The sequence below is a fragment of the Musca autumnalis genome, unplaced genomic scaffold, assembly GCF_047663935.1.
Source record: "Musca autumnalis isolate F117 unplaced genomic scaffold, ASM4766393v1 scaffold_3, whole genome shotgun sequence".
NCBI lineage: Eukaryota > Metazoa > Arthropoda > Insecta > Diptera > Muscidae > Musca > Musca autumnalis.
In genome coordinates, this window is record NW_027411866.1 from 36,408,585 (window position 1) to 36,479,746 (window position 71,162).

Sequence of the window (71,162 nt, forward strand, 5' to 3'; positions counted from 1 at the left end):
GATAGAGAACTAATGCTAAGCAATAGTGAGTCTATCCATCATGAAATTCTAGCGGGTATCTAAATGAAAAATTCTGTCGCCCAATTGTGCATCTGTCAATAGACTAATTTTGGCATCCAATCGTCGAACTTCACTTATAGAAATTCGCAACCAGTCTTGAATTCGTTTAAAATGAAATTCTGGCGTCCAATCCAAGGTATTCATAGGCATACATTATTTTAGCAAAAATCCATAAACACAATTTTTCCCAATCTACATTTTTTATACTCTCAGCCTTTACTAGGCGTTTACACCAGACAGTTTGTCTTCAAATACAACTCTGAATTACTAACACATACATACATTTGTCGGCTGTATCCCAGCTGTCTATCAGTTTTTCACAGACAGCAGGGTTAACAAATTTTTGACATTTTTTTGAAAAAGAAGTGAGATTATAATTTAAATGTGTTGAAAACAAAAGAATGTGTAAAAAAACAAAATATGTGAACGGAAAACAAAAAGAAATCTGTGGTTTTCATTCATAGTTTTACAACTGTTTTTGCAGTTGTCTGGACGCCTACGTCACAGAGGCAAGTTTTGGGTTTTTGACAATCAATACATGTAGTGCGATTCTCTAACTCGTTTTTTGAGTTACCGACAAAAATCGGTAAAATTAAAATGCTTACAAATTCGGTAATTAACGACATTTTTCGGAAAGTTAGCGACCAAGAGAATGTAGTCGTAAAGTTCTACCGATAGCAACAGTGTTGTCAACTTTTATTTGAACTTTTCATTCATAATTTTGCGTTTTACTTTTACCGACATTTGTCGGTAACTCAAAAAACGAGTTAGAGAATCGCACTAATGAAGTCTACTGTTCTGTCTTTTGTAAATGCAGGGTTAGTCAAAATGTGGCTCATCGAAATACTTATTTTAGGACCAAAGTGTGTTTGGAAGAAATCTGTTTCAGAAAACTTGGAGTCGACTTAGCTATCTTCGATTCGGTCTAAAATTTGGCCTTCGTAACATTTTGTCCAAATGTTGATTAACTTCGAAGATTGACCACTCTTTCGGTAATCTTCCACAGAGTATTTCAAAAAATTTCAGAGAAGTGTAATTTAAGGCCTTTCTGGATAATTTGTAAATATACCTGTGTAAGCTTAAGACCTTAGTAGTGATGGCTTCATTTCCATTATTCTAATAATTTAGTTATAAGTAAAAATATGAAATAAATAAAAGACCTCTCTGGAAACACTTTGCTTTTTTGCAACAAGTGTTCTCGGGGTCCCTATTACTACAGTACCAGTTTTTTTTTTTTCAGGGACAAGTCCATACTTCAAGAGAAAATGGCCCGAAAGCTGTAAAGAACACCTATGGCTACCATGCGTAGTGGCTGCTGCGCACGACAACTTTCGAATCGGATACAGCGTTGGTCCAAACTTTGTTTATCACAATATTTCTGCGAGCGTTTTATAAAGTTCGAAGATTGTGCTTTTCGGTCTACTCCTTCTGGTATTTTCCCCAAGACTTCAAGAATTTAAGCTAAAGTTGTATGCGCTATTTTCTTGAACAGAGCATCAGATTTGGTCCAAACTTTGGATTTAGTAATATTTTGTCCAAACTTAGTTTTAGCTCAAAAATGGACCATACTGGGGTAGCTCCCTCCATCCTTAGAAATCTTTTACTAAAGGTATTCCTTGTGTTTAGAGCGGTATTGTGTTTTTCGTGGGCAAGTCCATATTTCCTGAAAAAAGCTGAAAATTATACTGCGACGAACTGAAATGACAGGTGGGCGCAATAACTTTTAAAAGGAATAACTCCCAAAGTAAGATCAACTTCCAAAATGAACTATGTAGGTCCGGCAAATTTCTTCAGGTACCTCCTCCGCAACAATTCTGATCAATGATAAAATCCATATTTTGTATACGTCCGAAAATTACTACAAAATTCTGAAAAGCTCACAATACATAGATTTGTGTTAAAGTATTTTGGTTGTATAGCCGCTATTCGATCTGTCCATAGATGAAAGTTTCAGTTCCTGTCCGCAAAGCCGACTGATACTTGTTGAGATCATGACGAAGAAGAATCTGTTTCCGATCAGTTTTTGATTTCGTTTGTCGTCACAAAGTCCTTTGCCGATGAAGCAAAGAGGATCATTTTAGAAATGTGCATCCATTGAAAGTACTTCCTAAAATAAAATTCAAAAAGTAATCGACAGAAAAATCCGTGAAGATGAAATTCAATGTAATTTCGAAACATTGGAAATAATACGCAATAAATAAAATATAAACATTGATCTCAAGCTCAATAATCTTGATTTTATCAACATTCGAAAAGGTAGAAAAAAAAACATAAAAATACGACAGAAAATCCTTTTTTGTCCAATAGACATTTACTAATTTGTAGCAAGAAACCAGTTTCAAATAACCTCAACGACGACGGTGGAACAGAAATTATATCATAAAAATGGTTGATATAGTTTTTTTTTGCGTCAATTTGCAACGATTTTATATTTTATTGCTGTATTCATCTTATCAACATTTTTAAAAGCAAAAGATCGCAAGAATGTTTTTTCTAGATGTAGTTTATGAGCCAAAGTATTGGACGTAATATGCTACAAAGTTCAATAAATACAAATGAATTATTGTTCTGAACTCAGTAACACTTAAGAGCAGTACACATTGTCAGTTTTGAATGTCGATATTTCGCAGTTATCGATAACTGTCCAACCGTCCAGCAACCACAAAACATTTTGTGGTTGCATGATGAATGACAAAAATGAACGGCCACACTAGCAAGCACCAACAAAGCTGTCATTCAAAACTGGCAATGTGTACTCAGCTTTACAGTCAGCCTAAAACTACGATTAAACGCTTAAACAACGCCTTAAAACTTAACAACAATTATGCAGAAAATTGCTCAAAAAGCCTAACTTTTTAATTTTTTTAATATATTTTCAAATATGTTAAACAATACGTATATCAACGTAGTTAAATAATTCTCTGTAATACGTCCTCCAAATACTTTACATATTTCTTGAAAAATTTAAAACAGTTTAAAATTTTACTCAAAAATTAAAAAATGTGTAACATAAGCTAATATCCTATAGGAACAAAAATCATTTCGGGGGGCCCGGGCCCCCCCCCCCTGGCTACGTCGGTGATGGTAATGTGCAACATTTTAGAGAGTTTTATTGCAAAGTGCTTGCTGAACGACGAACTGAACTACTGAACTAAAAGAACGAACTAGTTCAATCAAAAGACCTGAACTAAAAAGATCGATCAGGTAAACGAACTAGAAAGCACAACTCTAGACCAGAGTGTTTCTTTGCGCACTTATCTATTTGAGCGAGCAATTGACACTTGGGTATAAAAAGTTTCTTGTTGAAAAACAAGAAACAAGGGAACTGATGAAGATCTGTGGCGAGATCTGAAACTATAGTCTTCCCTGCCTTACCCCTTGGTAAACATCGCCAATTTTTCCCACTAATAAATTAAAGTTGTTTTATTAAATATTGAAACAACGACTATGGGATTAAGACTGACTATTTTGAAAAACAAAATAAACGAATTTTTTATCGTTTACACATCGTAAATATTAGTCTTGGTTGATTAAAACCAACTTTGTGCATCTAAACAAATTTAATTTTCCGCCTTGTTTACAAATTTTTACATTTTAAATTATTTTTAATGTAGCAATTCACCGATGCATCTACCTTGTTTCTTGTGCCAGCTTGAAACTTTTGTATTTTCTAGGTCTGTGTTTACACACAAATTTCTCGGGAAAGTAAATTGATTTTTTTGGGAGAGAGCGGAGAGAAAAGAGATCCTCAATACTCTTTCCTACCCCCTATTGCCAGGGATGCCAGATAAGTTTGGTCGAAAATCGGCACTTTTCGGGTGCCAAAATCGGCAAAATCGGCAAAAATTTTTCAAAATCGGCAAAAAATCGGCAAATTAAAAAACATTTATTTCAGTTCAAATTATTGCTTTATTTAATAAGCATAAGTTTAAAAAATAACATTTTAAGTACAACAAAACAATTAACAATTCATAAACCAAGGCAATAATTCAAAATATGTATGAAAATAAATGGTTTTACCATATGCATATGTTGTATATATTTATAAGTACGTGTGTATATGAAATCAATATATTTTCAATTCAGTCAAGCTAAACAAAACGTATACAAATATTGTCTTAATAGGATAATTAATAAGGTGATTGTTTTTATACCCTCAGCATTTATGCTAACGAGGGTATATAACTTTCATACGTGCAAAATGTGATTCATCGAAATAATGGTTTTAGACCCCAAGTATGTTTGAACGAAATGTGTTTCAGACAATTTGGAGTCGCCCGTCTGTCTGGCTGACTGGTGCGCACGATAACTCTCGAACGGATGAACCGATTTTTTCCAAAGTTTGGCTTTCGTAATATTTTGTCCAAACTTAGTTTAAGTTCGAAGATGGGCATTATCGGTCAACTCCTTCAGGAACCTCTTCCACAAAAGTTCAAAAATGTTCGGAAAATTTGTGCGTACGATAACCCTTAAAGAGGGTAACCTATTTGGTCCATACTTTGCACATCTTGAAATGTCTACCAGACATAGATGAGGTTCCAATACGCACTCAATCGGTCCACTCCTTCGGGAACCTTCCACACAAAATTTCGGATAAGTTCAGTTTAGGGCCTGCTCTCGAATCGCTTCGGTTTTTGTTGCAACAATTTGTATACGCTGCCTCCATTATGACGGTAAAAGCTTTTTCAGGGGCATGTCCATACTTCATGAGAATATAGCCCGAGAGGTGTAAAAACCCCTATGGCACCAAATGTAGTAGCTGTAGAGCACGATAATTCTCGAACTGATCAACCGATTCCAAAAGTTATACGATGACCCACTGAAATGACTAGTGGACGCGATATCTATCGAAAAGATATAACTATCATATCGGTCCATTCCTTTAAGTACCACCTCCACAACACTTCGTCGGTGTCATGCTTAAGTGTTCCATACGCCATTTTTGACTTTTTGAGATACGGGTGGTTTCTAGGGTTTTCCGGTATGCTCTTTCTGAATTTCTAGTCGGCTTTCTCCTATCTGCTCTAGTTTCCGAGATATCCACGCCTCGAGGGGAAAACATACGCTTTTTGCACTTATGAAATTAATATTTTAAAAACATACAAATTTAAAAACACATTTCAAAAATCAGAATTTCAATTTTCGATTTAGAAGTATTTAATTTATTGAGGCCAATACGGAAAATTTTTTTTCACTTTGTTCCATGTGATTAACAATATTTCACATTTGTGTCATAAGTGCGGATATGGAACAAATCGACAAAAATTCCTTTTTTAAAAAAATCTCCATAACTTTTATATTCCAATACATATTTCTCTAAATTTTTGGAAATATGTTCTATATACTATTATTAATATTTCAAGTCGAAAATATAAATATTTGCTTTAGTCAGCTCCACACAGTTGTGACGCAAAACTTTAAAATGCGATTATCTCAAAACGGGCAAATGGCGTATGGAACACTTAAGCATGACACCGACGACTTTTGAATTTAAATTTTAATCCACATTTTTCGGCAAGTTCAAATGTCTAAAAATGGTCACAAAATTCTGAAAAGACTTTAAAAACATTCGATCTGTCCGTAGAAGAAAGTTTCAATTCACATAGTCTGAGGGTATAAATCTGTCAGCAAAGCCGACTGACACTTTCTTATTATTTGTACTGGAATTTTGAAAGTTTGGTTTACAATTAAATTCAATTTTTGTAATAAATATTTTGTAATAAATATTTGTAACAAATCATTTTTAATGACAACATTATAACAGTTAGACTTATTTAATTTTAAGTAGTCTTTAGTAAAGAGAATTCCTTCCATCGAGTCCCTAACTAATCGATTTCGGCACTTGTTTTTTTTTTTAAATTTACTTGGCTAGAAACTCTTTCCACATTTACTGAAGAATGTGGCAAGACTAAAATATGTTTAATAAATTTGGACAAAATAGGAAACAATGGTTCAGAATTTGCACATATTAATTCACACACTGTCATAATATGTTAAAAAATTTTATTATTATTAATCAAACTACTCTTGACGATATAGTTGTCTTTGTTATTGTACCAAATTAGTTCTAGCAACCACAATTTTCATACAAAACGGAAATTTTATGTGAACAAGTTGCCTTAACTAAAAATCGGCATTTTAGGGGTAAAAATCGGCAAATCGGCATTTCTATTTTTTTGGACTAAAAATCGGCAAAATGCCGATAAATCGGCAAATATGGCATCACTGCCTATTGCCTACCCCCAGTTTTTGTAAAAATGTTTATTCTTCTCACACGAATTGTCAAATTTTGTAGATCGATTTACTCGCCTTAGCGCAAATGTGAAACGCTGATTTTTGATTGAGGAATTCTTAACTTTATATAGAACGTGTCTACGAAGAATTAGGTCTGTATGTCATCTAGGGGCTGAGCTATGGATGACCAAATTATTACGAATATAGACGAACGAACAAAAAATAGTTGCAAAAACGGGGGGGGGGGGGGGGGGGTAAGCCTGACTATTTTGAAAAACAAAATAGAAGTCGTCATCCCAAATAAAAAATGCCAACCCTCCTAGTTTTAAAAAATCTCAACTTTCGGGTGTTGCAACCCTCAGAAGAAAGTGGGCATGTCTATAATCCAGACAGATTGTAAGAAACTATCGAACGAGTACTGACATTGACCCATCCTTCGTGCATCATAATGGCTGACTTCCGTATCGTCAGATGTTTGGCAAATGACTGCAAAGTCTGAATATATTGTGTTTCATAAAAAATGCAATTTTTAACGCAGATAAAAAGCAAACTTGTATCATTTTTATTTCTGATGCATTTAGTTGCATTTTCGAGGAACAATGCATGAGTGTGCAACTGAAGTATTTTGACGAAGTTTAAAAACTACAAAGAATCTGACGATACGGAAGTCAGCCAATATGTTTTTCAAACTTGAATCAAGTTCCAAGAGGGACTTCTTCCTGCACCTACTAGCGAAATTTGTACGTCTTTTGACTCTGATTACAATGATATATCGTCACCTGAAATGCCCAAAGAGGTAACCCTCAAAGGGTTATGTTGAGGGTTACGTCTTTGGGCATTTCAAGTGACGATATGTACATACATATTTTTCATGTGTAAATCCATACTTCTTGACATAGGGGTCTGAAAATTCTAAGAAATCCTACAACGACCAACTGAAATGGACGCTTGGCACGATAACAATCGACAGGAATGGCTCCTAATCCAGATTGATATAATTTTTTGGATCGCGTTAAAATTAGAAATATAGGAATAGATAATAATAATTGTAATATTTATTCTTTCTTAGAGCTAAACTTAAGTTTAAGATTCCTTATACTAATTTCGCGTTCTTCTAGATTTCGTTTGCGTGTTTCTTCATCATCGTTCTATAAAGAAAAAAAAAGGAAAAAAATTACATTTTATATATCATATTCAAATGACAAAAAATTCTTCTCACCTTATGAGTTGCATAATGGACACGCAAATCTCTGGCCATAGGAAACTGCAATGGACACAAATCACATTGATAGATATTATCTCCAACATGTTGCCTCATGTGCTTATTACAATCGTAGTTTTGGGCAAATGCACGATCACAATAACGGCAGGCATAGGGTTTCTCACCCGTATGCGTACGCATGTGACAACGTTGTCCATCGGCTGTAACAAAACTAAATATCATAAATTGAGATAGTGCTCTAAAATACCTAGTGCTCCAAATGTACCTACCTTAAATCACAATATTCACATCGATATTTTTTGATTCCCTGATGATATAAATTATGTTTCCTTAACATATAGGCAAAGTGAAAGGCAGCTCCACATGTTTCGCACACAAATGGTTTTTCTTTTTTATGTACATACATATGGACTGAAAGATCACTTGTACAGACAAAGGTTTTCGGACAATGCGGACATTGTCGGGTTTTGTCTCCCTTGTGACGCAACGTGTGGTTATACAAACAACTTGGACTTTTAAAACTTTTGCCACATTCACCACAAAGATAGGGCTCCTCGCCTGTTACAATAAAATCAAGGGGGGGTTATTATCGAAATATCGAACCAAACTAAAATTGAAACTGAAAGTACAATTACCTGTATGTGTGCGTACATGATTATTATATGCCGCTAAATGGGTATATACTATGGGAAAATTAAAAACTCCAAATTATTATACATTTGTAAAACTATAATATTCGAATTGTCCATACCCTTCTTACAAAATTTACATTCATGCCATTTTTTGGGTTGTCCGGTTACCTTCGATATATGTAGTGCTTTAAAGTGTTGCCTCCACATATCCAATGTATCTAGATCCTTATTGCATATCCAACAAGTAAATTTTCCATTATCATTCATTTCAGGTAACTTTTCAACGACATCATCCACATTCAGTTTTTCAATATCCTTGATAATCTTGCTAACTTTTCTCTTTTTCTTTCTTCGTGGAGGTTCTGCCTCCATTGACTGTTCATTGCTGGAAGAACAATTAGAATTGATTTTTTCATCCTCATTCATTTGAATTTCACTTTCAGCGGCATTGACCATATTCAATTCCTTTGAATCGTCAGCGGTTTTAGGCTCAATAGTTCTTCTAGTTTGTCTCTTTAGTTTACTTGGTAATGGTTCTGCTTCCCTTGACTGTTCATTGCTGGAAGAACAATTCGCATTGACTTTTTGATCCTCATTCATTTGACTTTCACTTTCAGCGGCATTGACCACATTCAGTTCTTTTGGATCCTCAGCAGTTTTAGGCTCCAAAGCATTACTAGTTCGTTTATTTCGTCTTCGTTTTCTTGGTTGCAGAAACGAATCCGAGTTATGTTTTTCATCCTCAACGACATTGTTCTCATTCAATTCCTCTGAATTCATAGGTTCCTTAGTTATTCTACAACGTTTCTTTCGTTGTCCTTCACTTTGTAATGGATCTTCTACTAACAGGTTATTCCTAACAAAACAATTAGAATCAATCAAAAGGTTTTATTACAAACACTCACCCTTCATCTGAGCTATTTCCATCTTGTTCATCATGATCATTCGTCCACCCAATATCAACCACTTCCTCAGATATTTGATATTCACGCTTTTCGATAATTGTAGTTGTATCCATATCATCATGATCTGATTCATGAATAACTGGTAATGAAATTTCAGTCTCATCATTTATAACATTTTCTTTTGGTCCTTGTTCATTGTTTTCCAGAGAATTACCAATACCATTTAACAATTTCTGTAACCTCTTATTTGCTTGTCTATACGATTCCATAAACTTGTTTATGGCTTGTAGTTCTTCAATACACTCCATACAAACTATTTTTGGTAATTTATCAAGGAAAGCAATTTTAATTTGAGGTTCTAATGCTGCTAACAGCTCCATTATTGTTGGGTTTGAGCTCCCAGAGCCGACATTATCAAGTAGAGGTTCATAAATGCATTTTACGGACACTTCAAATGCTCCTTCGCCATCGGCGCCAGCGGTAGTATTTTTGGTACATGTTCTACACAAGCTTAATATTGAAGAGCTACTGTTTTCACTTTTTTCATTCATTTCGAAAATAAACCTTTTTTTCTTATTAACTGAAAATAAATCTTCTGAAATAAACAATTTTATTTTGTAAACAAATTTCAGCTGTTTTATGCATACATACATACATATCATGGTACATATGTATGTATTTGCATTAGACAATAATTCAGGTAGATCGCTAAACAAAAATCCTATTTTAAAATAAAAGCTGTGTTCCTTTACTTACCTGAGGATACCATTTTTAACCTGCAAAGCGTTCCTTAACCCCGAAAAGTGGCAAAACTGGAAGCAATTTTTAAGAGAGTCAGAGGAGAGATAGCGGAAATGGCTTTCTCTTCTACCACAGGCTGCCAGCAAAATTTCTGCAGGTAAAAAAATGGCAGAACTGATTTTTCGACATTTGTTTGACGATTATTTCACAATGAAGAAGAAAATGGACGAAAAACAGAAGAAAAAACTGTAAAATAAAAGACGAAAATTGATTATTTATGTTTCTTTTTGACATTGCTACCAGATCCACCATTTTTCGTTCCTTTACTTTTCTGGTAAAACTCGTAATGAGAAAGAAATTTTGACACTTTTCTCTTTTACCACTTACCATTAAAAAAGTAAGTCCCAATTTACATTGGGCGAGTTTACTTGCGGCAATTGTCATTTTGTTGGAGAGAGAGGTGAGGCATATGGTAACCCTTTGCCTCTCAGCACCCTCTCTCACCTACAAACTGACAATTGCCGCAAGTAAACTCGCCTAATGTAAATTGGGACTAAAGGAACAAATCTTAAATTTTTGTAAAGCTTTTTTTCATCTAACAGGTTTTATAAAACATGTACCATTTAATAGTGCGGTTACACTAGAGTTTTTTGCCGGGTTAACCCACTTCGAGAGGATTTATTTGACGTTTGCGCTGTGGAATTGACATTTTAAACCGAAACCCACTTGGTAATCCGGTTAAGTGTAACCGGGATATTACTTCTGAATAGAGGGGATCACATTAGAAGTATCAAAGCAATAAACAATATAAACATTAATTATTTCTATTTTCATAATTTATTCTTTCTTAAAACCAAACTTAATTTTAAGATTATTAACTTCTATTGTACGGGCTTCCAGATTTCTCTTCCGTGTCTCTTCATTGTCGTTCTGTAAATTATATTATTATACATAAATCTTTTCTTTCAAATCAACTGCAAATGTCACCCACCTTATGAGTTGCAAAATGGACACGCAAATCTCTGGCCAAAGGGAAACGCAATGGACACAAATCACATTGATAGATATTTTCTCCAACATGCTGCCTCATGTGCTTATTACAATCGTTACTTTGGGCAAAGGCACGATCGCAGTAATGACAGACATAGGGTTTCTCACCCGTATGTGTACGCATATGACGACGTTGTTTTTCGGCAGTTACAAAACTAAACACAAGGAAAAGAATGTTACGTTTTGATTCGCAATTTTCAAAATACATTTTATTTCAACATACCGTAAATCACAATATTCACATGGATAATTTTTGATTCCCTTGTGATATAAATTATGTTTCCTTAGCATATAGGGCATGTGAAAGGCAGCTCCACAAGTGTCGCACACAAAGGGTTTGTCCTTTTTATGTACATACATATGACCGTAAAGACCACTGGCACAGACAAACTTTTTCGGACAATGTGGACATCGTACATTTTTCTCACCTTTATGACGTAACATGTGGGTATGCAAACTGCTTGCAACTTTGAAACTTTTACCACATTCAACACAGAGGAAGGGCTCCTCACCTGTAAAATAATATAAATGAAAATGAACTGTGTTTTCCTTGAAAAAAGTTAGTAAAAAGATGAAAATCACACTTCTATTGTGTACATGAATCTAATTTAAAATATCCGATGGCACCCTCAAAATTTAGATCATACAATTGAGCAACGTAACTGCACTTATTTTCTAAAAAAAATTATTAACGATAAAATTTAATATCAAGAGGACATTACCTGTGTGTGTGCGTACATGATTTCTATATTCTGTTATTTTCTTAACTACTGTAAGTAAAAAATTAAAATAATTATTAGAAAATAAAAAAACAAAGAGCTTTAAAGCATTTTTGAATTTACCTTTCCCACAAAATTCACATTCATAACTTTTCTTGCCTCTTTCAGCAGTAGTCTTTGATTTATGCTGCGTGCGAATGTGATGCCTCCATTTATCCATACTATCTAGAACCACATTACATTCTCGGCATGTAAATGTTTCATCCTCATTCATTTGGGGTTCAGGCTCTTCAGCAACATTAAATTCATTGTCATCTTCAAAATTCTTAGTCTCAATAACTCGACTACATCGTTTGTTTCGTCTTGGTTTTCTTGGCAGTTGGACTGTTTCCAGTAAGTCGTCATTACTTAAATAACAGTTTCAAGAATTTATTAAAATTCGAAGTATTTCGTAAGACATATTTACCTTTCCTCTATACCGCTCGCGCTATCATCACCACAATCCGTCCACTCTATATCAACCATTTCCTCTGTTGTTGTTTCATTGATATTTATAGTTGTTTCCTCCTTATGAATATCCAAATCATAGTTTACTGGCAACGAAGCATCAGCCTCTTCATTTAGAAATTCCTCAACATGTGTGTGTTCATCCTTCTCCGTTGTAGATTCAAATTCCAATGAGTTACTAATACCCTTTAGTAATTTCTGTAACCTCTCATTGGCTTGTCTATATGATTCCATAAACTTGTATATGTTTTGTAATTGTTCCATACACTCCATACAAACTATTTTTGGTAATTTATCAAGGAAACCAATTTTAATTTGTGGTTCTAATGTTGTTAACAGTTCCATTATAGTTGGGATTGAGTTCCCACAGCCGCCATTATTATCATTCAGAGGTTCATAAATGCATTTTACGGATGTTTTGAATGTGCCTTCTCCATCTGTGCCAGCAGTGTTTGTGGTACATGTTCTACACAATTCTTTTAAGCTTAATATGGAAGATATGCTGTTTTCGCAATTTTCATTCATTTCGAATATAAAACACTTTCTGAAATAAACAATATCAGCCAGCGTTGTTAGTATTGGGGATTTTTCCCCAAATTGGGGAATTTTTATTTGAAATGGGGAAAAAAATTTCGACTTGGGGAATTGGGAAAATGTTGAGGAAATCTGAAAAATATTTGGGGATTTTTGGGGAATTTCTTTTTTGACTTCAGATTATCTGATATTTTTAATTTCAGTACGTGAATAGTGGTAGCGCACGCGTGACGCACAAATAACATGCATCATATACTAACTGGTCACAGCTGTAATAATTTATGACAGATTTGAAGTGTTATTATGCGGTTCGACGACTGACAGCGTACTAGAACAGTGGGTTGAATTGAAATAACATTTTCCATCATTTCTACTTCTAAAAGGGACTTAACTGCAGAAATGATTTCTGGATTGATGGGCAATGATGAAATTTATTTAACATTCATGGCTCCAATTATAAAATAAATTTTGTAGTTAAATGTTGGGCGATATCGGACAGATAACCCGTTTTTTATTCCTACAAATTTGCTTTAATAATAAATGTCAGATAAATTAAAATGAACTTTGTGTTCCTTTTAAAATTTAAAGTGCGCCCAAAGACAAGAAAAAATTGAGAGCAAATTCAAATCAACCAATCCGATTTGAGTAAATTTGATGTATACAGACTGTTTTGCTTGAAATGGAATGGAAGATGTAGTAACAAATCCCTGGTAATGCGAACTTTATTCCTTATGTTTCTTAAAGTAAGGTATAACAAAAAGGGATTTTAAAGAAAAGGTGTAAGAACGGGCCTTAATCTATGTTTTCAAACCGATGCACACTGCTAATATGAATTTTTCCCTGTGCACTCGAATATTGAAACCATTTATAAAAATTAAGAAGATATAGTGGAATCGATTGAAAACGTCTCGGCATATTTACCATGAGGAGCCATGGACCTGGGATTTAATTTTGACTTGTAATTTTTTTTAGTAAACAATTATTAAAGTTGAAAAGACCTGTGCCGAATATCTTAAACGCTGTTAATACAATTGCTGAAACCGATGCCTACAAATATGTGTATTTTAAACTTACAAGCAATTTCACCCCAATATTTGCAGCAACTCACTGGGTCAACACAATTTTAGCTATATAAGAACCTTTTAAGAACCAGTTGTCAACACAAAAATATCCACGGATGTTTACGAATCGCAATGGAGAAAGTTATCATTCGTAAATTTGAGATGGTTTTAAATATGCTTCCCGTTCCAACAAGTAATTTTTAAGTAGAGTCTTCTATTTTGAACCATATTCAGAAATAAATTGCAATACTAGTTACCAGAATAAAAAATCAATTTTCTAACAACTCTATTTGTTGTAGAAATTTTGACCCACATTAAGAAATTTTACAACTCTGTCATTATAAAATTTATATAAATCCAATGAGACTAATGATTCTGAATCACTTGATAGTGAAGTTTTCAATATTGTAATTAAACTCATATATAAGCGTATAAAATACTATACAAGTTTAATGTTATGAATTTCAATAGTAAAATAAAACTACTTTCGATTTTTTGTAATTATTTGTTAAAAAAATTTTGGGGATTTTTTTGAGGAAATTCAATAAAATCTGGGGAATTTTGGGGAAAAGTTTTGGACAAGTTGGGGAAAAGAGGCTAAAAAATACTGGCAACGCTGATATCAGCTGTTTTATATGTATATGAATTAAACAATAATCAAGGTAGGTGAATATTTTTAGTTTTGAGCATGGCAGAACTACCAGGTAGTGGTATCACACCAGCTGATCGAATATGAAAAGTCAAATCCCTTTATAAAAAAATTATTTTTGTTGTAATTTCCCCAACAACATAAAGAAAGTTTTGACATAACATATTCAAAATTTTACGATGCCACTACCTGGGTAATTGTGCCATGGTTTTGAGTCATTTCAAAACTGAGTCCCGGGCCACACTAGAGTAATTTCAATGAAATGTTTACATGAAACTTTGCATTTTTGGGAAAAATGCATAATTTCAAGAATCTAGTTACACGGTTTCATGTGTTCTGCAATTTTGCTTTGTTACAATATTCTTATGAAACAAACAGACCGTTTTATTTTACATTTTCTTTTACTTCCATGTCAAAATTTCAGTGAAATTACTCTTAAGCTGAAAACACATCCAGCGTTTGAGTAAAGTTTTTTGTCATTTCTAGTAGAAGAATAAAGAAAAATTTAAACTTGACAGCACTTTGTCATTTATTCATTTACCAGAAATGACACAAAATTTTACTCCAACGTTGGATGTGTTTAGGGCATCAGTGTATCAGTGTGGCCCGGGATAAACAAAGGAGAAGTGCAGCCAAGTTCGAATTTGTCTTTATTTTAGATCTGTCTGTGGCTCAATTTTGTTTCTTTGAAAATGTGAAATGAAACAATGTATAAAGGAAATAAATGCCAATGAAAAAAACTATAAAGGAAATATTTTTAATTTCAAATGTTCATAGAACAAGAATCCAGCCACTGGCTACCCTAAAATTTGCAACAATAGGTCTGTACGATAACTCAAAAGTTTGTACAAATTTGTACAAACTTACAAAATGCTGTTCGATAACAAACTTGTTCAGTAAAAGAGAAATGAGAAGTACTTGTAAGAACTTGCAAATACTTTTTACTTGCAAAGTTATCGAACAGGCATAATTTGTACCAATTGTTGCTGGAAGTCGTCTGTTAACACAAAAGTCCACCAAAAGATAGCGATCCGAGAGAGACATTTTGACAGTTCTTTTAATTTATTTATTTGTCTAACATTATAGCGGTGGTGCTCAAAATATTTTGTGCATTAATATCTCTGAGCGAGTCTTTCCTTTGTAAACCACGACAGATGAGAATAAAGAGAAAATATGTTGTTGTTGGACAAATTTCTTCTAGCAACTTCCTAATAGCAAGCACTTGCAACTCTTCTTCTTCCTGAAAACAATCAATCAGCTGTTTTTAATTGTTCGGTTATTTATGTTTGTGAAAATTAAAAACCATTTTATTGTGGAAATAGCAAGCCTAATTGTATAGTGTTTTTTGAGAATAAAGCTGTAAAGAGGAAAAATTCCTTTTTTTGGACCATTTTCTTTTTTATTTTTAATAAAATATAAATTGTTTTCTTGCTTTGTTTCTTTTAATGGCGGACAAATTGTTCTGTTTTGCCAAGTCAGCTGAATTCTTGTGGGTTTTTCTGAGAAGGTGTCTGCTTACTTTTTACAGTTTTCTTGCAAAAGAAATAAAAACTCCTTAACCAGACTAGAGATGGGCGCGTGCCTAAAAAATTAGGCACGAACATGCACGAACACGGACCAAAATTTTTATGCACATTCACGCACAAACACGGCGTTTTTCGAGAAGGCACGAACACGCACACTCACGCACGAAATTACAAAAAAGAAAAATAGGTGTACATTTATTTGTTCAAAAAATATTCATATGTACTTCTAATTTTTCCTTTTTATTTAATTTCTATTCTCATCTAAAAACATTATTTTGTCCAAGTTAGAACTCAAAAGTCTAGTACGTCTTTCGTTGAGAATATTTCCAGACGTGGAAAAAATTTTTCGCTCGTTGCTGAGCTGACGGGTATAGCCAAAAATTTCCTGGCTAATTGTCTAAAATATTTTATATTATACTGTTTACAAACGATACGGCACTTGATAATATGTATCAATTTCTGTAACAATTGGAGACTTTTGCATTTTTCGTTTTTTTTTTTTTTTAAATTTTGATCCAAAAACTCTAAAAATTCGTGCAAATGTAGCATTGTAATTTCCTGCCCATCCATAGACTAGTAAAAGAGTACAGTGATTGACTCACAGACTGACTAACTGTTTCATTAACGCCCACACGAAACGGCTGAAGCTAGAAACTTTAAATTTTGGGTGAGTGTTACTCTTGATCCGACGGTGTCAGATAAGAATGGGTTTTTTGAAATTCGAACTCGAACGGTACGAAAAGTACTAAAAGGTACTAATTATTGTATTAGGCGAACCGGTACAGCTAAAATTGTGAGATTTGGAATAAGGGTCACTGATGGAGAGATAGAAAGATATACCAAAGGACTTTTGGAAATTCGACCCATAAGTGTACGAAGTGTACTAAATTTAGTACCAATTGTATAAGTTCAAATGATAGAGCTGGAAACTTGAAATTTGGAATTAAGACTGCTGTTGTATGTAATATAATTGTAGTTTTTTGAGTTAGTTTTTATCCGTACTTATGTATACGAAAAGTACTAGATGGTACTAAATTTTGTACAAATTGGATTTGGGTGAACGACAAGAGCGGAAACCTAAAATTTGGAACTAATATTGCTGTTAGAGTGTAGGATAGATATAGTTGTTATGTAGTTATGTATAAGAAAGTACCAAATGGTACTAAAATTGGTACAAATTTGATTTGGATCAACGGATAAAGCTGGAATCTTAAAATTTATAATTTTAATTAATCTACAGGATTGATATATAGGGGTAGGTTTAGAAATTCGTACTTATGTGTACTAAATGGTACTAAAATTGATACAACTTGGAGGAAAGGATAAAGCTGGAATTCTGATATTATATGCCATTTAGATATGACACCATTAGCCGGATTTAGCCCATTATCAGGTTTTATTTGCTAAATCCAGCCAAAATCTACCAGATTTCCCATACAAAAATAAATCCTCCTATTGAGTGGATTTGTTTTAAATCTGGCATAAATCCTCGTATACAACTCTGTTTTTTGCAACATGTTGCAAGAAAATACAAAAAGTTGCAAGCTGGCACAAGAAACAAGGTAGATGCATCGGTGAATCGCTACACTAAAAATAATTTAAAATGTAAAAATTTGTAAACAAGGCGGAAAAATAAAATTTGTTTTGATGTACAGAGTTGACTTTAATCAGCCAAGACTAATATTTATGATGTCTAAACGATAAAATAATTCGTTTATTTATTTTAGATGTGCAAACTGCGATAAAATAATTCTTCATTTGCTCTTTAGTTAGCATTAGTAGCATAATGTGCTAACATTTTCAGTATTATACAATAAATTTGTAATTTGACGTATGTTTTTTGAGACGAATTGAATTTAAAAAATTCGTTTGACGTTTCAAATTCGTTCAGATGGGCTGATGCATCTACCTTGGTAATTGTGCTATGAACAAAAATCAGCTGACTGCCATTTAAATCCTCCATGGTACAATAATACAGGTAGCATTATCAAGCCAGCTGATGGTAACATAATGTGTCAATTGCACTGAATTGATGTCAAATTTTGACATCTTATGTTACCAACAATTGCCGATGCGGCTACCTGTGTATTTGTACCATGAAATCCTCCACAATGTATATCTAAATGCAATGAGATTTGTACTGGATTTATTAAATCCAGTCGAGGATTTATGGCTAGTCTAAATGAGCTATTAGAGTCACTGCTGGTGCGTAGGGTTAAGAAAGGGAGGTTGATTTTGACATAGGTACTATAAGTTTGCAAATTTAGGATTATGGAATTTGGAATAAATGTCAGTGTTGTCAATGTCGTGCAATAAGTGCACGAAAAGTAGTAATAAGCTCATTTTACACTTGCCCTTAAAACAGGTGTTTTGGGAGTTTACGTCATTTATTTGACAGATAGTGCATGGAATTGACAAGTTAAATGATGCATGTTTTATAAAACATGTTAAGTGTGGAATGAGTTTTAGGCCATGTTTATAATAAAGCTTTTTGTAAGGGTTATCCTTTTTTGTGAGGATTTATTTGAAATATAAGCAATGAAATTGACATTTGAAACCCAGTGGGTTTGTTAAATCCGTTTATATATAAACGTACTATTAGGCAGGTTATAAATCGAATTTTACAATTTGAATTTTTTTTTTCATATTTTACTTTATGAATATTCAATAACAATGCTCAATATATGAACGGGGTACATAAAAAATCTGTTTGCATCCTCCTTTTCGCTAACGAAGTAGCGGGCACGTGCTAGTAGACTAATAACAGTATAGAAAAAGAAATCTTCTCACCTAAATTCCCTTACTGAGTGAGAATTGAGTTAGTCAGCTATGCACTCAATTTTTAAAATGGTAATAACTATAAATTTTTTCACTATTTTATCTAGTAAAAGACAATATTATGTGGCCGGATCTACATCTTCATAAAAAAATATTCAACAAAATATTGCACTTTACCCCAAAACATTGTGCAATTGAGTGACAACGCTGCGCAATTTCCGTAAGGGCGACACCTACAAAAAACAAGGACTTATTGCTTATTATTAGAAAACTCTATGTTCCCACTTTGTATATCAAGTAACATTGCTTTTACATTAGCTAATAAAAAATTAATATCATTAAATGGCTTAAATAAAAACGTCCATAAAAAATGTGTCATGTTGGTACAAAGCGTTTAAGCAATGATTGTTTAGTTTTGCTTTCAAATCGTTCATGAATTGAGAGTCAATGGTATCAATTGAGCAGACTTTCAAAAGCTTTTTAAGGCCTCGACACATAAGAAGCATGGCATTCTTGCTTAAGTCATATCTGGTAAATGACTAAACACCAAGTTCGACCTAATTCCAATGTGATTCTGAAATCTTCGTCTTTAGTCATTTACCAGATATGTGCAACAATGCCATGCTTCTTATGTGTCGAGCTTCTCTCATGAGCAAAACAAATGACAAACAAACATCGTATTTTTTCACTCATACTCTGGCCTCTCGATAACAAAACGGCAATAAGTACCAGACTAAAAAAACGAAGCAAATCATTTTAGGAATATTTTGGTCGGTTTTATTCTTGTTCGTTTTTAGTGTTTAGTTTGGTCTCTTGCACGACTTCTAAAGGGAGACCAAAAATTTAGCACGATCGTGTCACATAGTGCAGATCGTGTTTAGTCGTGTCGTGCAAAACCGTGCCGAACAAAAAAACACGATCACGCACGGCCAAAAATGTATTCCGGCACGACACGCACAAACACGGCGTTTTTCGAGAAGGCACGAACACGCACTACTCACGGCACGACACGCGCCCACCTCTAAACCAGACAGACCTTTTTTTAATACCAGAAATGAGGCAAAGCTTTTCGGCTTAAAGCTGAAAACACATACAACGTTTGGGTAAAGTTTTGTGTCGTTTTGGCCGTTTTTACACTGTTGGGCATGATGCCGAAAAATTCAAATTCATTTGAAATATATGCCGACAAACAGATAAACGCTGGACTTTGGTGTCGTCGTCGCCCTGTTGTTGTTGTTTTTTTCTCGACGCCCAACGCAAAACTTTAATCAAACGTTGTATCTGTTTTCAGCTTGAGGTCTTCGGCATAATGGCTCAGTTGAGCGTCATTCTTAAGCGCTCGGCACACACGATGCGTTGAGCGTTGCGGCACAACAACCACATGAAAACTTCAAGAACAAACTTGGCATCACTTACACATTTTCATGTGGTTGTTGTTTTCAACGCATGACGCGACTCGCAACGGACCGATGTGCCGGGGCCATTAGCGTTAAAAGCAACCTACATGAAATTTTCAAAAGAAAACATTGTATTCTTTAACAATATTTTTTCAAAACGTAGTTTATTTAAAAGTATTTTTTATAAACGTGGATATGTTTAAAAATACTTTTTCAAAGCATTTATTTAAAAAAATTTTTTCCTAACGAGGACTTTCTAAAATTTTTTTAAATTATGTTTCTAAAACGTGGTTTTATTAAAAAATATTTTTCAAAACGTGGTTTTATTTAAAAATTATTTTTAAAACGTGGTTAAATTTAAAAATATTTTTAAAACGTGGTTATATTTAAAATTATGTTTTTAAAACATGGTTTTATTTAAAAATATTTTTTTCAAAACGTGGTTTTATTCAAAATTATGTTTCTAAAACGATGTATTATTTAAAATTATGTTTCTAAAACGATGTATTATTTAAAGTTATGTTTCTAAAACGATGTATTATTTAAAATTATGTTTCTAAAACGATGTATTATTTAAAGTTATGTTTCTAAAACGTGGTTTTATTTAAAAATATTTTTTCAAAACGTGGTTTCATTTAAAAATATTTTTTCAAAACGTGGTTTCATTTAAAAATATTTTTTCAAACGTGATTTTATTTAAAAATACATTTTTCAAAACGTGGTTTTATTTTTTTTTCAAAACATGGTTTTATTTAAAAATATTTTTCAAAACGTGGTTTTATTTAATTTTTTTAAATGGTTTTATATATTTTTTTTTAAACATGACAGTTCTTTAACTGATAGCTTAAAACATGGTTTTATTAAAAAATATTTTTGTAAAACATGGTTTTATTTGAAAATATTTTTGTAAAACGTGGTTTTATTTAAAAGATCTTTGTAAAACAAAAATAAAGATGCTAATTATAAATGTTTACTTGTGGTTATTTCTTAATTTCACATGTAGTAGCCAAAGAACGATCAACATTTTCTTCATTTTTATTTTCATGATTTATTCTGAACATAATATAATTGAATTATTTTTAATACTATGCACAATATATATGTATGTACATGCAATATAATATATATACAGCATGGAATACATTATTTTTAGAGAATAAATAGTTCACTTAAAATATCTAGCTATCTAAAACTTTTGTATAATTCTTTAATTCCTTCTTTAGTCCATAATTTGTTTTAAGATTATTTATTTCAATTGCACGTGCCTCCAGATGTCGTTTACGGGTTTCTTCATCATCATTCTACAAAGAATATAGGAAAATTGTTTTTTTTTAGTGAAGTACATAAATAGCTAAGTTATTACCTTATGAGTAACAATATGATTACGCAAATCCCTGACCAAGGGGAAACGCAAAGGACACAATTCACATTGATGAACATTCTCGCCAACATGTATTTTCATGTGCGTAATACATTGAGTACTTTGGGCAAATGGACGTTCACAATAACAACATGTATACGGTTTTTCACCTGTATGTTTGCGCATATGACGTTTTAGTCTCGAGGCCGTTACAAAGCTAAAATATGATGCAAATAATAACATGTTATTATTATAGAAACATTTAATATACCTCATATCGCATTCATCACAAGCAAAATTTTTTACATCCTGGTGAAACAGACTATGCTGTCGCAGCATTGTTGCTCTGTGAAATGCCGAACCACATATATCACAAACGAAAGGTTTCACTTTATTGTGTACCATCATATGAGAATAAAGTCCACTTCTGCAAACAAATTTTTTGGGACAAATTGGGCATTGTACGGTTCTCTCTCCCTTATGGCGCAGCATATGAGCACGCAAATTACGTATGGCTTTAAAACCTTTACCACAATCTGAACATAGGAAGGGTCTGTCGTCTGGATTAAAATCAAATAATTTTATTCTACGTACTAATTTGGTTCTAGGGTCATTTATACTCACCTCTATGTGTGACTTGATGCTCTCTGTATGAACGACTTTTGATAAATACTATAAATATAAAAAATGTTAGTAAAAAAAGAAAAGCATTTCATGAACTTTTTACCTTTTCCACAAAATTTACATTCATAATCCTTTTTCTTTCTTCCGGGAGGTTTCTTCCCTTTCTGTTTGGCCTGTTTGGTAGATAATTCGTTTTTATTGCGTGAAGTATTCTTTTGGACACTATCTAAATTATCAGTGGAGTCAAAAATATTTTTTGGTTCAACATCTTCCTCTATATACTCCATTAAATTTTGCGTCCTGAAAAGAAATGCATATTTTTGGTAAAAAGCTAAGCCACTAAAAAATGTTTACCTTATTTTCAAGTTATTGCTGTTGTTTACATCATTTACCTCTTCTTCGTCAGTTAATTTATCTGAATTTTCATCTTGATCCTTTGAAGTAACCATTTCTGTACACGAAATCTTATCAAGATTATCCAAACTACTGTCTAGTAAATTATCAATTCTAAAATAATAATTTTATTAAAATTTACGTTTTATAACAAACAAACCCGTTTTCTAACATTGTGTTGAGGTCATTGTTGCTGTTATCACCATTTGTCCAATCTATACTTGTCTCCGATTTCTCATCTGTATCCTTTTGGTGGCCATTGATATTCGGCGTTATATTCCTTGGACCCTCATCCTTACTTTCTTGCAAGCGAGACTGTAATACTTCTTCATAATCCGACTCATCAAATTTCTCAATGTTATCACATAAACTAAGCAGCTTCTTATTGGCTTCTTTATATGTTATCATAAATTTATGGATTTTTATTAATTGTTTAATACACCTACTGCACACCATCTTTGGTAAATTATCTTGGAATGTAATTTTAATTTGTGGTTCTATTGCTGTCAATAGTTTCATTACTGTTGGGCTATTGGAAGCTTCACTTAAACGTTCGAAAATGTTCATCGCTGCAATTTCAGATCTACCGTCAATTTTAATATCGGCAGTACATGTTCTACATAAGTTTTGTATGGAATATTTGGTAAATGGAGTTGTGATCTCGTCCATTTTATTCCTGGTGAAAACAATTAAAATGTTTATGATGTTTATGTGTGGAAATATGGTAAACAAAACAAATACATAAAATCAGCTGATACATGAAATGTACCTTGAACTGATAACAGCTATTATGGAGTTGTGTGGCAACAACTCAAGTTCGTTATATTAGGTCTGTACGATAACTTTCCTAGAAACAATTATAGTACGTTTATATATAACCGGATTTAACAAACCCACGGGGTTTCAAATGTCAATTCCATTGCTTATCGAAAAAGGTTTTGCAAAAACTTACAAGAAAGTAGCAACTGTTTCCAAATTTGTATGAAATAAGAAAAATACCTTTTTGTTATGTCAGTCCTTTTTATCAAACCCGGGCATTCTCGTTGCTAGGACGGCTTGCTAATCATTGCACCCATTGGTTTTAACCAATATGATTTAAACCATAAATAAATTTTAAGAATATGTAGTGGCTGTCTATTCTAATACTTTTGTGTAATTCCTCAATTCTCTCTTAAGACCATAATTAGCTCTAAGATTATTTATTTCAGCTGCTCGGGCCTCCAGATTTTTTCTGCGTGTTTCTTCGTCCTCGTCCTATAAAAATACAGAAAATTTTGTTAGTGTAAATGAAGTAGATAAGTACAAGTTATTGCTACCTTATGTTCGATAATGTGCTCGCGCAAGTCCCTGACCCGGGGCAAACGTATTGGACATAATTCACATTGATGGACATTAACACCAACGTGGGTTTTCATATGAGTCACACAACTGCCACTTTGGGAAAACTTACGATCGCAATAATAACATGAATATGGTTGTTCACCTGTATGTGTACGCTTGTGACATTTTAGCTTTGATGCATTTGTGAAGCTACGAAAAATTGTGAAAAAATTATTTAGAAATACTAATTAAACAAAAATTTGTACATACCTCAGATCACAATCTTCACATGGATATGGTTTTTCACCCGTATGGTATAATTTATGATGTCTCAACAGTGTAGCTCTATAGAATGAAGCACCACATGTTTCGCATACGTGAGCTCTTACTTTATTGTGTATCTTCATATGACAATAAAGTCCAGAATGACAAACAAATTTCTTTGGACAGATTGGACAAGATATCTTTTTCTCACCCCTATGCAGTACCATATGCGCTAGCAAATTGCGTGAAGCTTTAAAACCTTTGCCACACTCTGAGCACAGAAAAGGTCTATCGACTGTTTAAAAAAATTAGTTAATTTCAATCAGCCATGTTATAGAATTGGTCAGAAAATGTCGATATGTACATACGTTGTATGAGTGGTTGATTATGGATAGCAACCCAACTACGTTTGCGTTGCCAACAGCAAATTAAGCAATAGAATTTTCTAGTTCCGCATTAGAATTTATACTTTTTTTAAATTAAATTAATAGCTCAAGTCTCAAAACACTGATATTGATTGAATATGACAAAAATTCCGTCATTTTAACATTTTAATTGCATGATTTTCTCTTCTATCCATAATCGACCCATTTAAAACATCTAAATTACCTTTATGTTTGAGTAGATGATTTTTGTATTGGCGACTTTTGGTGTATACTACAAACAAACAAAAGAGAGAACAAAATGTGAGTCAAAAGTAATCTATGCATATTAATTGCCCTGTTCCCGTACTTTATAAAGTGGTAAAAGTCGTAAAAGTTTTAAAAGTCGTAAACGATTTTCATACAGTGTCCCACAAATGTCTTCGTACCCCTGGTAATAAAATATTTATTAGTGATAATCAGTAGCTTGGGAAAAAGTTTTGCAAAATATTTAACTGTATTTCTCCTTCTTATACATTTCTTCCATGTTACTTGAAAGAACTGGCGAATTTTGTTAACTAATTCAAATGTTATTCACGAAATACTAAAAAATGTGCCCTTATTGATCCCACAAAAGTCTTCGTACTTTTCGGAACTTCTTTGATTTTATTCAAATTGCCTCAAATTTCCACGGTTTCTGTTAAAAGTCAATAAGGAGGAGAGGTTCGGATACTTTTCTGGTCTGTTGCGCGGAATATGTAGTAAGATTTGTGAACAAAATTCGAAACAAATGGGACATGTTTGTCGTACTTTAATGATCAAGTTAATCTTCAAAGATAAATATTTCGTTCAGTGAGTTAATTCCGCTAATCGCAAATAAGTATATTCAAAGAAATCTCCGATTTGCCGCCTTCAAAAATGAAGTTTCACTTGAAAGAAGGCCAAAATTTTATGTAATTTGACTTAAGGTTACTAAAGATATGATCATAACTTGCATATGACAACTAAAGATCTGTTTATTTTTGTGTCGAATATAAGGTAAGACCTCTAGAAATGACACTGCAATATTATGATTGATGTAACTGTACAAAAGGCGGCCATAAATGCAGTTCGAAAATATTGAACAAATACTAACCCTCCTTTTGTAAATTATGTGAAAAGCAAATAACGCCTAGACCTTGTACGTGAATGAAAAAATGCGACTTTCACATTTAGTAGGGATTTCATATACTTCCTTAAAGTTAAGTACTGAATTTGGGGTTTATTTGGTGGATCGAAGGTGTGAAAATAACAACAAAACCTGATTACCTTAAAATAAGAAATTTAGTCGATAGGCATATATTAATTTTGTTGTGATTTTGAGCCATACCGCACTTTGTGGTGTTTACTAATTGGAATAAATAGATGCATTCACCTGAAATCTATGATAAATTTACATTATTGAGATAAATTTATATTCCCGTTCAGAAAAATTGGGATGCCTTAAGACATAACGTCATATATAAAGGGCATAATTAAGGTGTATTACCTATAGTATCAGGTTAAATCAGAGGTATATTGTTTCAAAACGCTAGACAAAGGATAATAGTGTAAACTCCGTCCAATTTTAAGGAGTTTAGTTGCGAAAAGTGTCTATATTCACTATAAGATTTAAATTTCTCTATCAAGCTATAAATACGCCAATATAAGGTTACTCTACGCTGAAGACGCAATGAAAACCCCTCGAAATATTGAGTCTGGAAGAAACACGTCGAAACAGAAAGCAATGGCATCACTTTTAACAGATTTTAGTGTCCATTTTGATAAATTCTGTAAGGGGTACGAAGACTTTTGTGGTGTCGAAATATCAACCTTTTTCGGTTTTGGCGTAATAAATCCGTTATGGTTCATCAAAATACACTCTTCTTTCGAAACTTTAATAAAGGTCTGCTGCAGCAAACAGCCCAACATTGTTAATATTTACATCTTTCTTTTATCATCGTGTTCTCAAATCGATTAAGGAAAATCTTGTAGGGGTACGAAGACATTTGTGGCACACTGTATAAATTTTGTGTACGGGAACGCAAAATTTGTAAAAGTGGTAAAAATTGTAAAAACTTTTTAGTTCTGGAACAGAGCTAATGTTCATAAGCGATACTTACCTTGTCCACACGTTTCACATACATAGTCCCTTTTCTTTCTTCCAGGTTTTTTCTTTTGTTTGGGTTCAGTCAGTTTGGATTTATTTTTTGGATTTTTATTTTGAACAACATCTAATTCATTTTGCTTATTGTCAGTATCTTTCGATTTGGAACCATCGACTGTGGTGATTGTTTGCAATAAGTTATCACTTCTGAAATGAAATTTTTCTTATGCTTTTAAATAAATACTGTCAGAATTAAAAAAAATTTACCTTATATCATTGTTACTGTTGCCACCTTCCTCATGTGTGTCTTTTAAGTCATTTACCTCATCATTTTTATCTATTGGAGCATCTACCTTCGCTTCCGAAATGTCGTTGTTATCATAACTATTTTCCATTAAATCATCAATACTAAAATAAACAATTTTTGTTATAAATTAAATTTAACAATATTTAGCTATGTATGTACCTATGTACCTAATATCCAAGTCATTGCTGATCTCATCATTTGTCCGTTCTATACCTGTTCTTTGCTCGGTATTATTTTCCCCATTGTTTACATTCAGTTTATTGTCCCCTTGAAAAGTTGATTCTTGTTCCTCGTTTATTGGAAATTCGCCAACGTTAGTTTGTACTTCATCATCCGACGATGAAGTGTCGGATTTATCAATAATGTTTTCACTCCATTTGAGTAATTTATAATTGGCTTGTTTGTATGATTCCAAAAACATGTACATTTTTCGCAATCGTTTAATACATGTAATACACACCATTTTTGGTAAATGATCTTGGAAGCTGATTTTAATTTGTGGTTCTATTGTTCTTAATACTTTAACTACAGTTGGAAATTCAGGACTTTCACTTAGCCGCTCAAAAATGTTCATTGATTCGTCAACGATGATTTCTTTAGCACATGTTCTACACAAGTTTTGTATGGAATGTATGGGAAATGCAGTTGAGTTTTTCTTCTCCATGTCTTCCCTTTGGATAAAATTAAAAATATAAATATAATCTTGTTAAAAAAATCTCAACTGTTTATTATTTGAAAATGTATTCACTACAGTCGTGTAGTTCCGGAACGAACGAGTTCCAAGGAACTATTCCGGATAATGAACTATTGGAACTATATCCGGCTATTGCATTTATATAGTTCATATAGTTCCAGTCGTGCATATAATTCCTTGCATTTGTATAATTTATTTTCTTCATTCAATTCCACACTCACTTCGATCTTTCACGTTCGGTTTCTTAATCATTCAGATGCGGCCACATTGTTAAATAATCGTAAATCACATCATCGTTACATCGCTTCAATTTATTAATTTTTATGTCAATTCATCCTCCAAAAGATGAAAACAAAGAAAAGATTGGTTAAACTACTTCACTCTCGGAACTATTTCATACGAAACTTTTCCATTATTTTGGCGTTCATAGATCGAGATACCTACTAAAGTAATTTTATGAAATTACTGTATTGGGGAACTCTGCCTAAGAACTCCAAAATAATAGGAAAGTTTCAGCGTGTTGCTTTACTCTTATGTTACACGGTAAAACTTTCATATGAAACTTTCCCATTATTTTGGCATTCATAGATCGAGTTCCATACAAAAGTAATTTTATGAAATTACTGTAATAATATGTGTGTTCGTTTACTCAAAACTTGTACAAATTGTTACTGGATGTTGTTCGTTTACCCTACATTACAATGCAAAAGAACTATGTCGATTTCAAGAAGTTACTGGACTTGTACAAATTTGTACAAATTGTTGAGTAAACGAACACACCTAATGTAATTATTAGAGAAAAATTCATTGAACTTTATCGCTCTCGGAACTATTTGGAACTATATTAAGGATCTAGTTCCTTTTGGAAAAAGGAACTAGAAAGATCGATCAGCTCCGGAATGATATCATTCACGTATGAAGCTGTATCATGATGAAATTAATGTTTACATTCGGGATCGTTTCGTGATTTCGAAGGCGTTTCGTGATTTCGCGCGGAATCAAGCAAAATTTATCATGATTTCGCATACAAAAATGAAATCATCTCATTTCGTGATACAACCCTGTTTTTGCTTAAAAAAGTACCAAAAGTTTCAACACTTTGCACGTATCACAATAAACAAGGTAGATGGTCAATTGCTGCAACAAAAAATTTTATTATCAAATGGTCTGTTCCTTTACTTTTGAAAATTGTAAAACTGGCAAAAGTAGCAAAAGTTGTAATCTACTTCCATATGAATTGTGTGGTGCCTGAAGTAAAGAAACGCTTTTCGAGTAAAAAGTTGTAAAAATTGAAGATTCTTGCACGTAAAGGAACAGGGCTAAAATGTGTAAACAATGTGAAAAAAATATTAATATACTTCATGGTACAAATACACAGGTAGCCGCATCGGCAATTGTTGGTAACATAAGATGTCAAAATTTGACATCAATTCAATGCAATTGACACATTATGTTACCATCAGCTGGCTTGATAATGCTACCTGTATTATTGTACCATGATATACTTTGTTACCATGGTAGAATAAGAAAAGGTAGCAGCAATGCACAGCTGACTGAACTGGGTTGTAACGTTATGCTTTGTTTACATTTACGAAATCCACTCGATTTCAACTGTCAATTCCATTGCTTAAACGTCAAATGAAATCCAATGGATTTCAGATGAGTTTTCATTTGACGTATACACAAAGGAATTGACAGTTGAAATCAAGTGGATTTCGTAAATGTAAACAAAGCATTAGTGTCAAATTTCATATGACATTTTATACATTTAAGCTGTGTTCCAGAACTAAAAAGTTTTTAAAATTTTTACGACTTTTACACATTTTACGCGAAAAAGCGTTCCCGTACACAAAAAAGTTGTAAAATGTTCACTTCTCTTTAAACAAAAATGGCGCTGAATGACGCTCTCTTTAAAAACTTTTTACACGACAGATTTGGGCGAGTAAAAAAATAGTAACATGGTTGCCGGCGTCTGATTGGCTGATACGCCGACTTTGACATTTGTTCCAGTTTTTTTGACGTATTTTCCATTTTTCCGTTCCCGAACAATTTCAAAAAACATTTGTGTAAGAACAAATTGTTTGCAGTTCTCTCTTTTACGAGTTTTACCATTAAAAAGTACAGGAACGAAGCTTTATTTTTATTTCGATGTACATTAGGGACATATATTTTTTGAGAAAAAAAAATATATATCATTCGGAAAAAACCATATCCCAGAAAGACTTCTTCATATCAATGATATGTAACCTCCTCCAAGTTCGAACGATAAGCCGCGCAGTAAATCACCGCTTGTAGAGGCGATACAACGTTTGTTAATATGTGAGGTACTTTGTTAAAATTTAAAAAAATAAAGCCCTAATAAACATGTTCTTCTTTGATTTCTAAAACAAAACATTGAAACAGCTTCTCCTTTTTCTATGAATTTCCAGCGACCCCAAACTTTTCTGCAAGAATTCTACTTTCTGCGATAATTTATGCATTTAGTGGAATGATGTGGAAACATAAAAATTAAAAATGTAACGAATTTTCATTCATGTTTTCCAAAATATTCAACCAAATGTAAAAAATGATTAGTTTTTTAAATTCCAATAATTTATAGACATATCCTTGTTTTGTTTACAAATGCAACTGGCAGTAACGTTACAAACAAAAACAAATTCCTTTGTGGTTGTTGTTCGAGTTGTATTTGTTGTAGTATTTACTTTACCTTATATTTGTTCTACCATGCTTTGTTACAATGATATTTTCCATTGTGTTCCCGTACTTTTTTTTAACGGTAATGTTAGAAAAAAAAATGCTTTCCCATACAAATTTCTTAAAAATACGGGAACGGAAAAATGGCGGAAATTGCAATAACTCCATAAATGTCAAAATCAACGTATCAGCTATCATATTCAGGTGGAAATAAACATGAGAAGAGGGTGTTTGTTATTCAGCGCTATTTTCGTTTAAAGAGAAGTGCAAGTCTTGCTAGATTTCGGAGTACGGGAACGCATTTGTAGCACTAAACGGGAAAACTACTGCAAGTATTAATATTTCGCAGCTTCTGAACACAACTTTTATCTATAAAAAATTATTATTATGTCTCAACGATAAAATATTTTTTTTATTTGTAAGTATAAGACACAATTAATACGATATATAGATAATTTTACGATAATTTTCGAAATAAAGCAGTAAAGTTCTATATTGTCGTATTTTTTGATTGCTAATTCAATTTACAACAACTTGTTTTGAAAATTCATCTTCGATCAGCTGCGCTATGCATCCGCCTTGATTATTGTGATTTGTTTGAAATCATAAAAAAAATAAGTGTAAACACCAGGGTGTATTTCAGGATTTCGTGAAATCCAGTGGATTTTAGAGCGCAAGTGTAAACTTGGCATAAGTTAATGTAGGTTTAAGTTAAATCGTCTTGTCCGTAGTTAGTCCCAATTTACATTAGGCGAGTTTACTTGCGGCAATTGTCAGTTTGATGGAGAGAGAGGTGAGGTATATGGTAACCCTTTGCCTCTCAACACCCTCTCTCACCCACAAACTGACAATTGCCGCAAGTAAACTCGCCTAATGTAAATTGGGACTTAGTTTAAGGCCATTGTTACCGCCGCCACTGTCTTCTTTACATTTTATTTATTTATGTAAAAATATTCCACATATTTACTTTGATCATAATTCGTTGCACTCATAATTTGCCACTTGTTTATTTCTATTCCTTCGTTGCCCTTTTCACTCACTGCACTTATGTATATGTATGTATGTACTAGTAATGGGTCATTGTTGTTGCCCAATAACGGCAGTGTCTAGTTTAGAAAAACAAATAACTTCAAAAGGGCAACGAAGGGACTTGTTAAATCAGTTCTAAAATACGCGTTGAACAAATTGTTTTTAAAGTGCCTTAGCCTTTCAATATTTTTAATAAACATTTTATACGAATTAATTTCAAAGTGTTTAATTTGGAAGAGGGCAACTATTAAAAGTTGTTTAATAACGCGCTGAACTCAACATTCTTTAATAACAATTTAAGTAAAACAATTTAGAGTTTTAATAAAACATAATAAAAATAATTTCGAAGGCTCGTTATAATTACCGCGGTTTCGGCAATAAATTTACAGAAAGTGTACAAGAGCATTTGTGTCACAAAAGAATAAATTTAAAAGCCGTGAATAACATCAAAGAACCGTGGAAAGAGTGTCACACATAAGAAAAGGAATTATTTTCTGAAAAATAAAAAAAAATATTTTCTCAATAAAATAACAATAATTTTATATCGTGTTTCAACAATTTGACGACATGTCAGAAACCGATTTTAATTGCAACAAATGCGATTTAAAAGACACCGATCGTATGGTGCAATGCGATTCTTGTGACAAGTGGTTCCATTTCGAGTGTGTTAAAGTGGATAGCAACATTGAAAATGTAAGCTGGAGTTGTTCGTGCTGTGGTGACCAATCTGTGGCCCAAAGTAACGAGTGTGATGGATCGGAGCATATGCCAGCCGTAAATAATACCGCTGATTTCACCGCCGGGAGGCAGGCTTCATCATCACCAGCCAATATGGCGCAACCTGGCACATCACAAAAACAACAACAAAAAGAAATGGATCCCGTTCTTGGAAAAGGTGCATATAAAAAGGCACATAATCCAAGTACAAGTAAACATGGCTCCAGTACAGTGTCTTCAGTACCAACAACTATGTCTCAAACGACAGTTATGCCACTGACAAAAACAACATCGACATATTCAAACAGTGTTAATAAAAATTTTCATAAAGACCGCCATTTTGAGAATTTCGGTAATTCTGACGTGGTTCCAAGCAACATGTCTCAGACTCAATTGCAGCTGCAGATGTTGGAAGAGGAGAAAGAATTACAAAGGCAATATTTGGAGAAGAAATATAAAATTCTGTCCCAAGGCAACGTAAGCCAGCCATCGTGTTCCTTTTCTCAGACGTTTACAACATTTCAACCAACAGCAGCTCAAATTGCAGCCAGACAAGTGATACCAAAGGATTTGCCGAATTTTGATGGAAACCCAGAGGATTGGCCGTTGTTCATCAGTAATTTCAAAAATAGTACCGAGATTGCGGGTTACACTGATGGTGAAAATTTAATGCGTTTGCAGTCGTGTCTCCGTGGTCGTGCTAAAGAGTTGGTGAAAAGTAAATTGTTAATTCCTTCGATGGTGGGTGAAATTATCCAGACGTTGGAAATGTGTTTCGGTCGTCCTGAGCATATTTTAGATGGCATGATCGATAAAGCCATGAAGATTCCACCATTGAAGGACAGACTGGATAGCATAATTGAATATGCTTTAACAATTAAAAATATTTGTTCTACAATGGAAGCGTGCGATATGAAGTAGAGTTGTATAGTTCATGAACGAACTAGTTCAATTGAACGATTCATTGAAAAGAGCGTATGAACTAGATCAGTCGATATAGTTCATTATAATTCAATAGTTCACTGAACTATAATCAGTCGGTGACCGTACGTACGATCAACAAACGATTCACAATCTAGTTCAACATGTCGTTCACAAATAAATAAAGTGACGGCGTCGTCTATGTTAACGGATGCCTTCGTAATGTGATCAGTTTGTTTATGTTTTGGATCAAGGTACATGGAATAGCTGTCCGAAAATGAAGATATCTACAAAAACATACGAGACATAACATATTACAATATGTCGAATCCATTACCTATTGAATCTGCCTTTTTGGATAGAAAAAAGGGAAAAACAAAAAGAAACACAAACAAAGCTTTTTTGCAATGACAATTTCTACACACACACAACATACGATCTTTGCCAGACACCTTAATGAATGATGTTTTTCAAAAATTAATTAATCTTTCTTTAAGAATGCAATAAAACTATGCAAATGTAATATTTTTGTTATGGAGTAGTTAAATTATATTAGTCTTTTCTTTGTTTGTATTTGGTGTATGTATGCGTTTTCATCAGACGACCGATTAAGAGCCGGTGAACGATTTTGATCCGAATGATTGAACTGGACAGTGAACTATGAACTAGATTACTGACCTAGTTCAGTTTGAAAAGCTGAGCTATTGAACTAGATCTTTCAAATGAACTAGATTGCACAACTCTAATATGAAGGCTCATTTAAATAATCCGATGTTAGTGAAGACATTAGTGGACAAATTGCCGAATAACCACAAATTAAGTTGGGCTATGCATCAAAAGGATTCTAATGTTCCTATAGTGAAAGTGTTTAGTGATTGGATTTACAACATAGCCGCTGCTGCCAGCCAATAACAAGCAAGAAAGGAGCATCAGTTAATACACATCAGGATAGTGGCCCAAGGAAACCAATTTGTTTTTCGTGCAAAAGTGAAGCTCATAAAATCCAGAGTTGGGGTGAGTTTCAATCCCTAAATTTGGAAGCTAAATGGAAGATTGTGAAAGAAAACAAATTGTGTCGCCAGTGCCTAAATTCACATCGCAGAAAGTGTTTTTCCAATAAATTGTGTGAAATCGGTGGTTGTAAAGCAAAGCATCATCCATTGTTACATAATCATCAATCCTCATTGAATGCGAGTGCTAATAATTTCGTGCCAACCGAACAAAGCCGAAGTGTAAATTCGCATCGTGACAGTGATAAAGAGAAGACATGTTTTAGAATTTTGCCGATTCGAGTTTTTTATGATGGTGGTTCAGTGACAACGTTTGCTTTTTTGGATGAAGGTTCTTCTGTGAGCCTTATGGAGAAAGAATTCTTTAATAAGCTTGGAATTAAGGGCAAGAAGGAACCTCTGGAATTACGTTGGACTGGAAACACAACTCGTTCTGAAGATGACTCGGTGAAAATTAATATTGAAGTGTCTGGTGTCAAAGGTGATTCTCGTTTTATGCTGCACGATGTGAGAACAGTGAAGAATCTTGAACTGCCCAAGCAAACATTAAAATTTGAAGATGTTGTGAAATATAATCCACATTTAAAAGGATTGCCAGTCGAGTCATATGTCAACGCAAAGCCAACGATTTTAATTGGAGTTAATAATTGGCGAGTGGCTGTCCCAATGAAAATTCGTGAAGGTGGTTATAATCAGTTTATTGCAACGAAGACTCGACTTGGATGGACTCTTCAAGGTAGTGGCAAGGATGTTGGTGAAATAGCTTCGCTGAATATACACACTTGTGAATGTGAACGTCGTTATCAAATCTTACATGATGAAGTAAAAGAATATTTTTCTCTGGATGTGTCGCAACCTAAAAGTATACTGTCGATCGGGAATCAAAGAGCCATGCAGATTTTGGAAAACAACTGCGTAAAGAAAAATCAACAATTTGAAGTGAGTCTACTGTGGAAAGATAATGATCCTCAATTACCTGATAGCTACAATGTCGCAGTTCATCGACTAAAGTGTCTCATGAGGAAGTTTAAGAAAAATACTGAATTAAAGCAGACTATGCAGATGGAAATCGAAAAGCTTATCTCAAAAGGATACGCAAGAAAAGTTTTGGACTCCGAAATTAATAATTATCCTGGTCGCACCTGGTATCTTCCAATTTTTGTGGCTCTTAATCCGAATAAGCCTGGAAAAGTTCGTCTAGTTTGGGATGCAGCAGCCAAATCCAATAATAAATCACTCAACGATTATTTGCTATGTGGTCCTGATTTGCTTACGTCACTCTTCAATGTTTTAATCGAATTCCGAGTTGGTCAAGTTGCAGTCTGTGGTGATATTGCTGAGATGTTTCATAGAATCAACGTCAAAGATGAAGACATGCATGCTCAACGATTTTTGTGGTTCGAAAATGGTGACGTAGACAAAATCAGTGTTTATGTGATGAAGGCGTTAACTTTTGGAATTAGCTGTGCTCCATGTATTGCTCATTTTGTGCGCAACAAGAACGCAGACGACTTTCGTGAAAATTATCCCAGAGCAGTTAAGGCGGTTGAGTCGTATCACTACATGGATGATTTTATCGACAGCGTACACAGTGAAGAAGAAGCCCTAGAGTTAGCATTACAAGTTAAAATGATACATGCTGCTGGTGGCTTCCACATGAGAAATTGGGTGTCGAATTCAAAATTGGTGTAGGAAAAATTAGGCAATGGAGAGCTGACAAAGAATACGTTTGGAGCCGTCGAAAAAATTCTTGGTATGTATTGGGAATCCAACAATGATGTGTTTCAGTATAATTGCAGATTTTCACGGCTCTCGAGAAACGTATTCGAGTCGCATGTGGTCCCTACGAAGAGGGAGGTTCTTCAAGTCCTGATGTCCATATTTGATCCGCTTGGATTCATCTCCCATTACACGATTGGGTTGAAAATACTTCTACAACAGATTTGGCGATCGGCAATTAAATGGGACGATGAATTAAATGACGAGCTATATAATAACTGGTCTTCATGGTTGTCCAATTTGAAGGTGATCTCGCAAGTACAAATTCCGAGATGTTACTCCAAGCTGTTGAAGTTCACACAGGAAGTTCAAATTCATACTTTTGTTGACGCTGGAGAAGACGGATACGCAGCGTTGTGCTACTTTCGCATTAAGTATCTCGAAGAAGTCAATATCAGTCTTGTAGCAGCAAAATCCAAAGTGGCTCCCCTCAAACCAGTTTCTATTCCCAGATTGGAACTTCAAGCAGCCCTAACTGGTGTGCGTCTGTCAGACAAAATAGTAAAAGCAACGAGACTTCAATGTACAGAAAGTTTCTTCTGGTCGGACTCAAAAACTGTACTGAGTTGGTTGTCCATGGATCCGAAGAATTTTAAGCCGTTCGTAATGTACAGAGTTGGGGAAATCCTGGAGTCTACAAATATTACCCAGTGGAATTGGGTGCCTTCAAAATTGAATCCAGCTGATTTTGCGACGAAAGTTGGGTCCTGTAATGACGATTTGTGGTCCCATGGTCCTAAGTTCCTTGAAGAAGATGAGAGTTCTTGGCCGAAAAATCCCGTATTAGGAGAAACAAAAGAAGAGGTGCGTAATTGTCTGTTGCATATTTCGATATTACATACGTTCACCATAAATGTTGAGTATTTTTCATGCTGGAGACGACTTTATAAAGCGCTGTCGCTATTTCTACTTTATATGGAGAAGTTAAAGTCTGTGGTCCGCAGCTGCAAATTACCAGAAAATGTGAATTTCGAATGTGTCCAGAAAGCCAAACTTGTTTTGTACAAGTATGCCCAAAAAAGCGGGTTTCCTGACGAAATATGGTGCCTCAAGAATAACAAGCCGATAGAAAAAGGCAGCAAATTGAAGCAAATGAACATCTATTTAGACGAAAATGAAGTTCTACGTGTCTCAGGAAGAGCTGAAATGTTAAGTTGCAACAATGCAATAATTTTACCCAACAGTCACTACATAACATTTCTGGTGGTTCAATTCTACCATCAAAAATTTCATCATTGTTTGCATGAAGCAGTGATGTCAAATATTAAATCCGAATTCTACATCCCCAGATTGAGAGCACTTTATAAGAGTGTACGAAGAAAGTGTCAACAATGCAAGAATTTAGCAGCAGTACCATGTCCACCTCAGATGGCAGCGTTACCGTCAGCCCGAGTATCTAGTTTTGAACGTCCATTTACTTACGTCGGAATTGATTTCTTTGGCCCATTATATGTCACAGTCGGCAGGCACAAAGAAAAGAGATGGGGTGTTCTGTTTACATGTTTAACGGTACGTGCTATTCACATCGAAGTGGCTCATAGTCTTGACACCAGCTCCTGCATAATGTGCATTCAAAATTTCATAAGTCGTCGTGGCTCTCCCAGAGAAATTTTTACCGACAACGGAACAAATTTTAAGTCTGTTGAAAGAATGCTCCAAGAGGAAAGACAGCATTTAGAGTTCATGAAGTTGTGTTCCAAATATGATTTTATCAAGTGGCGATTCAACCCTCTAGCTGCCCCGCATATGGGCGGTGCATGGGAACGTTTAATACGTTCAGTTAAATCCATCCTGTACTCAATGTGTCCAGCCTTCAAATTCAACGATGAGATCCTACGATGTGCCCTATATGAAGTTGAGTTTATCATCAATTCTCGCCCGTTAACATTTGTGGCCCTGGATACTGTTGAAGATGACGCACTGACACCTAATCATTTGTTATTGGGATCAGCATCGGGACAAAAACCTCTTTGCGAATACAACTATGATCTGCGACAACGATGGCATCAAACCCAACAATTTGCAAATAACTTCTGGAGAAGATGGGTACGTGAATATGGACCGATGTTGGTACGAAGAAGCAAGTGGTTCGAAAAAGTTCCACCACCAACTGTCGGAGATGTCGTAATTATAGTCGACGATACACTACCTCGCAACAAGTGGCCCAAAGGTATTGTAACTGAGTTATTTGCAGCAAAAGATGGTCAAGTTCGAAGCGTCAAAGTCAGAACGAGTTCCAGCGAGTACGAGAGGCCAGTAACCAAAATAGCAGTCCTAGACGTCGGTATTGAGAAGGATGAAAGTAAGCTCACGAGGCCCTAGTTTGCTTACGAAGGGGGGAATGTTACCGCCGCCACTGTCTTCTTTACATTTTATTTATTTATGTAAAAATATTCCACATATTTACTTTGATCATAATTCGTTGCACTCATAATTTGCCACTTGTTTATTTCTATTCCTTCGTTGCCCTTTTCACTCACTGCACTTATGTATATGTATGTATGTACTAGTAATGGGTCATTGTTGTTGCCCAATAACGGCAGTGTCTAGTTTAGAAAAACAAATAACTTCAAAAGGGCAACGAAGGGACTTGTTAAATCAGTTCTAAAATACGCGTTGAACAAATTGTTTTTAAAGTGCCTTAGCCTTTCAATATTTTTAATAAACATTTTATACGAATTAATTTCAAAGTGTTTAATTTGGAAGAGGGCAACTATTAAAAGTTGTTTAATAACGCGCTGAACTCAACAGCCATGTTTATATTATAGCCTTTTGCAGGGTTAACCTTCTTACTGAGGATTTATTTGACGTATACGCAAATCCGGTAAATCCGGTTGTATATAAACGTACTATAAGCGTTTACATTGAATATTGTGAGGATTAGTAATGCCCAGGTTGTTCTAAAAAATATCGTGAGTATAGTAGTACGTTTACATATAACCGGATTTAACAAACCCACTGGGTTTTAAATGTCAATTCCATTGCTTACATGTCAAACAAATCCTCATAAAGAAGGTTAACCCGGCAAAAAGCTCTAGTGTGTACGGAGTTTAGGGTTACCTTTGAAGGCTGCTAGATTTTTGGTTATGAAAATATTTGTGGGGACAATTATAAAATGCCCCAAAATCTTGCTAAGCGAGCTCATTTAGTTAGGGCTTTTATGTTTGTAATCTCGTACCTCGATTGGCAATTTTTCTAGTGGTAAAAAGGGGTAAAATAAGTCAGTGACTCACCTTAAATTAATTGAGCGGGTATTGGTAATCCCAAACTGGAGTATGTGTTATGCTTGGTTTACATTTACGAAATCCACTTGATTTCAACTGTCAATTCCTTTGCGTATACGTCAAATGAAAACACATCTGAAATCCATTGGATTTCATTTGACGTTTAAGCAATGGAATTGACAGTTGGAATCGAGTGGATTTCGTAAATGTAAACCTACTATTAGATTTAAGTGAAATCATGATTGTGTCAATTAATAATTTTTATATTTAATAGTTTAACCCCCATTATTATAAGTCTCCTTTTGTTATAGTTTGGATTTACCGAATAGATTTATAGCGTTTCGGTTAACTTAAAGTTAAAAGTGATGATTGAATTTCAAGGAGGAGCTTCTTGGCATTAACTTTCAATGTTAAAATCATATTTGAAATGCCTCCAAATTGGTTTATTTTGGATTTTCAAATCCATCAGATAGTAAAAGAACACATATAATAATCGCCCTAAATTGAATATGTCTCGCTAATGGCCCCGGCACATACGGTACGTTGTGCGTTGCGTCACGCGTAAGTAAGTAAGTAAGTAATATTTATTTGAGTCTTCTTCTTTTCAGTAAATGTACATAGTAAACGAATGGCAAACAAGTTTTACTTAGAACTATTGTCGTCTTGTTCTAATATACAGTAAATACGTAAAGATATGCTACACGCGAGAAATATTAGTGTATAACGTACAAGAGAATTGGTACAATATGATAAGAGAGAATGAGGCTCGCTCCTGGCCTCAGCTGTTACGAACAGAGCGTATACGTCTGTAGCAAAATAAATAAAAAACAAAAACAAACATTAAAAACTAAATAACAAAGATGTCTGTTGAATACAATGTCTAACAGATGTGACAGAAGTCATTATTTTAATTTGACATTTTTTATAGTAAAATATAATTATTATCACAGATTATCGATAGCTCAAAAAAGCTTATTATAAAAAATAAAATTAACATTGAAAATTTACATGTATTTAACACAGATATTAGTAGCATTTTATGCCAATCGATTGCTCAATGAGCTTATTATTTATGAAAAAAGAGGTAAGTGTAGTTGTTACTTTTAACGACCGAATAAACTAATAAATGAATTATCCTCTGTGACTTCCAGGAGTGGATTTTACATAAAACTGAGACAAGTTGTAACCATCTGTAACGTCTGATATTTCGTTTAGGACCCCTACAGATGACAGATAGGAAGAGTCTGTCCAGGAAATATTCTTATCAGCTTCATAAATTTCTTTCATCAAGGAGTTTTCGTGCGAGGCCAGTTTGTCGATGAATATTTTTTGATGGACCATGGCATATTCACAAAGGGGAACAATGCGGGATGCATTGTATATATGTGTGTTGGAGTATCTTTTACATTCATTAATGTAGTTCTTGTTGATGCATTTTCGCAATATTTTTCTTTCCAGGATCTCCAATTCTTTGGCCACTATTGGGGAAATAGAGAACCAGATCGGGAATCCATATAGCAGAACGGGCCTTATTGCTACCTTGTAAAGAAGGAGCTTGGTTTTTTCTGGTAAGTGTTTGCTGTTTAGAATAAACGCAAGCCTGGCTAATATACCCTTTGTTTTTTGCATGTTGGCTCGCGCGTGTGAGTTAAATTTCATGAGGTTGTTGAATTGGATGCCGAGGTATTTCAATGTTGTTTTGAAGGGTATCTCCACTCCTTCTAAAGATAGTTCTAGCAGTTTGCTCTCCGGAACTACGTGCCTTGGACATTTTCCTGAAGCGTTGCGTATGCAGATTGCAACTGATTTGGCGGCATTAATTTGTATACCCCACTTCTTGTAATAATCGTTCACAATTAGAAGGTGATCTTTTGCGTCACTTAACGCTAAAAATGGTGATACATTATGTGCGTAGATCAAACAATCATCGGCATATAAGATAGCTTGTGAATCCTGTATAATATGAGGAAAATCATGAAGAAACAAATTAAAGAGAAATGGTGCCAAAATGCTGCCTTGTGGGACACCACTTTCTACTGAACCCAATGGTGATGATGCCTCATTAATACGGACCGAAAACGAACGTAATGTGAAAAAACTATTCATTATTTTCACAAGATATGGATCTATACCAATTTCAATTAATTTATACAGGATTCCCATGTGGCATACAGAGTCGAATGCTTTCTGGATATCTAAGGATATCGCAACAGTGCATTTTTGGTTCCTTAAGTTCGAAGTAATATCGCTATGAAACTTGAGCAGAGCATGTTGAGTTGAATGGCCAGGTTTAAATCCAAATTGGAAGTTAGAAATTGGATCAATTATTAATTCATTCTCAATTTTTTCCTTCAGAACCGACTCAAAGATTTTTTCTATGTTGGATAACAAAGAAATCGGGCGAAAATCATCCACGTATGCACTATTTGATTTTTTTTTAATCGGTATGATTTTCGCACATTTCCATTGCAATGGAAAATAGCCGTTGTTGATGCAATTATTAAATAAGCAGGCCAAAAGTTTTATTGTTGCCTCTGGAAATTTTTTAATCATATAGTTTGATATTCCGTCAGGGCCGCTAGACTTTTTTGAATTAATATTAGAAATAATGCTCTTTATCTTTTCAGAGCCAGTGAAATGATGGGTGTCTGGATTGTTCAAAGCAGAGAAACCATTATCAAAGGAGTAAATGCGTGATGAAGTGGCGTCAATACAAGATGTAACTCTAGAATTGAGATCATGGACTGGATTTAATGGCAATTTTTCTTGAAATATTGAGCAATAAAATGATTGGAACTGGTTTGCAATTTCAGTACTGTTTGTAATAATGTCATTACCATTTTGGAGCTTCTGGCAAAAAGAAGATTTGGACTTCCCCGTAAATTGTGAAATTTTTTTAAATGCTGACGGGCCAGGTTTAATTTTTTTCAGTTTATTGTTGAAAGCATGAGCAGATTCTATTTCTATTAGCTCTTTTATGATAGTTTTTAGTAGTTGTACTTGTTTGGAAAGGATTGTGTACTCACGGCTGATCCTGTTTCCTGTTCGGTGAAAAATTTTTTTAAGTTCATTCTGCCATTGATGTTTAATTTTGAGAAACTTCTGGATTTTACTAGATAGAGGAAGCTTTCCATCCTTTAGCATAACCTTTTCCGAGTGGGAGTTGTGAATGCGGTTAAATACGCTATTAAAACTATCGATGACTGTTTCAATCTCGTCGTTATCCATGTTTCTATTTGTTGGAGGCATGATTTCTTGTGATGCTGACTGCAAATCATGTCGGAAATCATTCCAATTTGTATTTTTATATGATATGAAGAATTTTGGCTGACTCAGGATTATACTAAAACTATCAAATTTCAGCATGAGTTTAAGCGGGAAATGATCTGAAAAAGTCGGCAAGGAGGATATTCGATAATTCTGGGTACAGTGGTTTATTAGGTGAGCGCTTAATAAAAAGTGGTCCAAGAAGGATGGTCCGTTAGGGTATGACGGTGTTATGTCACAAAGTCTAGTGACATCTAATGCGTTGTTATCAAGCCACGAATTAAGAACTTTTCCATTAGAATTTTCATATAAATCACCCCAAATAGGACTTTTGGAATTGAGATCTCCACCGAGGATGAACCCATCAAAAGAATTACACAGTTGGAGAAGATTATTTAGATCTGCTTCGAGTCTGCTCACTGGATGATTGCAAGGTATATAAACCGACCCAATCAAATACTTTTTGCTTCCATTGTCTGAAGAAGTTTCTACCTTTATGAGAGAGGTATTAATGCCAATATCGCTTGTATTCACCCGAGTAAAATGAATGCTATTTTTCACAAAAACGCCAATTCCTATAGGTGAATTGTCGTAAATAAAGCTGTATCCATCTATTTTCACGTAACGATTCTTCCGAAGATGGCATTCTTGAATAAAAGCAAAATCAATCTTTTCATTATGAAGAAGATTTCTCAGTTCCAATCGACGACTCGCATCAACTAGTGAGCGCACATTGAAGGTTAAGAATTTTATGAACCTATGGTCCATAATGAGCCTTAACTTTTGTAAAAAGCCTCAGAAACTCCTTTTTAGCTTCTGTTTTTGACATGTTTTTAAAATTTTTTAAAAACAATTCAATTTCTTGCTCTAGAGTTAGTGTTTCTGGCTCAAGAAATACGTTGGCAAGTTTCATGAACTCCTGAATTAACGCAGGCTGTTGAGTTTCTTGTTTGCTTGAAGAGCTTGGTTTAAGTATACTGGAAAATGACTTTCCTTGAGAAATGATGGACATATTCAACATCCGTTTAACATTAGCTTGAGCAATGTTTTTGGTTTCGATAGCCTTAGCTACCTTACTTTTTCTGGCGGCAATATACTGCTTGTAAGACGGACAGCCTCTGTAATTAGCGGGATGTCCAGATTTGTTGCAGTTTATGCAAAAAGGCTCGGTGGTGTCAGAGCTATTACGTTGACATTCCCCTGGAAGGTGAACTTGGCTGCATTTGACGCACTTGTAAGACGAGTTGCAGTTTCGTGAAAGATGACCCCAACGTTGACATCTATGACATTGAATTTCGCCGTCTTTCTTTTTGGGCTTTTCCCATGAAATTGATTGGTTTTGCAGACCTCGAATGTGGGAAACTTCTCCAAATGTTTTACCTGGTAACAAAGTTACCAAGAAAAGTCCAGTGTCTGTGTTTGTTTTTATGGATCTGGCCGTTTTGAATTTGGACACGCTTGCCACTGTATCCGGCACCAGGTTATCAAGTTCCTGTTTTATATGGTCGGGGTTAGTGTGTGGGTAAAGATCCCTTATTATCATCGGGACTTGCTTGAGCTCTTTTGGTGTAAAAGAGTAGGAGTTTATATTTTTGGCCTTCAGGATTGACATCATTGAAGCATGCAATTTGGGGTCTGCGAAATAAAGTTTGCTTTTCGATTTGTTGACATTTTTTATTCTGAACGAAGATTCCGGTATGGATTTTCTTAATGTCTCCACTAAAGCATTGATGTCGACATTAAATAAGAAAATTGGAGGGCACCATGTTTTCTTGGCCTTGGGTACTCCATCACTGGGTTTTTGAGGTTTTGGATTGCCGACTTGATTTGTCAACTCAAAGTCGATGTCTGCTAGGGCTCCTAGAATACCGAACCTGTTTTGATCCTGCGCATTATGTTTCAGCAATTGATCATTTAGACCAGAAATATCAACATGTATAGGGGAAAGTGCACTTTCGAGCCTCTGCCTTTTCCGCTCATTTTGTTTGGTTTGTTTATTTGTTGTTGTTAACGCCGGTGAAGGATGGATAGAAGTTGTTGCCACAACTTCTGCCACATCATGTTCCATATCAGAAGGGGTATCAGGCATCTTCATTGCAAAAAAATGCAAATTTGGATGCCTGTATACAAGATATGTTTGTTAAAATCCACAAAATTTAATTATTTTTGTTGAGCTAAAATCAGTACGTCTGTTAAGATGTAGGGTTCACTAGTTTTTTCTTGCGTCACGCGTTAAAAACAACAACCACATGAAAAAAATGTAAGTGATGCCAAGTTTGTTCTTGAAGTTTTTATGTGGTTGTTGTAACGCGACGCACGACGTACCGTATGGGTCGGGGCCATACGTGTTCTTTTGTAAGAGGGGGAAATAGGGGTATGTTTATGTGAGGTAAGTGTGTGTGGAAATTGGGGTCCTTTAAAATTTGCTTTATCGTTATGAGGAAAGGGTCAAGGCAGGGTGGGCAAAGGGGGGGAACTATATAACTCCAAGTTCCTTCATCATGTTCGTATTTAGTGTTGTGTCGATTTGTTTTTGTTTGTTTTTATGTTTAGTCCCTTTTTCATTTATTGTTCGACCCCTAGGACTGGTGGTGGAAGGGTTGGGAATCCCCCTGAAAGTGATGCCCCGACTGAGCAGCATAGCTGCCAGATTTGACGATTTATCGTCATTTTGACGATTTTTTGGTCAAAAATTGATAAATGACGATTTGACGATTTTTGCCCAAAAAATGACGATTTTTGGTTATTTTGCTAATTAAGTCATAATTAGTTTTGTTAAATACGACTTCTAATTAATTATTAAGCCCTCGGCACATACGATCCGTTGTGAGTCGCGTCACTCGTTAAAAACAACAACCACATGAAAAATGTGTAAGTGATGCCAAGTTTGTTCTTGAAGTTTTCATGTGGTTGTTGTAACACAACGCTCAACGCTCCGTATGTGCCGGAGCCATTAAGGCCTGCGTACATAAGCTGCTTTGCCTGATTGCCTTGCTTACCTGCTTCATTTCTGACGTAATAAAAATAATAGAATAAAGACGAAATTTCGAACTGGGTTGCCATCAGTTGGAAATTGGGTCGGCCTTCTTTGTTCTTTTATTTTTTTATTGAAGCAGCAAAGCAAGGCAATCAGGCAGAGCAGCTTATGTACGCAGGCCTTTAGACAATAAATATATTTATGTGTATACACAAAGGAATTGTTAACGAAAAACAAAACAGGATTCAAGTGAAACAAGCAAAATATACAATTGCTAGTCTTCAGAGCCTGCAAAAATCTATTTTAGGAAGAGAGCAATTAACTGAAAGTTTTAAAATTGAAATATTTGATTGTGAAAGCAATTTTTTTAGTTTTTCGACATCTTTTCACATTTCGTAAACATAGAGGATAAACAAAAAATGGATTCAAAATTTCGTGAACTAAGATTTTTCGATATTAAGGAAATGTTTTAAAATAATGGAAACGGATTTATTTCGCTTTCCTATAAGAACAAAATTTGTAAAGAAACTCACCAAAAAATACCCCTTACAAAACTCCTTACTAACCCTTTATTGTAAGAAGGGCATGTCGCGCGAAATTAATGGTTATTTTTGTCCACTAAAATAAGTAGTTAATAAGTAGTCACGACTTTAAGCGACCACATTTTAACTACTTTTTTTCAATGACCAAATAATAACTACTTATTTAGCGCGGCAGGCCCTTGTTAAAATAAAGGGTTAGTAAGGGGTATTTTTGCTGGGAGGTAATAATAGGTATTACCTCATTCGTCAGCAAATGTTGAATGTGTTCTCAGCCAAGGAAATCTTAATAAAATAAAATCTCTAAATTCTCTTCAATGGAGGGTATACTTTATACCAAAGATGATTTAAAACTTTACAAAACATATTGTTATGACATATTTATTAAGCCCGATCTCTTAAAAATGAATCGTCTTAGTGAAACAGGCTATTAATGACGAAATGTTTATTCACATTCTTATTTATAAAATAAATCGCTTCAATTTACTGATTGAAGTAAAAACATGTTTAATAACTGGAATATTCATTTTATGTTTCTTTTAATAAGAGCTATATTGAAAGATATCTAAAAGTGCGTATTTTAATTTTTGACGATTTTTTTGACGATTTTATAAAATAGATTTGACGATTTCTAAAATAAAAATCGTCATTTTGACGATTTTCCATAAAAATAATCTGGCAGCCCTGCTGAGCAGTTGGAACCCCATCATAGTGCCGCATTAGGCGGTACGCAACAAGGCCTATAGACTAATGAATGTACAGACATCCTCTCAGTCAAATTCTCTTATTGAGTGAGAATTGAGTCAGTTGACGATCTACATCCTCAAATAAAAAATCAACAAGATCGTGCAATTTACCCCAAAACAAAATGCAATTGAGTGAACACAGAGCAAATTGAGTGTAAGGGCGACCCTACAAAAAACAAACACATTACAAATCTCCCTCTGTCTATTCATTCATTAGTCTATGCTCCCACTCGCAGGTACTTTTCACTCGAGAGTAAAATCGGCAAATCGGAGCTCTGTATAGGAATTCGGCAAGTTAGCGAATAATAATATCGTTAATTACCGAAATTACAAGCGTTTTAATTTTAACCATTTTTGTCGGTAACTCAAAAACTTAGAGAATCGCACTACTTGTATAGTGTTTTACTCATCACTCAACGACAGAATTTGACTGATAAGATTTCTTTGTCTATACATTCATTAGTCTATTGCTTGGTTTACATTTACGAAATCCACCCGATTTCAACTGTCAAATCCATAGGTTAAATGAAATCCAGATGAGATATCATTTGACGTTTGAACTATGGAATTGACAGTTGAAATCGAGTGGATTTCGTAAATGTAAACTTAGCATATGGTTTTACTGGCATAGTAGAAAACAAGAACGCCTTCTTATAGTGCTTTCTTATGGGTACTTTACACGATATGTATTTTACATATGGGCTGTCACTTTGCGTATACATTTTGTATATAAAAAGTGACAACCCATATGTAAAATACATATCGTGTAAAGTACCCATTACCAATGTGGCGTATAATTATTGTTCACACCCTGTATTAATTAATGTAAACTAATTTATCATAACAAATATCGCCACGAAATATCTTAACCAGGTTAAAACAATGTTAACTTTACATTTCAGTAGCTTCTTGCAACAATGTGGAGTAAAATTAGAAAACGGAGGGCCGCAACAAATTATTTATATTTAATACAATTTTATCAATGGATATTTACAATATTTGGTATCAATTTGCCGCCGGATTTTTACCGAGAATTTAATGATTCATTGAAAAGGAAACTATTGCTTAGCTTTTATACTCTTTATTGTGTTGTTCTATTTACTATGGCTGTGCTCACCACTCACACTCATAACAATATTGTTGAAGGAGCCATACATCGTCATAAATTGGATAGTATTACACAGATAATAAGCTATTTACATCATGGATGTATTGTACTGTTTTTTGGTTGCATAGAAATTAAAGCTTTGATGAAAAATAACGAGCTTAAGGAAATTTTCAATTTAATGTTGGATTTAGAGAATGAAATACCTTTCGAATATTTTGAAATAAAAAGGATGCTATCTCTAAAATGGAAATTGCTGCGTAATACTGGATTATGGATAATATTTCTACTTTCCGCTACCGCATACTTAAGTTATGTAATAATCGCTTGGGATATGCCAACTTTTGGTAAAGTTTTCAATTCATTTCTCCTAATGGCGTTGCAATTGAAAGGTGTGGAATATATGATTTTTCTACAAATAGTTTATGATCTTATTAATCGAATTTGGGAATCTTTGGAAAATTTACAACTAAAACTGGAATTTAAGAAAAGATTAAAGGTGGAAGATTCACAGTTTAGTAGCTGCACATTACAACAGCTCATCAAATATCAGCAGCAATTGAATAAAACATGGTTTCTGATTGTAAAAATCGATAGCTATTTTGCCGAACCAATATTTTGCCTATTCATCAATAATGGTCTTTGTATTATCTACACAGTAAACTGGGCATATTTGCGTATTATTTATGAAACTATGTATTCAACACAAACTCGTAAGTTGAAAATGCTTGTATTTTTTGGTTAAGTTTTTTTCTATTAATCTTTCACTTCATTCTAGTACGATATTCCTATATATTTATATTGTTTCTGAATATATATCTAATCTGTTATTTTGCTGAAAATTGTATGAAAAAGGTAAGTTACAGTACATTTAGACTATCCTGGATTTAGCAAATCTAGTGTATTTAAAGTTCTCGGCATATAAGAAGCCTCACCTGCTTCATTTCTGACATAAAAAAATAAAAGAATAAAGAAGACTTCTTCTTTATGCTTTTATTTTTATTATATCAGAAATGAAGCAAGGCAAGAAAGCCAGGCGGCGAAGCTTCTTAAACGCATTTTACACTTGACATGTTTTTTAAAACATACATCATTTAAGTTGTCAATTCCACACAATATCTGTGAAATAAATGACGTAAACTCACAAAACACTTGTTTTAAGTGCAAGTGTAAAATGTGTTTTATATACCGATTCTGCTAGAGTTTTTGCAATTTCTGTAATTTTTTCTTTCCCATGCTCTTTGAACAAATTTGAATAAAGCTGAAAACACATCCAACGTTTGAGTAAAGTGTTGTGTCATTTCTAGTAGATGAAGGTTTAAATTTTTCTTTATTCTTCTACCAAATTTCGTTTACAAATTTCGATATTAAAATTTTTTGTTGCAACAATTCACCATTTGCCTTGTTTGTTCTGGTACCCTTTTAGGCAAAAACAGGGTTGTATATCGATGTTAATTTCGCAGAAATCACGAAATGAAATGATTTAATTTTTGTATGCAAAATCATGTTAAATTTTGCTTGAATTCGAGCGAAATCACGAAACGTCTATGAAACCACGAACCGATGCCGGATGTAACCCAAGCATAAGTTGTCATTTTCATACAATATACATACATACAAGCTCTGTTCCTTTACGTGCAAGAATCTTCAAGTTTTACCACTTTTTACTCGAAAAGCATTCCTTTATTTCTGACACCACACAATTCATATGAGAGCAGTTCACAACTTTTGCTACTTCTGCCGGTTTTACCATTTTCAAAAGTAAAGGAACAGACCAACATATGTCAAATAAATCAACATAAAGCCATTCGGTTTTGGCAATAAGAAGGTGTTCCGTCAAAAATAGCTGTAGTGCGATTCTGTAACTCTCTACCGATGGAATTAACGACAAATGTCGATAGTTAGCGACATTTTTAAGAAATCGCGTTAGAATATATTTATTTCATTGCAAATAAAAAGAAGTGACAGGAAGCTTAAGACACTTTTCAAATTGGAGATGGACACATTTTATGAAGTAATGGATGAAATCGGCGGTCATTTGGAAGCCTCCAGAATTGCGGGAAAAATTCCTGAGAAAATAGTAACTATTTTCAGTATGAACGAAATATTTCTAAGGATACATTTTGTAATAGTTGCTATCCATATAAAATTGTATTGCTGGTATCGATTGCACGCAATATTAGCAGCAACAATAAAAGAAGGAAGATATCATCATAGAGCATTTATTCGTATATGCAATAGATTTGACAATGTAAACGTACACTTATAGTTTTAACACCAATTTTGTTTAATTTGTGGATTGATTTTTTTCTACCTGTAATTTGAAACATATGCTCTGTTCCAGAACCTGCAAGAAGCTACTACTTTTTACTACGATAACATTTTTTCCTTTATGTTATCGAAAAAAATAGTAAAAATTAGTAGATTCTTGCAGTTCTGGAACAGAACAAAAATCATTTTATATACAATAGTAATTTAAATAATTTCATTAGATTTTGAATTATGCTTGCCTTGCTTGCTTCTGATAAAAGAATAAAAAAGAAAAGGGCAACCCAGTTCGAAATTTGCTCGGCCTTCTTTATTCTTTTATTTTTATTATGTCAGAACTGAAGCAGCAAAGCAAGGCAAGCGGGCGAGGCTGCTTATGTACCCAGGCATTAAGGTCTTTTGTATTGTACTGTAGAGTAAACGAACAACACCCACTAACCATTTGTATTATTATTATTGTAAATGAAACAATTACAAAAAGTAAAACGCATTTTACACATGCATTTAAAACAGGTGTTTTGGGAATTTACGTGATTTATTTACAAAATTTTCTATGGAATTGACAACTTAAATGACGCATGTTTTATAAAACATATTAGATGCAAAAACCGCTTAAACAACAGTGAACAAATTCGCACAAATTATTACTGAATGCTGTTCGATAACAAACTTGTTCAGTAAAAGAGAAATGAGAAGTACTTGCAAGTAGTTGCAAGAACTTGCAAATACTTTTTACTTGCGAAGTTATCGAACAGGCCTAATGTCGTATACATTATGACAATATGTATACGCCATTGCGGAATAAGAAGTTGTTCCACCAGTTGCTGAAATTCAGACCAAACGTCTACATTTATTTACATTTTGTTTACTAATGGGTACTTTACACGATATGTTTTTTACATATGAGTTGTCACTTTGCATATACATTTTGTATGGGAGAAGTGACAACTCATATGCAAAAAACATATCGTGTAAAGTACCCATAACTTTTATCTTTTGTATGTGATTTCATTCACAATAATGGATTTTGACAGCTGGTATGATTATCATCTGTTTATGACGGAATCATGATGAAATTATAAGGTGGCGTAAAACGGCCAGCTGATTGGTTTCAATCTGTCAAATATTTTGTTATTGTGAATAAATTGTATGAAAACGTAAACAAACGTTTTGACATATTGAAGAATTTTCGGCCAAAATAGAGTTGTTGTTGTGCTACTTACGTGACCTGTTAAATATATCTTGGACGGAATACATTCTCTTCATTCGTTCAGTAAAACCTAGCAAGTAAAACAGCCACTTATATTAATGGTTTGTATTATCGTTTCAGTATCGTTACATAACCGAGGTACTTAACAATGTCAAACTACATCCACAAAACGTCCAACTTGGAAACCGCTTAAGAGAGTTTTATCTTCAATTAAAACACCAAAAATTAACATTTACTTGCAATAATTTCTTGGACATTAACTTTTCAAATTTTGGGAAGGTAGGAAACTTTTTATCAATTCCATCTATTTGAAAAAAAATGTAAATTAATTGATTTATTTATTTATCTCTTTGCAGATGGTTCTTATTGTATTCTCATTTATTGTAATTTTAATACAATTCAAAATGGAAGATCTCAGTACGGGTGCTGCATATGCTACACAACAAATATTTGGAAGGAAACAGATAAAGATTGGAATAAACTAAATTCTCCAGAAAATCGCATCTTTAGAGGTAGTTTACACTATCTATCAATGTCATATGACACGAAATAAAAACATTCCATATCTACCCACGCAGGCAATGTGGAGACGTAATTTTATTACATTTTTGCTGGTGTGGACGCGCAAAGTAAACATGCTTTAACGGCAGTAAACATGCTTTAAATGTGTGTTCCCGTACTTTTTTAATGGTAAAAGTAGTAAAAGAGCGAACTGTGAAAAATGAGATACACACACAACATTATTCAAAAAGTACGGAAAATGAAAAAAAACATCAAAAAACTAAAACAAATGTCAAAGTTGGCATACCAGCCAATTAGTAGCCGGCAACCATGTTACTACTTTTTACACGCTCAAATTTGTCGTGTAAAAAGTTTTTACACTTGTTTTTTCTCTTTCCATATCATAAATTAACAGCTAGCCGTCCATGTATGCATCGCGTTTTGCTGGGATTTGACACCTTACAAATAAAACAATCACCACAAACCACAAAATAAGCTATTTTACAAAACAAGTCGTTTTTCATATTTTATTTAATATCTCTTTTCTTTTTTATCTTGTAATTATTTCAATAACCAAATGTTTGTTTATGTTTATTTATTTAATCCATACTATAATACAAACGCCTTCAAGGCCAATAAATAGTATTAACAAATATTAAATATCGTATATTTTTATAATATTTAAAAGGTGTACGGCTGAGTATTCATAGTTTCTGTTTACTAAAGCCAAATATTTTCTGTGTTGCTATTATGGTGCCAGCAGTTCCATTGTCCATTTTAAATTGTATCAAAACTATCATAAAGGATGTAACAAACAGGATCATCTATTAATATTTCCAGATTACAACTCCATTTTACATTTTACAACTCCAGAAATAATAATTACCTTGCCCAACGCTTTCAAATCAATATCCAGAAAATAATTACAACTAAATTTAAGCTTCTGATGCATCAGCTGTAATGAGTATTCTCTCAAACGCATTCGAAACTCAATATCTTGCGATTGTATGGTGAAATTGTGCACTAGAGCGGCAATATCGTGATACTGAAATGGGAAATAAAACACTAGGCCTGTTCGATAACTTCGCAAGTAAAAAGTATTTGCAAGTTCTTGCAACTACTTGCAACTACTTCTCAGTTCTCTTTTACTGATCAAGTTTGTTATCGAAGACCATTTTGTGAAAGTTTGTACAAATTTGTACAAACTTTTGCGTTATTGTACAGACCTATTACAATTCTCAATTATGTCATTCCTAACAGCATCAAATATTTACCTTGTCCATACATTTTTCCGTGAAATAACAAATGTGGAATAAATTCATAAGCAACATGAGGATATAAATAAAACGAACTGAAAATATTGATATAACGTACAAAAAATACTGTTCTTAATGTAAATGAAACTTAAAATTGAATGCCCATAGAAGAGATATGTGACTTGCTTCGCTTTCTTGGCTTAAACTCATTTTAAAGCCGAAAACACACCCAACATTTCAGTAAAGTTGGGCGTCATTTCTGATAAAAGAATACAGAAAATTCGATCTATGTTGCCCTTGCTCTTTTATCAAAAATGACGCTCAACTTCATTGAAACGTTGGATGTGTTTTCGCCTTAAGCAGGGTAAGCACGAGCAGTTTTGACTGTCAGTTTTGCTCAAATAATTGATAGCTTGCCAGTGTGGCCGTTCATTTTTGTCAGCCATCAGGCAACCAAAAAATATATTGATGTCGCTGGACAGTTTGAAAGTTAAGGCTAGAACAGAATCAATCGTCGCTTGCTTTGCCTGCTTTCCCAAATGTCAAATTATAAAGGAATGCCAGAGCCTCTTTGCAAATCCGCCTGCGTTCTCCTCATGGTGGAATAATAAGGTGTAACGCGAAAAATAGCTCATCTTCATACCAGTTGTCAAAATGTGTTATTGTGAATAAAATCACATACAAAATGTAAACAAGCAATTCACAGTAATGCATTATTGTGAGCAAATTTGACGTTTGACATGATTTGATGTAACACCTTCTTATTCCACCATGGTTCTCCTTTAGCAGGCTCTGGCTTTCCTTTATAATTTGTCATTTGGGAAGCAAGCAAGGCATGCGACGGTTGATTCTGTTCTGGCCTTCATTGATATTTCCGAAAAATCGACAGACAAAATTGATTGTGTATACCACGCTTTACACTTCCACATAAAACAGGTGTTTTGGGAATTTATTTGATAGAAATGAAGTGGAACAAGAAAGCTTCTTAAGCTGAAATCACATCCAACGTTTGAGTAAAGTTTTGTGTCATTTCTGGTAGAAGAATAAAGAAAATATTAAAACTTGGCAGCACTTTGTCTTTATTCATCTACCAGAAATGACACAAAACTTTACGCAAACGTTGAATGTGGTTTCAACTTTATGTACCGAAGCCTTAAGTCAAAGTCGTTTCGGTCATAAAGAACGGCCGAGCCAAATTCGAAGTAATACCCCGGTTACACTTAACCGGATTAACCCAATAGGGTTGGGTTTCAAATGTCAATTCCATAGCGCAAACGTCAAATAAATCCTCATGAAGTGGGTTAACCCGGCAAAAACTCTAATGTAACGTTTAAATCAAGGCATATTGAACAGTATTTTCTTTATGTTGTTGGGGAAATTACAATAAAAATAGTTTTTTACAATGGGATTTGGCACTTCATATTCGAACAGCTGGTGTGACACCACTACCTTGGTAATTGTACCGTGGTTTAAATATAACCGGATTTAATAAATTCACTGGGCTTTAAGTTTATTGCGTATACGTAAAAAAACTCATCATTATGAAGGTTAACCTTGAAAAAAGCTATAATATGAAGAGGATATGAGCCAAGAAAGCGAAGAGACAGTAAGCTAGAAAAATCCATTGAGTTTTGGCCGTAAAGGTGAGAACACAATGAGAAATTAATGCTTATCCAAGCCTCAATTTGTGTAAAAGAATAAAGAAATGCAGGATCGCATTTGAATTAGGTAGCACTTGACCTTTATTAATTTACATGAAATTGAGCGTGAAGCAAGCAACAAAAGTCATTGTGTTTCTACCTTAAGTCCCGGTTCACCCTAAGGCGCCAAATACATAGGGTCCGCGTTACAACAACCACGTGAAAACTTCAGGAACACACTTGGCATCACTTACACATTTTTCATGTGGTTGTTGTTTTCAACGTGCAACGTGTCGCTCAATGGACCGTATGTATTTGGCTCCAAGGAGTAATTTCTCTGAAATCTTGACATGAAAGTAAAAGAAAACGAATACTGCAACAAAGTAAAATTGCAGAACACTCGAAAGCGTGTACACTAGTTTCTTGTAATTATCAGGGCAATCATGAATAAAAATTCTAATTTATTTCTAAGTTTATGTCCAAAAAGGCAAGATTTTTGTCGATACAACGAGAATATTCCATAATTAAGTGATTCTATTAGTTTTAAATATTTCAAAATATTATTTTTTTTTATAGAATTTCACTTTTAGAAATAATTTTCCGCGCTGAAAATTCCGAGCGAAATATTCATGATTGCCCTTTATGTGTTTTTCCCAAAAAATGCAAAATTTCATTGAAATTTTTCTAGTGTGAACCGGGACTAAACACATCCAACGTTTCAGTAAAATTGGGCGCCAATTTTGATAAAAGAATAACAGAGCAAGGGCAACTTAAATCCAAGTTTTCTTTATTCTCTTTTATCAGAAATGACGCCCAACTTAAATGATTTTTCTTGCTTGCGTGGCTTCATTTCTGGTAGAAGAATAAAGAACGGCCGAGACGAAATCGAAATAGATTGCTTTTTTCATTTACATATTATTTTACTAGAGCAAAGTGAAGAAAGAAAACTGATTGAGTTTGGGCCTTTACTGTAACATTGGATGTGTTTTCGGCTTAATTTTCACAATGCTGTTGCATCCTGTCACGTATCACCATTATGGGCTATTTGACCTTTTATAAATTCCACTTACATATTTGATTAGTATCACTACTTTCGAAGACGCTACGAACATAGGACCAGTTCACAGTATACAACATGGCAATGAAATTTTGATAGACTATCAAACCAAGCGGAAAGGCAAAATAGAGATTAATTTGGTGTACCAAGCACCACAATTTATTTAATAGCTGTTGATTTCTTAACAATTGTTGAGGCATAAAATGTGGCAAATGTCCATTTGATTTTCTTTTATAGAAATGTTCCACTTTAAATTTTATCCTTCTCAGAGAATTACGTATATCATCCATTAAATCATCGATAATTTGTAAATAAATACCATATTCAATATATTTCGATTCAACGGCTACGACAAATATTGAGATTATCAATTTAATTGAAAAAGACATAATATCACCGCCGGTCAAAAAGTAGGTTATGTATAAGAAATTCACTGACGAAACTATTAACCAAATTCCAGAAAATCGCAACAGTTTCCATTTGAAGGATACTTTTCGATAATAGATTTCATCCATCGAAACTACTGCCTGCTCCCTCATTTCTTCTATTTGCTTTAGAATTTCCTTTAACCTATGACGTTGTAAGAACATTGAGGCTACCGTAATGCCATAAACAATAATTAAGCCTGTATTGTGGCCATATGTAAGAAGTTCAGTTATACAATCCAAACGGTTACTCATTGTAAATACGTGGGCCACTCTGTTATGCTGACAGTTTGTAAATGTGGCTGTGACAACTAAAATTATGGTATATAAACTATAGATGATCATCAATAATTTTCTTTGAAATCCCTGAAAATCTGAGCGATATAAAATTGGGGGTAGATTTAAACCGAATACGCAAAATATCCATTGGTAGTATTTTAGTGTGTTTAAATAATATTCCCGTTTCATGGCTAGCTTTTCCGATGATGAACGTATATCTGTAGTTTTAACTAAGAACTAATTATTGTGAGGACACCTCTTCACTTGTGGTTATAGATTGACAAATGTGATAAAAATTTTTAAGAAATGAGTTGTATGCATTATTGATGAGACTTGATATCTTGTAGGTGCACACGATAGGAACATAAGGAGTGTAAAGGCCTCGGTAAATAAGAAGCCTCGCTTTCTTGCCTGCTTCATTTCTGACATATTAAAAATACAAGAATTTAAGGCATGGGTACACAATCAACCTCGTCGCCTTTGCTTTGCCCTTCATATCGAACTTGGTTGCCCTTTGAGAAATTCATGCTTAAGCAAGCCTGAATTTGTGCAAAAGAATAAAGAAATCCAAAATCGCATTTGAATTAGGTAGTACCTGGCCTTTGTTCATTTACATGAAATTGATCGTGAAGCAAGCAACAAAAATCATTGTGTTTCTACCCTAAAGGTAGAAACACAATGAAATACGCCGCTTTTTCACGCTCATTTTCATGTAAAAGGTCAAGTACTACATAATTCAAATGAATTAGGCAGCATTTGAATTAGGTAGTACTTGGCCTTTAATCTTTTACATGAAACTGAGCGTGAAAAAAGCCGCGTATTTCATTCTGTTCACATCTTAAAGGCCTGGTACATAAGCTGACTCGCCTGATTGCTTTTCTTGTCTGCTTCATTTCAGACACAACAAAACTAAAAGCTTTAAACACATCCAAAGTTTCAGTATTCATTATTCATGTTAGCTCTGTTCCTTTACGTGCCTGAGGTTACCATTTCTTACCATTTTTAACCTGCAAAGTGTTCCTTTACTTTAAAAAGCATACAATTTATATGAGACCAGTAGTGGGATTCTGTAACTCATTTTTGCTGTTACCGACAAAAATCGGTAAAATTAAATCGCAAAATTATGACTAAAAACATAAAGAAAAGTTGGCATCACTGTTTGTGTCGGTAGAGGCTAGCGACTACTTTTTATTTATCGTTAACTTACCGAAAAATTTCGTTAATTATCGAAATTATAAGCATTTTAATTTTACCGACAATTATCGACAGCAGCAAAAATGAGTTACAGAATCCCACTACAGTTCGCCACTTTTACCATTTTTTGCCACTGTTACCATTTTTAAAAGTAAAGGAACAGACCAATTATGTAAATATAATTTTTTCTTAATTTGTAGTAGTAAAACAAATAGCATATTTTTTCAAAAAATTTGGATTTTCTTAAATTGTGAAAATATTTTTGTAAAAATCGCGCGATTTTTTTTTTAATATTTTCGCCTGCGAAGCTTTTCGTTTTTCAGAAGGTATTTGCATACTTTTTAACAACTTTTTTTTTCTTAAAAAGTGAAAATATTTAAGAAAATACATTTTTTTTGTAAAAATATGCAAATTGTTTTACTACTACAATTAAGAAAAAATTGTATGCCTGTTCCAGAACGTGCAAGAAACTACTATTTTTTACTACGATAAACAATTTTCCTTTGTGTTTTCGAAAAAAAAAATAGTAAAAATCAGTATATTCTTGCAGTACTGGAACAGACCATATATTTACATGTCTATATTAAAAAATGAATAATGAATACTAAATGTTTCCGTCGAATACGATAGTTTTGTAATGCCTTGTTCAGACTGACGGTAATTCGTTCTCTATTCGTTGTTCGACCCCAAATTACGATATAATTACTTCATTTCCCATACAAAATTTTGAGAACGAACAACGATTTGTGTACTTTGTTCAATTTAAATTACTCTCAGAACGACGATAAAATATGTCCCATCTCTAACAAATGAGAGAATTTATCGAAATAAATTAATTTTGACAGCAAAAATATAAAATTTAAAATTTATTAAAAACCCAAAATTTTTTAGTAAAACTGCAAAACCTGAATGAAAAGTAAACGGTTTAAGGACTAATAAACATTCAAATCATAGCAAATTTTCTATTTTCGTTTATTGCAGTTGCGTTTCTTGTCCATCGTTTCAAATTCGCGTACAAATTTAAAAACAAAAATCAAATGCCTACCAGAAAGTCTGTATAGCAAAAAGTTATTTTGGCAGGTCTCTCTCATTAATTTTGAAAATAGAAAAATATTTTTATTTGCTGAAAACACCAAAATTATGAGAAAAAATAGAAAAGATGAATGAAAATAATGTAATTAAATATTAAATAGATATCTGAAAGAAGGACAAATAGTTTTTCAGTTCATATCAATTAATTTTACTCGTTTTTTGGACGAAACTTTCTTTAAATCAGTAAATAAAAAGTATGAAAATATGAATCATGTTGCTATGAATTGTGTACCATGTCGTATGAACGGATTAATTCGTGTACGTAATTATGAGAACGAACTACGTGATTCAAATTCTAGTATGAACATGGCATAAAGGCCCCCACTCATTACCCAGCTAACAATTTTTTCCGAGGGCTCTGATATCAGATTTTTTCTGAGATTTTCTGAAATTTTTTTAGAAATGTGGCCGATTTCTCTAATATTTTCCTAGAAATTGGACCGATTTTCTATAAGTTTATTTTAAGAATCTCTGCACATTTTCTAAAGAATCTTAAGAATCGTCATTCCGAATTCGTTCCGATTTCTAATGGATTTTCTGAGGGAATTTTTTTTCGGTTGATGTCGAAGAACAAAATGACTGGTCATAAAATTCGCATATACAATTTTACAATTTTTTTAATATAAATGCAACATATAATAATTCAAGCTAGTGTTGATAGCTTCAACATGCTTCTGCACATTGTTCTACTGTTAATCATAAAATGATAACAACAGGCAAAATCATTAGAAAGTTTGAAATTATAATCATCCATAAATAGTACATTAAAAGAAAATTGTCTCAGAGTGGGGTTTGTTCAGTACAGTACGACACGTCTTGTGTCAATATCAAAGGCGTCAGCGTCAGAATTGTTTCCGATTTTTTTCAGAAAATCTGAACTTTTCTCCGAATTTTTCCAGAATTTCCTTCCGAATTCATCGAATTTTCCAGAATTTTCTTCCGAATTCGGACCGAATTCTGTCAGAAAATCTAAATTTTTTCCGAATTTTCCAAGAATTTACTTCCGAGTACGGACCGAATTCGTCGCGAAACTCTAATATTTTTTAAGAATTTCCTTAGAAAATTCTTTCCGAATTCGGTGACCACGTCCATACAACTTTCGTACCGAATTCGGTACGAATTCGGCATCAGAATCGGATATTTTTTCAGAAATTCTGTCCGAATTCGATACGAATTCGGAAAAAAATGTTAGCTGGGTAGTCAGTCTGACTGCCAGCTTTTATGGTAGTATGTGTAAATTTTTGAAATTTTGGGAATGTATGTGTGACTTTTTCAAGACTGATGAAAATCAAAATAGTTTTGATTTCAAAATGAACCTCCATCAGTCTGGGTGAATTGTGTTAATTTCAAATTGTCAATACACAATTTTAATAAACAGAAAATAATGTTCGTGTAGGAACACAAAAAACGTGTTCCTCCACTTAGTGTTCCTCCTACTCCATGGATGTGCCGCTTTTTGCTGGGATGTGATACCTTAAAAATAAAACAATCATCACAAAGTTATTTTACAAAATAAGTCGTTTTCCATAATTTATTTAGTTATCTCTTCTCTTTTTTATCTTGTAATTATTTTAATAACCAAATGTTTGTTTATGTTTTTGCCAACAATTGCAAAGTCCGCCACAAAACATTCGAATTTAAATCAGCTGATCAAACTTGCAAATTCTTACAAGGAAAATTTTGCTTGCAAAAACTTGTATGTTCTCAGTAACAAAAGTCTCCAAAACTCTCCAAAATTCTCTCACAATTCTCTCTAAATTCGCTCTCTTTTACTTTACAAGTTTGTTATCGAACACCATTTTGTAAAAGTTTGTACAAATTGTTGAGTTGTCTTACAGACCTATTATCTGCTTGCACATTAGCACGGGTAGTATCAGTGTTTTGTAAAGTGTTATTTTTGTTTGACGAGATGTGTCTTTGTTTTTTTTCAGATTCTATCAATAGAATATGAATCGGCATGACTTGCAATCTAAAAGTTCTTGCAAATATTACTAGAGCTACATATTAAAGGAAAAAATCTTGCGGTTTTGATCGTTCTGATTACTTAGTAGAGCTGGCAAAAAATCGATGGCGCTATCGATAATATCCATCATTTTTTACAAATTCAATATCGATAGATAGATTTGTCTACGATATTATGGAACTTAAAATTAAAATGAATAGAAATTACGCGGCTTTTCGGTTGTGTGAATGTGAGAAAGTAAAGGCCTGGGTACATACATAAGCAGCCTCGCCTGCTTACCTTGATTTCCTGCTTCATTTCTGACATAATAAAAATAGATGAATAAAGAAGAAAAGGGCAACCTATTTCGAAATTTGCTCGGCCTTCTTTATTCGTCAGAAATGAAGCAGAATAAAGAAGAAAAGGGCAACTTATTTCGAAATTTGCTCGGCCTTCTTTATTCGTCAGAAATGAAGCAGAAAAGAAAGGCAAGAAGACCTTTAAGTTCGTAGCCACACATGCAATTTTGTCGGAAAAGTAAATTGTTTTTTTGTGTCTTTTTATTAAAAAAAAAAAAAAACAATTGTTTCTTCTCCATTATAAAAAATTGTCAACAAGAGCTTATACAATTCCACATTTGGTCTGTTCCAGAACTGCAAGAATCTACTAATTTTTACTATCATTTTCGATATCATAAACGAAAAATTGTTATCGTAGAAAACCCTGCGTTTACAAATGACAGGACAGTCGACTTCGTGTATTGATTGTCAAAAACCCACAACTTGCCTGTGTGACTTAGGCGTCCGGACAACTGCAACAACAGTTGTAAAATTATTAATGAAAATCATCGAATTCCTTTTGTTTTCCGTTCACATATTTTGTTTTTGTTCATGTTCTTTTGTTTTCACCACATTTCAATTATTATCTCACACATTTTTACAAAAAATGTCAAAATTTTGTTAACCCGGCTGTCTGTGAAAGAATGATGGACAGCTGGTAGCCAAACGACAAATGTATGTATGTGTTAGTAAATCAGAGTTGTATTTGAAGACAAACTGTCTAGTGTAAACGCCTAGAAAAAGTAGTAACTTATTGCAGGTTCTAGAACAGGCATCATGTTTATTTCCAAATTAATATTACAAATTAACGATAATATCGATAGCTATCGATTTTTTGAAATGAAATATCGAAAACATGTAATGTTGGGAATATCGATAGTTTGCCAGCTCTCTTACTTAGTAATGCACTCGAAATAATAGTTGTTCCAATTGAATCATATAAAATCTGTAACGTCCCCCACAGTTCTACAGATCAAATAATGAACATTTATTTCATAATTTGTCTTTATTTTGTCCATTCCACCACCATGGCAACTATATTGATTGAAGATATAAGCTGTAAGTTTAAAGCCGAAAGCGAAATACACGTTTGAGTAAAGTTTTGCGTCTTTTCTAATTTTTTCTGGTAAAAGAATAGAAAACAAAGTGCAATAAAGTTCGAATTTTATTTTACTCTTTTACCAGAAATAATGACGCAAAACTTTACTCAAACGTTGTTGTGTTTTCGGCTTAACATTTATTATGAAGACAAATTTTAAATTATTTTTTTTTACTTTATGCAGCGCAATGTTCCCTGCCCCATTCTCAAACGGGATTGTGTCGAGCACGTATACCTGCATGGTCTTTCAATGGAGAAACGGGAAGCTGCGAGAAATTTATCTTCGGCGGTTGTGGTGGTAACATTAATCGCTTTGCCACCAAAGTTGCTTGCGAAAACCAGTGTCTGGAGATTTACTAGGCGTTTACACCAGACAATTTGTCTTGAAATACAACTCTTATTTACTAACACATACATACATCTGTCGTTTGGCTGCCAGCTGTTTTTGTAGAAAAAGTGAGATAATAATTTAAATGTGTTGAAAATAAAAGAACATAAACAAAATACATATATGAACCGAAGAAAAATCGATGATTTTCATTCATGATTTTACAACAAATTTGTACAAACTTTTGAGGTATCGTACAGGCCTAATATGAAAAGGAAATTCCTTTTTAGTTTAGTTTGGCTCGAGGTCAGTAGAATAAAAACTATTTTTGGCTCTTTTATATCATTTTATTTTCCAGTATTTCGATAAACATCGTCGATCATCATCAGTAGAGTTGGGCAATTGAACGACCTAGTTCACTGTCCTAGTTCAAAAACGTATGAGTAATATCATACAAACTAACGTGAGATATTACGTATTCGCAGTATACTAGATTGTGAAGTAGGTCGTTCAATTGCCCAACTCTAATTATCAGGGATTGTGATTTCTTTTTAATCTCGGGCGGTAAAGTTTACTTCCACACCATTCGCAAGTATTTTCTGACTGCGATTGAGAATGGCGTGGAAGTAAACATTGCTGTCCGAGATTAAAAAGAAATGACAATCCCTGATGATGACCGACGATGTTGATAAAAATATTGGAAAATAAAATAATATAAAAAAAAAAAACAAAAAAGATTTTTTTCTACTGACCTCGAGCCAAACTACACTAAAAAGGAATACTGAGTCCAAAGGTCAACTAAAATCAATACAAATATTAGAAAAATTATACATCAGGAACTTGATATTAACGAAGTACACCCCGCTAACTGTTATTCATGTTAATCAGTGCGTACTACGTTTTAGGAAATTTATTTTAAAATATTTTTTTTTGAAAGTAAAACTAAGTATTTTTTGCAATTATTTATAGTTCCTTGCTTCAAATATAAGAAAATAAAATCTTCAATATTTTGTAAAATATATGGTCTGTTCCAGTACTGCAAGAATCTACTAATTTTTACTATTTTTTCCGATAACATAAAGGAAAAAATGTTATCGTAGTAAAAAATAGTAGCTTCTTGCAGGTTCTGGAACATAGCAATAATTTTTTATATGATTCAAATCACTTGTAATTGTTTTGGAAAGCTTAAAACTGAACAAAATTTTGACACTGATATCAGTCATACGCACTTCTTCGGGAAGTATCTATGTACCCAATGTTTGTGTTTTGTTATCATTTGATGAGCTTTCTAAAACTTTTTAAGTTTATAGAATCTAAAATTGTCAATGATATCGCCCGTTATAACTTCAATACACCAGTATCCATCATTCTGATATGGACCCAATCCCCACGATCATAAGTTTTTCGAGACACAGACTTCTAACTTTTGCTAATAAATGATGCAACTGCACTCTAAACTTTGAATTTTATTATATTGACAACTGAAATATGAAGATATTTACATTTATTTTGAAAATTTTGACCCATGGACCCATGTTCATGCTTCTCCCGTATGCTTCTACGTATGACTGATATCAGCTTCAAAATTTTAAAATGTAGCTGTAATAGGATTTAGTGCATTATCAGGTTTTATTTGCTAAATCCGGTCAAAATCTACCAGATTTCCCATACAAAAATAAATCCTCGTATTGGGTGGATTTATTTTAAATCCGGCATAAATCCTCGTATACAACTCTGTTTTAGCAACATGTTGCTAGAAAATACAAAAAGTTGCAAGCTGGGACAAGAAACAAGGTAGATGCATCGGTGAATTGCTATTACAAAAATAATAAAAAATGTCAAAAATTGTAAACGATACGAAAAAAATAAATTTGATTTGATATACAAAGATGATTTTAATCAACCAAGACAAATATTTGCAATGTTTAAACGATAGAATAATTCTTTATTTGCTCATTAGTTAGCATTAGTAGCATAATGTGTTAAAATTTTCAATATTAAACAATATGTTTGTAATTTGCCGTATGTTTTTTGAGACGAGTTCAATTTACTACAACTTCTTCTGACGTTTCAAGTTCGATCGGATGGGCTGATGCATCTACCTTGGTAATTGTGCTATGAACAAAAATCAGCTGATTGAAATTTAAATCCTCCAAAAGTTATATCTAAATACAATGAGATTTGTACTGGATTTATTAAATCCAGTTGAGGATTTATGGCTAGTCTAAATGAGCTATAAAATGTAACTGAACTAAATGCGATGCAAAAATCTTCAAGATTTCGTAAAATATCATTTTCTGTATGATTCAAATCATATGTTTTTGTTTTGGGAAGCTTATGGGTACTTTACACGATATGTTTTTTACAAACAAGAAGTTTGGCAGATAAGATTCACAGCCAGTTTCTGTATGTCGAAAGAAGAATGTGTGCGAAAGAAACGAGTCCATACTATTGTGTGTTTTTCAAATTTGGTTTTTGTTTTGCTTCAAAAAGGCAAAGGTAAAATAATAGCTGTGTCTGGTTACCCTAAAATTTGTAACAATTTGTACCAATTGTTGCTGGAAGTCGTCTGTTAACACAAAAAACCAGCAAAAGAGAGCGATTCGAGAGAGACATTTTGACAGTTCTTTCACTGAGAGCTTGCAAATTCTTGCTGGACAAATTTCTTCTAGCAAGCACTTGCAAGCTCTTCTTCTTCCTGAAAACAATCAATCAGCCGTTTTTAGTTTTTTGTTGATTTATGTTTGTGAACATTAAAAACAATTTTATTGTGGAAATAACATAGTCTAATTGTATTGTTTTATGGAGAACAAATTTGTAAAGTGGAAAAATACTTTTTTGTTTCATTTTCTTTTTTATTTTTAATAAAATACAACGTGTTTGCTTCCTTTGTTGGCGGACAAATTGTTCTGTTTTGGCAAGTCAGCTGATTGCTTGCTGGTTTTTGCTGGGAAGTGTCTGTTTACTTTTTACAATTTTCTAGCAAAAGAGAATAAAAACCCCTTACTCTCTGAGAAAGTTCTTGCTGGACAATTCTTGCTGGGAAAGTAACCAGACAGACTTAATATCGAAAACTAAGTTCGGGCGTGTTTCATTCGCACACATTCTTCTTTCGACATACAGAAACTGGCTGTGAATCGTATCCGCCAAACTTCTTGTTTGTCAAATAAGCTGTATTCCGAGCAGGGCCTGGATTCTTGTTCTGTGAAAATTTAAAATGAAAAATATTTCCTTTATAATTTTTTTCATTTGACAGTTTTTTCCTTTATAAAAGTTTTCATTTCACATTTTCATAGAAACAGAATTGAGCCCCTGGATCTGACACAACAATAAAAACGTACACAAAAGTCTCAACGGAATATGAAATAGGGAGTTTGGCTCTGGAAGCCACAATATAGAAACGTAGCCAATTTTCTGTCATGACCACCAGTTGGAAACCAGAAAATTGGAAACTTTGTTCTACAAAAAACTGACCTGGAACATATGGAGTATGCCAAAATGCTCATAAGGACTCCCTCTTTCATATTCCGTTCAGACTTTTGTGTACGTTTTTATATTGTGGCTTCCAGAGCCAAGTTTCTGTGTTGACCACCAGTTGGAAACCAGAAAATTGGAAACTATGTTCTACAAAAAACTGACCTGGAACATGTGGAGTATGCCAAAATGCTCGTGAGGAATCCTTCTTTCCTTTTATGTATAGTTTCTTGCGTACGTTTATACATTGGAGCTTATTTTTTAATTAATAAACAAATTAATGGTTTGTTCCAGTACTACACATTTCTATACATTTTTACTCCGATAACCGATTTTTCCTTTATGTTATCGAAAAAATAGTAAAAATGTGTAGAAATGTTCAGTACTGGAACAGACCATAAATTGTTACTCTTGTGCCAGACTATGAAAATTTTCATATACGTGAAAATGAGTTTATAGGCAAGAGGTGTGAAGGGGGTGAAACTCTGTACACAAGGTTCTGTAATCTGAAATTATTCTTTGTGTTTACATTCGTAACTCTCAAACCAATGCAAAGCAATAAAATATCAAAATTTTCATATGATTTCATATATGTGTGTAGAAGTCAATGAAAATTTGGAAGAAAATGGCAAAACGTTTTCAATGAATTTTTTCATAGTCTGGCATAAGACTTATATTCGTAGCTATTTTTCGTCCCCACAGTTGGAAAAAACGTATTAAATGCAAATGTTGGGCGTTCTGTGTCACCCTGTATTTTTCGATAACTTTTGTTATCGTTGCTAATTTCAGGCAGGTCCGATTTTTAGATTCTTCAAATCAAAGAATCGAGGAATCGATTACTCGAAAATCGACTTGCGTATCCCTAGTAGAGCTGGCAAAAAATCGATGGCACTATCGATAATATCGATTATTCTTTTAAAATTCAATATCGATAGATAGTTTTTCCTATCGATATTATCGGAATAAAAATCCCTAACCTGAAATCCATTGAAATAAATAGAAATTTCGCTGCTTTTCGGTTATGTGTGTGTAAGAAAGTAAGTACGTAGTCACACGTACACATATTTCGGTAAAATAAAATGTTTTTTTTTTTATAAAATAAAAGCAGTTGTTTATTCTCCTTTGCATTTCTGTGAACAACTTTTGCATAATTTCAAGAAAATCATTGAAATTTCCTCCATTTTCATCTCCAAATTAATTGCGATGACAACTTTACGATAATATCGATAGCAATCGATATTTTAAAACATTATATCGAAAATATCTAATGTTGGGAATATCGATGGTTTGCACAAACTTTTACAAAATGCTGTTCGATAACAAACTTGCAAGTAGTTGCAAGAACTTACAAAAACTTTTTACTTGCAAAGTTATCGAACAGGCATATTGTGTTTCTACTTTAATTGCGTTTCGTGTTGTTAGATCAGGTTTGGATTTTATAGTCTCATCTAAATCGGGCTAAAACTACCCTTTTTCCAATGATCGGGGCTTTATCTCAGAAACTAATAAGAATTTTACTTCGCGGTCTTCAGCAATATTGTAGCCCTAAAGTAGAAGATCTTAGAAACAAACAGAACCAGGAAAAACTGCATTTAGCGCATCAAAATCGATAAAATATATCGAAGTTTACATAATTTCTGGAATTATGGTCAGTAGCAGCTAAACTATTGGGAGTTGAATCAAGTATCCATTCGCAAAAATTTTCCAAACAATGTGCTCAGCAATTCTTCAGAAACTCTAAAATACTTATTTGATGCTGTTTAGGCCGTATTTCATATCATACCTTCTACAACACATATTTCAAACAATGTTCTCACAGGCGGTTTGTTTTCATATACTGAAGATTTGTGAACTACATTCCAGCGGATAATTCTTTCAAAGTAAAGTTGGCGAAAAATGTGACGGTTTTGGAGATATTGTGCGAAATATACGGAATAAAGGAATTGTTAGATATATTATCCATTTTGAGGTCATAAATTCAGTTTTTCGAGATGAATTTTTCTCCAAATATTTTCTTCATGGCCTTATCTACAAGTTTGCATCATAGGTTTGAACCAGATTCGAAATGGTTTCAGAGATATTACCACGATTTGCTCTAAAAAGTCAAAATTTAGCCATGTTTAGATGAGGCCATAAAATCTAAACCGGTTGGTTGGGTCTCTACTTCCACAAAATCCGCAGCAGAAGTTGTTTGCACAAAATTACCTTGAAAATGTTGCACAGTGTAATGGTAGAAACACAATGACTTTTGTTGCATGCTTTACGCTTAATTTCATGTAAACGAATAAAGGACAGGTACTACCTAATACAAATGCGATCTTGGATTTCCTTATTCTTTTATTCTTTTACAGCTGAAAACACATACAAAGTTTGAGTCAAGTTTTGTGTCATTTTTGGTAGAAGAATAAAAAGTGCTGCCAAGTTTCAATTTTTCATTGTTCATTAGGGTATTAAGGCCTGCGTACATAAGCTGCCTCGCCTGCTTACCTTGCTTGCTTCTGATAAAAGAATAAAAAGAAAAGGGCAACCCATTTCGAAATTTGCTCGGCCTTCTTAATTCTTTAATTTTTATTATGTCAGAAATGAAGCAGAAAAGTAAGGCAACCAGGCAAGGCAGCTTATGTACCCAGGCCTTAAGTCATTTCTCATAAAAGGCAAAGGGCAACTTTGTTCGAATTTGGCTTGGCTATTCTTTTAGCTAAATTTAACTCAAGCCGAAAAGACATCCAACGTTTCAGTAAAGTTAGGCGTCAGGATAAAAGAAGAGAAGAGAAAGGACAGCATAGATGTAATTTTTCCTTATTCTTTTATCAGAAATGGCGCCCAACTTTACTGAAACGTTAGATGTGTTTTCGGCTTCCGGCAAGAGTGACAGCATCGTAAAAGACAAAGGGCTTTAAACTAAAATACGCTGCTTATGTGTGTTAAGTGAGTAGCAGCGCAGGAACATGAGTCAACGTTTCTTTTTACAAACTACAATAGAAAAATACCACTTGGTTTTTTCCAAATCTATATTTGTAGAACATTTGTGGTTTGTGCAATAGTAATTTGACATTTATATAAAGCCACGAAGAACAATTAATGCCATTAGTTTAAATCATTCTTTTAATCTTCAACCACTACGATAATGAAAACGTTCATTTTGATAGCATTGTCGCTCGCTGCCATAATTTCCTTGGCATCTGCAAAATCCTGTAAGTTTTTTAAATGAATTTGTATTACAAACTGTGTTGTTATAATAAGTTTTGTTTTAGCTACATGTTCTCTACCCAGTTCTGTAGTCGGACCTTGTCGTGCCCTGGTACCATCTTGGTCCTACAATAGCCACAGTAAATCATGTGAATTCTTTAATTATGGTGGTTGCAAGGGTAATGCGAATCGTTTTCCATCCCAAGCTGCATGTGAAAGGCAATGCGGCACAAAATCTAGACTGAGCCAACCTAGGAGGACTTAAATGAAAAATTTTGATTGTCAAGTAGACTTAAAAAATAAAAATATGATAATTCATACATACAAATATATACAGCATGATTTATAACGTCTCCATTGAACTGGAGACAGTTTTCAGGTGGCGATTCAAGCACATAGATAATTCGATACGTTGCAGGATATGACAGAGAATTCAAGATTAAACAAGAACACAATAAACGTTTGATTAAAGTTTTGAATCATTTCTGGTAAACGAAAGGCAAAGTTCAACGTTATGGGCTAGACATTATGAATAATAACGGTGAGCGTCTAATGAATCTGTGCCAAACATTCGAGTTAATAATAGGAGGAAAGATGTTCCTCCAAGTACACTTGGACCCAGCGTACGTAAAAATACTTTAAATAACATTTCCAATCGTTTCGTTTTTTCCATAGGAACAATATAAAACGAAACATAACCCACGTTGGCCGAGCTCGCTGTTTAGTTTTGTTTTGTGTACATTCGTGAGTGCGAACAAAACGAAAAGCGAAAATACTCAGCTCCACAAGAGCAGATAGAAAACGGAATAGTACTAAACACATGTGAATAAATCAGAAACGTTTGGTGGTTGATAAAATTCACTGTGGTATGCTGGTGCGTTTTGTTTGTTTCCGTTCATTGCTTGGACCTACCCAAGTACACTTGGACCTAAGGGGAGCCAAATTGACCACATATGTATAAGTAAAAGATGTCAAGGTTGTTAGATGTGCATACAAAGAGAGGAGCGGACATCGACAGTGACCACGAATTACTCACTGCGAAAGTACAAATCAATGTAAGAGCCTACAGGATCCTGCACAAAATAAAACAAATTAAATTCTGGGACACTAGCAAACTCAAGCGTCTAGAAACATTAACTGAAATCTGCACGAAGTTGGAAGAAGGTATCTTTAATAACATACCAGAAATGTGGGAAGAGACCGGCGTATTAGTAAACGAAATTGCAATGGAAACACTTGGAACCATTAAAAAATATATAAATAAAGGTCAGGTTACATTAGGCAAGTATTTGCCCCAGCGACAGGCAGTGTGCGCTGAGAGAAAATGAGCGTAAATAATACATTGAAATTTATGCTCACTTTCCCTCAGTAAGCGCAGACTGCCGGTCGCTGAAGCAAATATTTGCCAAATGTGACCTTACCTTAAGCCAAGAAACATGGGTTCTGCCAACATCATCCACTTCAATATTTAAAAAATTTGGAGCAACTATTTCTTGGAAGCAGCGTGGACTAAGAAAATAATAGTCAAAATCCCTAAAAAAAAGCCGACGTTCGCACTTGCGAAAACTGGGGAGGAATCAGACTGCTAAATAGTCAATCCCATGGCAGCGGATTCTCTGGTACCGGATTGACCAGGAACCACACAACATCCATGTTCCGGCAAGCGGCTGCCAACTCACTGTACACATGTTTGTATTCGTATCGTTTATCTGTGTTGGGAGCAGTACATCCGTGTCGAAACGGAGGAATACCCAGGACCAATATATTGGTGCTCGGTTTGTCACATCCGCTTCTTCGCCCAAATCCAATCTTCGGTGAGATGCAATAGATGTCGGGAGTGGGTGCATCTATGGGGTTGTTCTGGACTTGTTCGTGTGAGAGACTACGACAAGGATTATTTTGCTGCATGCTGCGTGAACACTGCCCCCAGTGAGTCATCGTCTGATTACGAGACTCGCCAAAAGTCCCCCCAACTGCGAACGCAGCATTTAACACCAGCCGTTGTTGTTTCAATCCCTGAAAATGCATCCGTTTCGAAATATAATTGCACTGGACTCCGAGGTAAGATCGAGAAAATAGTGGACTTTATGAGTCGGAAGAATATCATCTTCGCTCAAGGTCAACAACAACTGCAGCTTACAGCGTTGTGATGGTTACAACGTACTGAGGAAGGATCGCACCGAGGTAGAATTGCTGATGAACCGAGGTAGAGTTGCTCATCATTAGTTGTGGGATTCGGTCCTCGGAAGTGACCAGAGGGGTACAGTGCTGACTGAGCACGTTCTGAGGACGTTCCTACAAGAATTGAGGGCTTTGCACATACGGTCCGTTGAGTGTCGCGTTACAACAAACACATGAAAACTTCAACAACAAACTTGGCATCACTTGCATATTTTTC

The 71,162-nt window shown here is 34.0% G+C and overlaps 8 protein-coding genes and 1 long non-coding RNA gene across 10 annotated transcripts; 6 read left to right on the top strand and 3 right to left on the bottom strand.

Moving 5' to 3' along the window:
* Positions 1 to 7,327: 7,327 nt before the first annotated feature.
* LOC141398145 (uncharacterized) lies at positions 7,328 to 23,350 on the bottom strand. Its single transcript, XM_073975377.1, has 13 exons — positions 22,565 to 23,350; positions 22,354 to 22,506; positions 22,103 to 22,299; positions 22,000 to 22,047; positions 21,647 to 21,935; positions 21,379 to 21,592; positions 21,199 to 21,316; positions 9,054 to 9,774; positions 8,268 to 9,004; positions 8,152 to 8,199; positions 7,786 to 8,074; positions 7,514 to 7,727; positions 7,328 to 7,442 (listed from the first exon to the last, which is right to left on the bottom strand). Exons 1-13 carry the CDS (start codon positions 23,059 to 23,061, stop codon positions 7,350 to 7,352), a joined length of 3,618 nt encoding a protein of 1,205 aa, XP_073831478.1. The 5' UTR covers positions 23,062 to 23,350; the 3' UTR covers positions 7,328 to 7,349.
* Positions 10,613 to 12,964, bottom strand: LOC141399545 (uncharacterized). Its single transcript, XM_073978519.1, has 6 exons — positions 12,030 to 12,964; positions 11,687 to 11,970; positions 11,567 to 11,614; positions 11,068 to 11,356; positions 10,786 to 10,999; positions 10,613 to 10,724 (listed from the first exon to the last, which is right to left on the bottom strand). Exons 1-6 carry the CDS (start codon positions 12,593 to 12,595, stop codon positions 10,632 to 10,634), a joined length of 1,494 nt encoding a protein of 497 aa, XP_073834620.1. The 5' UTR covers positions 12,596 to 12,964; the 3' UTR covers positions 10,613 to 10,631.
* Positions 23,351 to 23,503: 153 nt separating the features above from the next.
* Positions 23,504 to 27,585, bottom strand: LOC141399544 (uncharacterized). Its single transcript, XM_073978518.1, has 7 exons — positions 26,938 to 27,585; positions 26,731 to 26,871; positions 26,480 to 26,670; positions 24,586 to 24,633; positions 23,983 to 24,271; positions 23,709 to 23,922; positions 23,504 to 23,646 (listed from the first exon to the last, which is right to left on the bottom strand). Exons 1-7 carry the CDS (start codon positions 27,432 to 27,434, stop codon positions 23,527 to 23,529), a joined length of 1,500 nt encoding a protein of 499 aa, XP_073834619.1. The 5' UTR covers positions 27,435 to 27,585; the 3' UTR covers positions 23,504 to 23,526.
* A 3,926-nt stretch (positions 27,586 to 31,511) lies between these two features.
* LOC141399549 (uncharacterized) lies at positions 31,512 to 33,608 on the top strand. Its single transcript, XM_073978525.1, has 2 exons — positions 31,512 to 32,821; positions 33,579 to 33,608. The coding sequence occupies exons 1-2, from the start codon at positions 31,755 to 31,757 to the stop codon at positions 33,586 to 33,588; spliced, it is 1,077 nt and encodes a 358-aa protein (XP_073834626.1). The 5' UTR covers positions 31,512 to 31,754; the 3' UTR covers positions 33,589 to 33,608.
* Positions 33,609 to 34,183: 575 nt separating this feature from the next.
* LOC141398146 (uncharacterized) lies at positions 34,184 to 35,527 on the top strand. Its single transcript, XM_073975378.1, has one exon. The coding sequence runs from the start codon at positions 34,184 to 34,186 to the stop codon at positions 35,525 to 35,527; it is 1,344 nt and encodes a 447-aa protein (XP_073831479.1).
* Positions 35,528 to 37,264: 1,737 nt separating this feature from the next.
* On the top strand, positions 37,265 to 37,936 carry LOC141398147 (uncharacterized). Its single transcript, XM_073975379.1, has one exon. It carries the CDS (start codon positions 37,265 to 37,267, stop codon positions 37,934 to 37,936), a length of 672 nt encoding a protein of 223 aa, XP_073831480.1.
* A 1,078-nt stretch (positions 37,937 to 39,014) lies between these two features.
* Positions 39,015 to 41,645, top strand: LOC141399553 (uncharacterized). The gene is made up of 3 exons (XR_012411866.1): positions 39,015 to 39,922; positions 39,990 to 40,223; positions 40,297 to 41,645. It is a non-coding gene; the product is annotated as an uncharacterized lncRNA (long non-coding RNA).
* A 5,606-nt stretch (positions 41,646 to 47,251) lies between these two features.
* On the top strand, positions 47,252 to 52,111 carry LOC141399546 (putative gustatory receptor 98d). 2 transcript variants are annotated; one of them, XM_073978522.1, is made up of 6 exons: positions 47,252 to 47,819; positions 47,895 to 48,185; positions 48,251 to 48,327; positions 51,071 to 51,229; positions 51,307 to 51,462; positions 51,529 to 52,111. In XM_073978522.1, the coding sequence occupies exons 1-5, from the start codon at positions 47,285 to 47,287 to the stop codon at positions 51,433 to 51,435; spliced, it is 1,191 nt and encodes a 396-aa protein (XP_073834623.1). In that variant the 5' UTR covers positions 47,252 to 47,284; the 3' UTR covers positions 51,436 to 51,462; positions 51,529 to 52,111. The 2 variants fall into 2 exon arrangements, with proteins under 2 accessions (XP_073834623.1, XP_073834621.1); XM_073978520.1 differs by having other exon boundaries at positions 47,252 to 48,185.
* A 9,457-nt stretch (positions 52,112 to 61,568) lies between these two features.
* On the top strand, positions 61,569 to 62,317 carry LOC141399552 (kunitz-like toxin PcKuz3). Its single transcript, XM_073978530.1, has 2 exons — positions 61,569 to 61,733; positions 61,958 to 62,317. Exons 1-2 carry the CDS (start codon positions 61,655 to 61,657, stop codon positions 62,131 to 62,133), a joined length of 255 nt encoding a protein of 84 aa, XP_073834631.1. The 5' UTR covers positions 61,569 to 61,654; the 3' UTR covers positions 62,134 to 62,317.
* The last annotated feature ends 8,845 nt before the right edge of the window (positions 62,318 to 71,162 follow it).

Bases quoted from the DNA above. Each gene is read 5' to 3' on its own strand.
- LOC141398145 (XM_073975377.1), bottom strand. From the start codon at position 23,061: ATGGACGAGATCACAACTCCATTTACCAAATATTCCATACAAAACTTA. The intron at 22,300-22,353 runs GTAAACATTTTT...ATTTCTTTTCAG, and splicing joins AGCAATAACTTGAAAATAAG to GACGCAAAATTTAATGGAGT. The intron at 9,775-21,198 runs GCTAGATATTTT...ATTTTAAAATAG, and splicing joins TTATACAAAAGTTTTAGATA to GATTTTTGTTTAGCGATCTA.
- LOC141399544 (XM_073978518.1), bottom strand. From the start codon at position 27,434: ATGGAGAAGAAAAACTCAACTGCATTTCCCATACATTCCATACAAAAC. The intron at 26,872-26,937 runs GTACATAGGTAC...TGTTTATTTTAG, and splicing joins AGCAATGACTTGGATATTAG to TATTGATGATTTAATGGAAA. The intron at 24,634-26,479 runs GTAAGTATCGCT...GTTTGTTTGTAG, and splicing joins ATGTGAAACGTGTGGACAAG to TATACACCAAAAGTCGCCAA.
- LOC141399545 (XM_073978519.1), bottom strand. From the start codon at position 12,595: ATGAATGAAAATTGCGAAAACAGCATATCTTCCATATTAAGCTTAAAA. The intron at 11,971-12,029 runs GTAAATATGTCT...CTGTTATTTAAG, and splicing joins GCGAGCGGTATAGAGGAAAG to TAATGACGACTTACTGGAAA. The intron at 10,725-10,785 runs GTGGGTGACATT...TATAATTTACAG, and splicing joins TCCATTTTGCAACTCATAAG to AACGACAATGAAGAGACACG.
- LOC141398147 (XM_073975379.1), top strand. From the start codon at position 37,265: ATGCTCCAAGAGGAAAGACAGCATTTAGAGTTCATGAAGTTGTGTTCC.
- LOC141399552 (XM_073978530.1), top strand. From the start codon at position 61,655: ATGAACATTTATTTCATAATTTGTCTTTATTTTGTCCATTCCACCACC. The intron at 61,734-61,957 runs GTAAGTTTAAAG...TACTTTATGCAG, and splicing joins ATTGATTGAAGATATAAGCT to CGCAATGTTCCCTGCCCCAT.
- LOC141399549 (XM_073978525.1), top strand. From the start codon at position 31,755: ATGTCAGAAACCGATTTTAATTGCAACAAATGCGATTTAAAAGACACC.
- LOC141399546 (XM_073978520.1), top strand. From the start codon at position 47,285: ATGTGGAGTAAAATTAGAAAACGGAGGGCCGCAACAAATTATTTATAT. The intron at 48,186-48,250 runs GTAAGTTGAAAA...ACTTCATTCTAG, and splicing joins TATGTATTCAACACAAACTC to TACGATATTCCTATATATTT. The intron at 48,328-51,070 runs GTAAGTTACAGT...TTATCGTTTCAG, and splicing joins CTGAAAATTGTATGAAAAAG to TATCGTTACATAACCGAGGT.
- LOC141398146 (XM_073975378.1), top strand. From the start codon at position 34,184: ATGGAGAAAGAATTCTTTAATAAGCTTGGAATTAAGGGCAAGAAGGAA.